This window comes from Aquarana catesbeiana, linkage group LG06, assembly GCF_042186555.1.
Source record: "Aquarana catesbeiana isolate 2022-GZ linkage group LG06, ASM4218655v1, whole genome shotgun sequence".
NCBI lineage: Eukaryota > Metazoa > Chordata > Amphibia > Anura > Ranidae > Aquarana > Aquarana catesbeiana.
Genome location: NC_133329.1, coordinates 227,383,637 through 227,455,725, shown reverse-complemented (window position 1 = coordinate 227,455,725; position 72,089 = coordinate 227,383,637).

Below are 72,089 nucleotides of genomic sequence, written 5' to 3'. Positions count from 1 at the left end.
ATTAAGGGGAACCCCGGCCAAAATAAAAAAAAAATAATGTGGGGGTCCCCCTAAATTCCATACCAGGCCCTTCAGGTCTGGTATGGATATTAAGGGGAACCCCAACCAAAATTTTTTTTAAAAAATGACGTGGGGGTCCCCCTAAATTCCATACCAGGCCCTTCAGGTCTGGTATGGATATTAAGGGGAACCCAGCACCAAAATTTAAAAAAAAACAGCGTAGGGTTCCCCCAAAAATCCATACCAGACCCTTATCCGAGCACGCAACCTAGCAGGCCACAGGAAAAGAGAGGGGACGAAAGAGTGCCCCCCTCCTGAACCGTACCAGGCCACATGTCCTCAACATTGGGAGGGTGCTTTGGGGTAGCCCCCAAAACACCTTGTCCCCATATTGATGAAGACAAGGGCCTCATCCCCACAACCCTGGCTGGTGGTTGTGGGGGTCTGCGGGTGGAGGGCTTATCGGAATCTGGAAGCCCTCTATAACAAGGGGACCCCCAGATCCCGGCCCTCCCCCTGTGTGAAATGGTAAGGGGGTACTCCTACAATTTCACTAAAAAACTGTCAAAAATGTTAAAAATGACAAGAGACAGTTTTTGACAATTCCTTTATTTAAATGCTTCTTCTTTCTTCTATCTTCTATCTTACTTAATCTTCTTCTTCTTCTGGTTCTTCTGGTACTTCTGGTTCTTCCTCCGGTGTTCTCGTCCAGCATCTCCTCCGCTGTGTCTTTTTCCCTTCTTGTCCTCGGGCTGCTCCACATCCATGGCATGGAGGGAGGCTCCCGCTCTTCTCTTCATCTTCTTCTCTTCATCTTCTTTTCTTCATCTTCTTTTCGGGCCGCTTCGCATCCATGCTGGCATGGAGGGAGGCTCCCGCTGTGTGACGCTTCTCCTCTTCTGACGGTTCTTAAATAACAGGGGGGCCGGGCCACCCGGTGACCACGCCCCGCTCTGACGCACGGTGACTTGACGGGACTTCCCTGTGGTGTCACGGGGAATGCCACAGGGAAGTCCCGTCATGTCCCTGTGCGTCAGAGGGGGTGGGGTCACCGGGTGGCCCCGCCCCCTGTTATAACCGTCAGAAGAGGAGAAGTGTCACACAGTGGGAGCCTCCCTCCATGCCAGCATGGATGTGGAGCAGCCCGAAAAGAAGATGAAGAGAAGAAGATGAAGAGAAGAAAATGAAGAGAAGAGCGTGAGCCTCCCTCCAGGGGCGTAACTAGAAATAGCAGGGCCCCATAGCAAAATGTTGTATGGGGCCCCCCTGCAAACACCCCCCCACAGCTGCCCTAGTGTCAATGCATCGTGACCTGTGCCCCATACAGCGTGACCTGTGCCCCATACAGCGTGACCTGTGCCCAATGCAGCGTGACCTGTGCCCAATGCAGCGTGACCTTTGCCCCATACAGCGTGACCTTTGCCCCATGCAGCGTGACCTGTGCCCAATGCAGCGTGACCTTTGCCCCATACAGCGTGACCTGTGCCCCATACAGCGTGACCTGTGCCCCATACAGCATGACCTGTGCCCAATGCAGCATGACCTGTGCCCAATGCAGCGTAACCTGTGCCCCATGCAGCGTGACCTGTGCCCCATGCAGCGTGACCTGTGCCCCATGCAGCATGACCTGTGCCCCATACAGCGTGACCTGTGCCCAATGCAGCATGACCTGTGCCCAATGCAGCGTGACCTGTGCCCAATACAGCGTGACCTGTGCCCCATACAGCCTGGTCTGCCTGTGCCCCATACAGCCCCACCTATGCGGAGGAAGAGGCAAGCCATCCAGATCAGCAGAGAGCGGGATTGCCCGCTGTAATAGCTTTCATTTGAATTTCCTGTCTTCCCGGGGCTTATCGTCACATAGCCCCACCTCTTGGCCCGACGCCTTTGATGACGTCACATGTCCCGCATTGGATCGGCGTTCTGTCTATCAAAGGTGGCGGGCCAAGAGGTGGAGCTATGTGACGTGAGCCCCGGGAACACTGGAAGTTCTAATGAAAGCTCTTACATTGGACAATTCAGCTCTCTGCTGATACGGACAGCTCGCCTCTTCCTTTCCTCTCTCTTCCCCTGGCTGGGAGACTGTGCCGGCGGTGCTCTTATCCTCACTGGGCCCCACTCGGCTGCGGGCCCCATAGCGCCCGCATGGGTCGCTATGGTGGTAGTTACGCCCCTGCCTCCCTGCATGCCATGGATGCGGAGTGGCCCGAGGAGAAGAAGGGAAGAAGACGCCGCGGAGGAGATGCTGGACGAGAACACCGGAGGAAGAACCAGAAGTACCAGAAGAACCAGAAGAAGATGAAGGAAGATAGACGATAGAAGAAAGAAGAAGCATTTAAATAAAGGAATTGTCAAAAACTGTCTCTTGTCATTTTTAACATTTTTGGCAGTTTTTTAGTGAAATGGTAGGGGTACAAAAACCCCCTTACCATTTCACACAGGGGGTAGGGCCGGGATCTGGGGGTCCCCTTGTTAAAGGGGGCTTCCATATTCCGATAAGCCCCCCGCCCGCAGACCCCCACAACCACCGGCCAGGGTTGTGGGGATGAGGCCCTTGTCCTCATCAACATGGAGACAAGGTGTTTTGGGGGGCTACCCCAAAGCACCCTCCCAATGTTGAGGGCATGTGGCCTGGTACGGTTCAGGAGGGAGGGATGCTCTCTCGTCCCCCCTCTTTTCCTGCGGCCTGCCAGGTTGCGTGCTCAGATAAGGGTCTGGTATGGATTTTTGGGGGGACCCCACGCCGTTTTTTTTATTTTGGCGCGGGGTTCCCCTTAATATCCATACCAGACCTGAAGGGCCTGGTATGGAATTTAGGGGGACCCCACACGTCATTTTTTTTTTAATTTTGGTTCGGGGTTCCCCTGTGGGGAATTCCCATGCCGTTTTTATCAATGAACTTCTATGTGTATTGTCGGCGAGTAGTTTTAAATGACTTTTTTTCTTTGAAATGTCATTTTGCTGTCAGACTGTTCTAAACACAGGAAACATGCGCCCCTTTACAGGCATACTATAGACACCCCCAGGTACGAAATTTAAAGGGATATTACACTTTTATTGTTTCACTTTAAGCATTATTAAAATCACTGCTCCCGAAAAATTGTCCGTTTTTAAAACTTTTTTTGCATTGATATATGTCCCCTGGGGCAGGGCTCAGGTCCCCAAACACTTTTTATTACAATACCATGCATATAAGCCTTTAAAATTAGCACTTTTCATTTCTCCCATAGACTTTTAAAGGGTGTTGCGCGGCATTCGAATTTGCCACGAACACCCCAAATTGTTCGCTGTTGGGCTAACTTGCGAACAGCCCATGAGTTTGACGCGAACTCGAAGCTCATCCCTAATGATAGGTCCCTGGTGGGTTAACCCTATGCTTGTGGATCTTCGGGAGTGTGTATATAATAGGAATTTTGCATGTATCTGGTCTAAGGTATCTCTCCTCCTTCTTGTTTAGAACACCTTTCTTTAAAAACTTTTCTCAAGTACCTTCCTGAGTTCCTTTTAATATCTTAGGGTTGGGTTGCTTAATAATTTCTGATAGGTATTCTCATCTTGTAGTTGTCAGTTTAATTAATTTCTATAGGCTTCCTTTGATGTAACCACTATTGCAGCACCCTTATCCGCAGGTCTAATCACAAGATAATTTCTCTGCTCCAATTTTTTAATTCCACTTTTTATATACTGCCGGATCATAGATTCTTTTGATTTTCAGATCATTTAGATCTCTCAATACCATCTTCTGAAATACTTCCACATGTCCATCATTTCCACTCGGGGATTGAAAAGTGACTTATTTCAGAGAGAACTATACATAATATCATTAGTTTCCATCTTTTTCTTCACTATATTTACTCCAGGTTTATCCATCATATATTTTTTGTCTTTAGACTCCGTGTAATGTTCTGTATGTCAACATATGTATTGAATTTGTTCTTTTTTGGGGCAAACTTAAGACCTTTATCCAGCACCTTTATCTCCTGTTGTGTTAATTGGACTCCGCTAATGTTTACAATCCCTTTCCCCACTATTCTCTTTTTCTTTTGTTTCTTGATTCTGGCTCAACATCCTCTCCTCGATTTTCTTTTCTCCCAAGTCTGGGATCTGGAGTCCTTCTTGGGGTCCTCCTTGTTCGATCCTCCCGATCTCAACCTCTTGGGTGTTACTGGTATTTGTCTCCTTCTTGCTTTGTTTCCCTCCCCATTTTGTGATCCGGAGTTTATTTGGGTGTTCTCCAGGGTCCACCTTTCTGATGATAGCGATTCTCGGTGTCTCAACTCTAAAAAATGTTGTGGGGTTCTATCATTATTTTGTTCAAATCTTCTATCATGATAGTGTCTCGAGGTTCTTCCTCCTTCATCATCCCTCCTCAGCGATTCATACTTGTTATATACAGGCACGTGTTAGTAACCACCATAAGTAGGTCGCTCTCTTCTGTCATCATAATGGTGATCTCTGTCATACGTTCTATAATTCCTCCATGCTGGAGATGGTGATCTTCTTCAATAGTATGATTCTTGATGTGGTCTTGTTTGGTTATAGCCATTGCTTTGCCTATTGTTTTGACAATTATTTTTCCAATGGGGTTTCTTCCTATTGTTGTTCCACCTTGGCTTCTGATTTGGGGTATTATAAGCATTATACTCTTTACGTATCTCATTGAGAAGTTTTTCCTTTCAGTATGCATCTGTTGAATCTTCACCTCTTTTTCCAGAGAGCTGTTAGTAAAGTTTGTGGTAACCTCATCTAACTTATTTTGCCATTTGAAGACTAAGGATGGGCCGAACAGACCCCTGTATGGTTCGCACCAGAACTTTCAAACACTGCGAAAGTTTGGACCGGAATAACGAACCCAATTAAAGTCAATGGGACTCGAAAGTCAAAAAACATAAATGCCCATTTTGAAGGCTTATATGTAAGTAATTGGCCATACAATGGTTATAGGGGTCCGGGTCCTGCCCTGGGGGACATGTATCAATAAAAAGAAAGTTTGTGAAAAACTTAATTTTTAAATGAGCAGTATTTTTTTTATTTTTAAAGTGAAAGCATAAAAATGAAAAATTCATTCCAATATATTGCCTGGGGGGGTCCCCCTAGTCTACATGTAAAGTGGCCGATCTGTACCATGTCCAGAATCTGCTGCAGCAATAATTGCATTTATAAAGCCAAAAAAATGACGTTTGCCCTGCAAGCTGCCATTATTTTGCTCAGCAATAGCTAGGGAGCCAGTGTGTATGATGAAACCACAATGTAGTGCACTTGGAACAAGATTAGAGATTTTTTGGATACATTCTAGTGTCACTTTGACTTTGGATAGAAGTAACGGGTGCATAAAAATTACTCTTTGGGTGTCGGGGCGCCTTCCCACCGTAACCCTATAGAGCAGGGGTCTCAAACTTGTGGCCCTCCAGCTGTTGCAGAACTACAAGTCCCATCATGCCTCTGCCTGAGGGAGTCATGCTTGTAACTGTCAGCCTTGCAATGCCTCATGGGACTTGTAGTTTTGCAACAGCTGGAGGGCCGCCAGTTTGAGACCCCTGCTATAGAGGTACTCTTGATGAAAGCAATAAATGGCCTTGCTGTAAAAAATTGCAATGATATGCACCTGTCAAACAGGTGCAGAAAAATTGGTCTTTGGGTGTCGGGGGGTGCCTTCCCACCATAATCCTATAGAGGTAATTTTGATGAAAGCAAGAATTGGCCTTGCTGTAAAAAATTGCAATGATATGCACCTGTCAATCAAGTGCTGAAAAATTGTTTTCTGGGTGTTAGTTGTGCCCATGAAACCTATACCAAAAACATTTTTCCAGATGAAGTGATTGAACACCCTCAAAGCTAGGCAGCCTTGAAGTCCTGCAGAGATTCCACATCCCAAAAAGACTTAATCAGTGACATCAGCATCAGGGGCTTCATAGCTGGTAATCCAGGACTGATTCATTTTTATAAAAGTCAAACGGTCCACGGAGTCTGTGGACAGATGCGTTCTTTGATCAGTAATGAAACCTCCTGCAGCACTGAATGCCCATTTTGAAAGCATGCTGGATGCAGGGCAGCCCAACAACTCAATAGCATACTGGGCAAGTTATTGCCAGTGGTCCATTCTCATGACCCAGTAAGTCAGTGGATCATCAGCTGGAAAGCTCTCCATCCCTGTTTTGGCCCTCAAGGTAATCGTCCACCATGTGATGCAGATGCTGCCGATTGGATGTGAAAGCTGACAGCCCTGGGCGGTGAGGACTAAAAAAATTCCCAAATGCCTCACTTAGGCGGACACCTTCTCCAACGCTCCTCTCTTGACCAACAGAAGACTCAAAACAATGTTTTTCCAGACCCTGTAACCTACTGGAGCCAGGAAAAACATTCAACAAAATCCTCTTTAACGTGTCCTCAAGAGATTTTATCTTCTGCACTCTCTGTGGGGAAGGGATGAGTTCTGAGACCTTCCCCTTATAACAGTGGTCAAGGAGGGTTGCCAACCAGTAAATCATCCTTCTCCTTTATGCCACGTATTCTTGGGTCCTTTCACAGGCTTTGAAGCATGAGGTTGCCCATGCGCCTCAAATTTGCCGAGGCTTGAGAAGCAGACTCCTCGGGGTCACTCAGGATGACTGCATCTGGAACTTTCTCCTCCCAGCCACGTACTACTCCCAAGGGTCCTGGGGTTGGAAAGCCATCTCTTACAGATTGACGCATGTCTTCCTCTTCTTCAAAGCCTATGAAAGTGCCAGAATCCTCCTCCTCATCCTCCTCCCCTCTCTCCTCCTGTGTGTTCTGTGACATAGCAATGATGGTGTCTGGATAAAGTGGGCCTTGAGAGGAAAGGAAGTCCTCTTCCTCCTCCTGCTGCTCTGCCTCCAGTGCCCTGTCCATAATGCCATGCAGAGACTGCTCCAGCAGGAACACAACAGGGATTGTGTCACTGATGCATGCACTGTCACTGCTCACCATCCTTGTGGCCTCCTCAAATTGTGACAATATAGTGCATGCATCCTTAATGATCAGCCATTGGCTTGGGGAAAAAAAGCAGAGGCGGCCTGAGCCTGTCGTGGCACAGGTACTCGTTGGCGGCCCTCTGCTGCATGTATAGCCGCTGCAACATTCCCAAAGTTGAGTTCCATCTAGTGGGCATGTCACAAATGAGACAATTTATGGACAGGTGGAATTCCCGCAAAATTTCAGCCAACCCAGCACTAGCTGTGTATGACCGCCTGAAATGGCTATAGACTCTTCCGGCTTGCTTTAGTACATCTTGCAACCCTGGGTACGTACTTAGGAAACGCTGCACCACCAAATTGAGGACATGTGTCAAGAATGGCACATGTGTCAACTTTCCCTGTATAAGGGCAAACAGAAGGTTTGAGCCATTATTGGACACCACCATTCCTGGCTCCAGCTGGCATGGTGTGAACTACCTCTGGGCCTGTCCCTGCAGAGCTGCAATAATATCTGTTCCAGTGTGGTTCCTGTCCCCTAAGCACACCAGCTGAAGCACTGCAAGGCAGCTTTTAGCCTGACTCTGGGAATAGCCCTTTGAATGCTTAGGGGGTACCTGATGTTCATAGGACAATTCTTCAGAGGAGGGCATGGAGGTGGCAGAGGAGAAGGAGGAGGAGGAGGGGGTAGAGCTCACAGGTCTGGCATCATCACCACCAGCTTTATGAAGACGTGGGGGCACAACAAGCTGCAGCACAGAGCCCTGTCCTGCATCCTCTTGAGTTGCAAGCAGCATTACCCAGTGTGCTGTGAATGAAATATATCGTCCCTGCCCATGCTTGCTGGACCATGTGTCAGCAGTAAGGTGGATGTTACGGCTGACTACCTTATCCAACAATGCCAGATCATTCCCTTCCACGTGATGGTAGAGAGATGGAATGGCCTTACGTGAAAAGTAGTAGCGACTGGGAACCTGCCATTGTGGTACAGCACATTGTGCGAATTCAAGGAAGGGGCAGAATATACCAGGCTGAAAGGTAGAAGTTGGAGAGCCAACAGCTTTGACAAGCTTGCATTCAGATGCTGGGAATGTAGGTGGCAGGGACTGTATTTTTTTTTCCGCTGCAGCAGATGGGGCAGATAAATTTGCCAGCTACAGTCTACAGCTGGCGGTGTACTGCTAGCAGATGTGCTGCTAGGACCTGGGACACCCTGTGCTATACCATCTTTTCTGTCAGTGGAGGCTGCTGAAAAGTAATGACTTGGTATCACAGACTGAAGTGGGTAAGTAGGAGGAGGAGGGACAGATTTGGGCCCCTTTTTTGCGGCTTCTAGGTGCTCTTGCCAACGGGTTAAGTGGTTGGACTTAAATGCCTTGTTAGGCATGTGGTACCCAAATAGTTGGTGTTTTTGCCACGTTTGATGTGCCTGAGACACAGTTTGCAGATAGCAACAGTGTGATCTACTGCAGATGTGCTGAAAAAGGCTCCAACAGCTGAGCTTTGGGGAGTGGGCCAGGAGAAAACATCTGCAGAATGCGATGGAATAGGGTGGCTGCTCTCTACTCTTTCTTGATGTCGGTCTCCATGGGTATTTGATGCCTCACCTTCAGTTTCCTCCTCTACTCTATCTGGCACCCAAGTGATCATCATCATCATCTCCTCCATCTTCATCATTACCACTGGAGACAACTTGGCAATACGCTGCAGCTTGGGGAACATGAATGCCAATTTGTCTACCAGTGTTCCTTCCTGGGAATCATCAAGGAGCAAGTGGATGATGCTGTGGTCAAATAACTCAACTGACTCCTCAATGGCTGATGTTGGGGCTATGGAATGTATGTGGACAAGATTTATCCACTCTGGCAACTGCAGGGGACTGCACACTTGTCTCTGCTTGCGTGACAGAGGATGAGGAAGTTTTAGTAAGCCAGTCCACCACCTCCTCTGCATGCTGTGGCTGGATAGCATGGGCAAACTCACTAAACAGAGAAATGATGCCCTGCCTGAGGACTGACCACCATGTTCACCTTTGCCTGTGGACACATTTGTTGCTGGCCCCCTTACAGTGCCAAGGGAATGTCTGCCTCTCCTTGTTGTCTTCCCAGACATTATTGGGAGGGAGGGGCCAGTGCTTATAAGCAAATGTAAAGAAGAAGTTGAAATCTGTACGTAGATGCACTTTAATCAATGTAAAGAGGTGTTAAGTGACATCAGAGGAAGGCGGGTCACCCATTTACGTTACAGAGTGGCCCCACCCTCAGCTATATAAGAACTGTCACCAAGAAGAAGCATCACTTGGCGGGAGCCTCCCATGGAGGCGGAGCTGTTGCGTTTTTTTCTTTTTGTGAAATGGTAGGGGTACAATGTACCTTGTTACTAACTCACATGGGGGGTAGGATCTGGGGTTCCCTTTGTTAAAGGGTGCTTCCAGATTCCAATAAGCCCCCACCCGCATACCACCACAACCACAGGGCAAGGGTTGTGGGGATGAGGCCCTTGTCCCCATCAACATGTGGACAAGGTGCTTTGGGGACTACTCCAAAGCACCCTCCACATGTTGAGGGCATGTGGCCCGGTGGGGTTAAGGAGGGGGGGAGCTCTCTCATCCCCACCTCTTTTCCTGTGGCCTGCCAGGTTGCATGCTTGGATAAGGGTCTGGTATGGATTTTGGAGGGACCCCTATGCCATTTTTTTATTTTGGTGCAGGGTTCCCCTTAAAATCCATACCAGACCTGAAGGGCCTGGTATGGATTTTGGGGGGACCCCATGCCATTAAAAAAAAAAAAATTGGCGCAGGGTTTCCCTTAATTTCCAAACCAGACCTAAAGGGCCTGGTATAGATTTTGGGGGGACCCCTACGCAATTTTCTTTTTAAATTTCTGCGTTAGGGTTCCCCTTAATATTCATATCAGATCCAAAGGACCTGGTAATGGACTGGGGGGGGGGCATGCCATTTTTTTCAATGAGTTTTATCTATATTGCTGAGAACCGACAATTCATTACAGCAGCCATCAGTTTTAAATGCCTTTTTTCCTTTAGAAATGTCATTTTGCTGTGGTACTGTTCTAAACACGGGAAAACTGTACCACTTTATGGGCATACTATAGACACCCCCCAGAACACAGAAGTAAATGGCGTTAAACTAGCAGTAACGCACACAGAAGTAAATGGCGTTAAACTGGCAGTAACGCAATCAAATAGACGGTGTTCAACTGTCATTACACTGACGCTATCTGAACTGTCCCTACTCTAGCTATACACTAATGTCAAGATTACTAACATGGTCTCACTACACTACACTGAAACTATAAGAGCTGTCCCTACTCTAGCTGCACACTATGCAAAGCTAAATGATGGTCCTCCTCACTACCTACTCCACACTAATGTATGTATGAATGGCACGGTCTCACTACACTACAGAGAAACTATCTGAGCTGTCCCTACTCTAGCTGCACACTATGCAAAGCTGAATGATGGTCCTCCTCACTACACTTACACTATCCCTAGACTGACACTAAACTAATATTCTACACTGACAATTGAAGCAAAATAGCACAGTGTAGCACACTAACTAATTGATAGCACTGAACAGAGCCCTGTTCTATCTCTCTCCACGCCAAAATCACACTGAAAATGGCTGCCATTGAATGAATACTTATATACTGTGGGGCAGGAATGAGCCATGATTGGATAAAGTCATGATGACAGTGTCCAATCATGACTCTGAGAGAGCTCTGTGCCCTGATTGGCTGAAGCTTTCGCTGCTTCAGCCAATCAAGGCTTGCAATGAACTGTTCAGCGCCGCAATGCATTGTAGTTGGTTCAGGGGGGATAACAAACGGTCGAACAACCTGTTTGTTCGGCTGTTCGTCGAGCGTCTCAACAACGAAAGTTCGTCCAGAACTTATGCTCGGGCCAAACTGTTCGCAAATCCCTATTGAAGACAAGGTCATCTTCATAATCTTTAATATCCCTTTGGTATTTTCTCTTTTTTTTCTGGCTGCTGTTTCTTTATCTTTTTGTTCTATGTCTCTATTCAGTTATTTAGATAACAGCAATAAACCCAGGGAGTTCTTTCCATGGCTCTAGGCCAACCCTGTGTTCTGAGATCTGTGCATCCAATTTGCTTATCTTCTGTTGTTTCCTTTTTATTAACCACTTGACCACTGGGCACTTAAACCCCCTTCCTAACAAGACCAATTTTCAGTTTTCGGTGCTTTCACATTTTGAATGACAATTACTCATGCAACACTGTACCTATATGACATTTTTGTCCTTTTGGTGGTATTTAATCACTGCTGGGTTTTTTATTTTTTGCACTATAAAAGAAAAAAGACCTAAAATTCTGAAAAAAAAAATGAATTTTTCTTCGTTTCTGTTATAAAATTTTGCAAATTAGTAATTTTTCTTGATACATTTTGGCCAAAATGTATACTGCTACATATCTTTGGTAAAAATAACCCAAATCTGTGTATATTATTTGGTCTTTGTGAAAGTTATAGAGTCCACAAGCTATGGTACCAATCTCTGAAAATTGATCACACCGGATGTACTAATGGCCTATCTCATTTCTTGAGACCCTAACAAGCCAGGAAAGTACAAATACCCCCAAATGACCCCTTTTTGGAATGGATATTCCAAGGTATTTAGTAAAAGCATGGTGAGTTTTTTGAAGTTGTAATTTTTTCCCACAATTCTTTGCAAAATCAAGATTTTTTTTTCTTTTCACAAACTTGTTATATTAGCAGGTTATGTCTCGCACACAGCATATGCATAGCACAAATTACACCCCAAAACACATTCTACTACTCCTCCTGAGTATGGTGATACCACATGTGTGAGACTTTTATACAGCGTGGCCGCCACATACAACATGCAGGGAGCACCATCAGGCATTCTTGGAGCATAACTTACACATATAATTTCTTTTCTCTTACACTTTTGAAGGCCCTGGAGCACCAAGTCAATAGAAACGTCCCAAAAATGAACCCATTTTGGAAAGAAAACAGCCCAACGTAGAATCAGTGAGGCATAATGAGTCTTTTGAACATGTCATTTTTTTCTACAAATTTTTGGAAAATGTGTAAAGAAAATGAAAACGCATTTTTTATTTACACAAAGTTGTCCATTTATACAGTATTTTGAACACATAGAATGTACATACCGAAAATTACACCCCAAAATAGATTCTCCGATTTCCCGAGTACGGTGATACCACATGTGGGAGACTTTTTCACAGCCTGGCCATATCCAGAGGCCCAATATGCAGGGATCACCGTGTTCTAGGGGCATACGTTTCAAATCTAATTTGACTACCTATTACACTTTTGTGAGGCACTCTAGTGGCATGGATGTGGCATGGATGAGAACTGATGTGGCATGGATGAGCATGAATGGGGATGAATGAGCCATGGATGGGGATGGCTGAGTATGGATGGGATGACTGAGCATGAATGGGTATGACTGAGTATGGCCAGGTATGGCTGGGTACGACTGAGTATGGCTGGGTACAGCTGAGTTCAGCTGGGTATGGCTGAGAACGGCTGGGTATGGCTGAGTATGGCTGGGTACGGATGGATATGGCTGAGTATGGCTGAGTATGGCTGGTTATTGCTGGGTATGACTGGGTATGGCTGAGTATGACTGGGTATGGCTGACTATGGCTGGGTATGGCTGGATATGGCTGAGTATGGCTGAGTATGTCTGGGTATGGCTGAGTATGACTGGGTTTGGCTGGGTATGGATGGGGGTGGATGGGATTGCTGAGCATGGATGGATGGATGAGTATTGCTGAGTATGGATGGATGGCTGAGCATGGATGGGGTGGATGGGATGGCAGAGCATGGATAGATGGCTGAGTATTGCTGAGTATGGATTGATGGCTGAGTATGGATGAGTATTGCTGAGTACGGATGGATGGCTGAGTATTGCTGATCATGGATGGATGGATGGCTGAGCATGGATAGATGGATGAGGCTGGAATTGTCACATATCAGCAATGTGGGCACTACAGATCCAGCCCACAGCACTGCTGCACCTGATCTCTCCCCTTTCCACTCACACTGTAACGATTGGTACAAAGAGAGGAGAGAGGAACCGGATATGACGCCGGTCTGTTTACAAGTGATCACTCCATCATTTGACGGAGTGATCACGTGGTAAACGGCCACTGTCAGCAGCCATTCACTGCGATCCCTGATACGCCGGGTCCTTTGGACCGTGATTATGGTAGGACGTCAATGTACGCCCTTCCAGAGTTATCGAGCCGTGCTGTAGCCATCATTCGGCTATGGAGCGATCCTTAAGTGGTTAAAAAGTCCAACAATTCTAGACCTTTATCATTAAAGAAATGAAACCATTCATCAGTTGATTCTTTATCCAATAGTATATCATTAATGGATACATCCCATCTCAATCTCCTAGGTATTAATGTATCCTTAAGATATTTCTCGTGGGTGTCAATAAGCCACCATGCATTTATTTTTTTCTCCATTAGGTGTCCCATTTTCCTAAAACTGTTCTCAATATCTCCTACTAGATTGATCTCTTGTTCCTCAAAGATATTATCTAAGTCGATGGTTCTATTTTGTACAAAACCAAAGATCACCATGGCTCCTGCACTAGTGGTATTGGATAAATAAATCTATAAAAGTAAATAAACTAATGCGCAAACCAGTGTGGTGTGTATTCAATGAGTAGCTGCCAACATGAAATAAGTGTTCCCACACAGTGACAATATTCAAAGCAAATGATGTGGCGCTTCCTCAATACAAGAAAAAGTGCATAAACTTCAATAAATGATCAACTCTATACTGCAGTTACTAAAATGAGGTGACTGTTTCTGCATAAACAATTCCAACAAAATATATAAAGTGCTCCATGCAAAAAAATTGCATAAATGGTTCCAATGAATATATAAAGTGATCCGTGCAAAAAACTTCAGTGCAAAAATAAATGATCATAAAGTGGTGTCACCATCCAAAGTGTCATGTGTACACTTTGGATTGTGACACTACTATATGAACATAATGCTCAAAATTCTTTCAAATTGAAGAGCTTCCACCATCCATGATTATAGTGTGACCCAGTCTCTCACCTCAAGAGAAGATCCCTACAGGTCTAGTCACACTTTTGTTAGCACTCTTTAGGTGTCAGCAGCCACAGGTTCCTTCTCCTTGAAACACACAGCAACTACAAGCTTCTCAATATATACAGGGAATTCCAATGGATACTTTATATCTCCTTCCCTCCACGCTCCTCCGTAGTAAGCTTACATGCAATAAAAATGAATCTCCATATGCAGAATCTCAATAAAAGTATTTAATTAAAGCGGCAACTTACATTTAAAATAACACTGTTCAGCTTCACAAATATCAGGTACTTCCGGTGTCGGCCACGGCTGGAAGTGACATCACCCGGCTCCTTCCGACGCATTGTGTCACTGATCACGTGACTTCATCAAGGGTTTGGGGTCGGGTAGTCGTAGCCAGAAACAGTCACATGCAGAAACAGTCACTTCATTTGAGTATCTGCAATATAGAGTTGATCATTCATTTATTGAAGTTTATGCACTTTTTCTTGTATTGAGGAAGCGCCACATCATTTGCTTTATATATTATCACTGTGTGGGAACATTTATTTCATGTTGGCAGCTACTTATTGAAAACACACCACAATGGTGTGTGCATTAGTTTATTTACACTTTTATAGATTTATTTATCCAATACCACTAGTGCAGCAGCAATGGAGATCTTTGGTTTTCTAGAAAATAGAACCATTGACTTAGATAATATCTTTGAGAAACAAGAGATCAATCTAGTAGGAGATATTGAGAACAGCTTTAGGAAAATGTAACAACTAATGGAGAAAAAGATGATGCATGGTGGAATATTGACACCCATGAGAAATATATTAAGGATACATTAATACCTAGGAGATTGAGATGGGATGTACTCATTAATGATGGACTATTGGATAAAGAATCAACTCATGAATGGCTCCATTTCTTTAATAATAAAGGTCTAGAATTGGTGGACTTTTTAATAAAAAGGAAACAATGGAACAACAATTGGAAGAAACTCCATTGGAAAAATAATTGGCAAAACAATGGGCAAAGCAATGGCTATAACCAAACAAGACTGCATCAACATTCATACCATGGAAGAAGATCACCATCTCCAGCACGGAGGAATAATAGAATGTATGACAGAAATCACCATTATGATGACAGAAGAGAGCGACCTACTTATGGTGGTTACTAAAACGTGCCTGTATATAACAAGTATGAATCGTTGAGGAGAGATGTTGAAGGAGGAAGAGCCTTGAGACACTATTGTGATAGAATATTTGAACAAAATAATGATAGAACCCTGCAACTTCTTTTAGAGGTGAGACACCGAGAATCTCTGAGGCACTATCATCAGGAAGGTGGACCCTGGAGAACACCCAGACGAACTCCGGATCACAAAATGGGGAGGGAAACAAAGCAAGGAGACAAATACCAGGAACCCCCAAGAGGTCGATATTGGGAGGATCGAACAGGGAGGACCCCAAGAAGTACCCCAGATCCCAGACCTGGAAGAAAAGAAAATCGAGGAGAGGATGTCGAGCCAAAATCAATAAATAAAAAAAAAGAGAAGAGTGGGGGAAGGGATTGTAAACTTTAGTGAAGTCGAATTAACACAACAGGAGATAAAGGTGCTGGATAAAGGTCTTAAGTTTGCCCCAAAAAAGAACTTGAAGAAAGTCAATACATATGTTGACATACAAAAATTTACTCGGAGTCTAAACATTAAAAAATATATGATGAATAAACCTGGAGAAAATATAGTGAAGAAAAAGATGGAAACTAATGATATTATGTATAGTTCTCTCTGAAATAAGTCACTTTTCAATCCCCCGAGTGGAAATGATGGACATGTGGAAGTATTTCGGAAGACGGTATTGAGAAATTTAAATGATCTGAAAATCAAAAGAATCTATGATCCGGCAGATATTGTGACAGACTCACCCGAGACAGAGGCTTTTGGAGGAGATGACTGATTGGTAGCCTCTTGTCTACCGACTATGGGCCCTGGCATTTGAGGGAGCTACAAGGGAGCTACAAGCATTTAGGAAGAGGACATTATTAAGGAGGCCATGATGGTCTTTGCCTGCTTGGGACTCAGGGGACAGATGTATGTGAAAGGAATGCTGATTAATGAGATCTGGAAAGCCCAGGTCTTTCACCCAATAGTTCATTGTGCTCATTAACACATCTTTGTCTCCTAGCAAACTATTGGGGGATGTGTTTCTACATACATGTGTAAGCTGGGAGTGAGGAGACGGCAAGTCTACCCTGAAAGGTCATATCTCTGAGTCACCTAGTCTGGGTAAATGATTAGATAACTAGCTCATGTTAATTAGGTTTCTGGTTACAGTTTGTATTATCAGCCTGCTGTATATATTTGTGTGTAATCTCAAGTAAATCAGTTCAGTCCATGTTCAGCAACCAAACAAGTATTGTTTTTGTTTGTTGTTATTAGTGGTTGGAATATCTGATATCTATATTCAGACTGGGAGGAAGCAGTATATGACGAAAGCACTCAAGCGGAGTGTGGGACGTTTTGTTACAGATATAAAAAGTGGAATTAAATTGGAGCAGAGAAAAGATCTTGTCATTAGACCTGCAGATAAGGGTGGTGCAATAGTGGTTTAATCAAAAGAAGGCCAATAGAAATGAATTAAATCGACAACTACAAGATGAGAATACCTATCAGAAATGATTAAGTAACCCAACCCTAAGATATAAAAAGGAACTCAGAAAGTTACTTGAGAAAGGTTTAAAGAAAGGTGTTCTAAACAAGAAGGAGGAGAGATACCTTAGACTAGATACATGCAAAATACCTATTATATACACACTCCCAAAGATCCACAAAGATAGGGTTAACCCACCAGGGAGACCCTTCATCAATGGGATTAATTCTGTAGGTGCAACAATTGGTGAATATATTGATTGGATCTTGCAACCTATAGTACAGAAAACGAAATCCTACCTGGGGGACATAAAACATCTGATACAGATGTTGGATGAAATTAATTTGAGCAACACACCTGTGTACTTGGCAACAGCGGATGTTGCATCCTCATACACCATCATCAACCATCAAGAAGTGATACAGGCCACAAAATGGGCCATAACTGAATGTCAGAAACCATGAATCAGACCAAGACAGAAATGTAGTAAAAATCACACTTGTTTAATAATAATAATAATAGTAATAATAATAATAGTAAAAGGTAAACAGAGCAACGTAGTCAAATCATAGCCAGAGTTCGGTAACCAGAACGGATAGTCAGACAAGCCAGGACCTAAAGGATCCAGAGATCAGCGTACTTCAGGACAGGCCAGGAAATTAGGAAACTGGAGAATCAGCGTAGTGGAACAGAAAGCAGGATCAGGAATCAGAAGGGATGTCAGCCAAGGTAGTCTTCAACAGGTACACAGGAGAGAGTCTCTGGATGTATTGACCAAGGTGAAGGCAGAGATGATCTGAACTGAACAGCTCAAGTAACCATCAGGACTAAAGAATAGGATATCATCAACAGGTGAGTCACTGTGGAAAAATGTAGAGTTGGCAATTAACCGACAGTTGAGCAGACTGCTCTGAGAAGGAAGGGCTGAACCCAGCCCTGACAGCGAACTTAGCAATTTGGAATGCATTCAGAGAAGTTTTTGTTGAACTGTCTGAAGTACAGCCTTGAACACAATTACTTCTGATACAACAAGGAATATTTTAAACCGATACAAGGAATGTCGATGGGTGCTAAGTATGTGTGGCGAATCTCAATATGGCAGAATGGGAGGAGGATGCTGTGTATGAGAATAAACCGCAGCAGTTACTGCTTTATAAAAGATTCATTGATGACTTGATCATCATATGGGCTGGTAATAGAGAGAGCCTGATTGACTTTGGTCATAATTTAAATATTAACAACAAGAACATCAAATTATCCTGGCAAATTAGCAATGAGAAAATCAATTTCTTGGATTTAGAGATAAGAAATGAAGAAGGAACATTGATTAGACAGACCTACTTTAAATTGGTTGACAGAAATAACTATTTACCTATGGACAGTTGCCACTATGCACCTTGGCTTACTAATATACCAAAAGGTCAAATCATTCGATTGAGAAGGAATTGTACTCAAGACAAAGAATTTAAAGAACAAGCCATGTTAATAGGAGGCAGATTTATACAACAAGGCTATCAATGAGAATTTATCGAACAAAAGATACATGAAGTGACTGAAATGAAAAGAGAGAAACTAATACAGGATTCAATAAAGAATGTAAAAGAAAAAAATAAGTATCCCATTTGTCATGGACTATCATATCCAACACAAACAAATAGAAAGTATTTTCAAAAAATATTGGGACATACTAAGGGCAGATCGACATCTTGACACAATCTTATCGAATGCACCTAAATTTACCTATCAAAGAGCACCGACTCTGAGAGACAAGATTGCTTAAAATGTGATAGACGCTCCATCTAAAAAGATATTTCTTTTTTTGAGGGCAAGGGGTATTACCCTCATCAGAATTGCTACACTTGTAGACTTATGAAAGAGAGCAAGAAGAAAAAGGAAAGCTTCATATCTGTGGTAACGAGGAAGGAGTATAAAATTGAAGACTTCATATCATGCAAAGAGACAAAGAGACTCCTTTGGAAAAGGCTAAGGGAACACGCAAAACATAAAAAATGGCTTCCCTAAGCATAGCCTGTCCAGGCATTATGCTCAATATCACAATAAGATTCCTCTTCACTAGGGATGAGCTTCGAGTTCGAGTCAAACTCATGTTCGACTCGAACATCGGCTGTTTGCAAGTTCGCCGAACAGCGAACAATTTGGGGTGTTCGCAGCAAATTTGAATGCTGCGGAACACCCTTTAAAAGTCTATGGGAGAAATCAAAAGTGCTAATTTTAAAGTCTTATATGCAAGTTATTGTCATAAAAAGTGTTTGGGGACCTGGGTCCTGCCCCAGGGGACATGGATCAATGCAAAAAAAAAGTTTTGAAAACGGCGTTTATTTCAGGAGCAGTGATTTTAATGATGCTTAAAGTGAAAAGATAAAAGTGAAATATTCCTTGAAATATCATGCCTGGGGGGTGTCTATAGTATGCTTGTAAAGTGGCATGTGTTTCCTGTGTTTAGAACTGTCCCTGCACAAAATTACATTTGTAAAGAAATAAAAGTCATTTAAAACTGCTTGCTGCTTTAATAATATCCCTTTAAATTTCGTACCTGGGGGGTGGTCGTTTTTTTCAGGAGCAGTGATTTTAATAATGCTTAAAGTCAAACACTAAAAGTGTAATATCCCTTTAAATTTCATAGCTGGGGGGTGTCTATAGTATGCCTGTAAAGGGGCGCCTGTTTCCCATGTTTAGAACAGTCTGACAGCAAAATGACATTTCAAAGGAAAAAAAGTAATTTAAAACTACTTGCGGCTATTGCATTGCCGGTCCGACAATACACATAAAAGTTCATTGATAAAAATGGCATGAGAATTCCCCACAGGGGAATCCTGAACCAAAATTTAAAAAAAAAAATGACATGGGGGTCCCCCTAAATTCCATACCAGGCCCTTCAGGTCTGGTATGGATTTTAAGGGGAACCCCGCACCAAAATAAAAAAAAAAACGGCGTGGGGTCCCCCCAAAAATCCATATCAGACCCTTATCCGAGCACGCAACCTGGCAGGCCGCAGGAAAAGAGGGGGGAGGGGAGAGCGCCCCCCCTCCTGAACCATATCAGGCCACATGCCCTCAACATTGGGAAGGTGCTTGGGGTAGCCCCCCAAAACACCTTGTCCCCATGTTGATGAGGACAAGGGCCTCATCCCCACAACCCTGGCCGGTGGTTGTGGGGGTCTGCGGGCGGGGGGCTTATCGGAATCTGGAAGCCCCCTTTAACAAGGGGACCCCGGCCCCCCTGTGTGAAATGGTAAGGGGGGTACCCCTACCATTTCACTAAAAAACTATCAAAAATGTTAAAAATGACAAGAGACAGTTTTTGACAATTCCTTTATTTAAATGCTTCTTCTTTCTTCTATCGTCTATCTTCCTTCATCTCCTTCTGGTTCTTCTGGCTCTTCTGGTTCTTCCTTCGGCATTCTCGTCCAGCATCTCCTCCGCGGCGTCTTCTATCTTCTTCTCCTTGGGCCGCTCCGCACCCATGGCATGGGGGGAGGCTCCCGCTCTTCTCTTCATCTTCTTCTCTTCTTCTCTTCTTCTCTTCTTCTCTCTTCTTCTCTTCTTCATCTTCTTCTCCGGGCCGCTCTGCATCTATGCTGGCATGGTGGGAGGCGCCCGCTGTGTGACGCGTCTCCTCTTCTGATGGTTCTTAAATAACGGGGGCGGGGCCACCTGGTGACCCTGCTCCCCTCTGACGCACGGGACATGACGGGACTTCCCTGTGGCATTCCCTGTGATGTCACAGGGAAGTCCCGTAAAGTCACCATGCGTCAGAGGTGGGCAGGGTCAAGGGTGGCCCCGCCCCCCGTTATTTAAGAACCATCAGAAGAGGAGACGCGTCACACAGCGGAGCCTCTCGTGTCCCCCTTTTCCTGCGGCCTGCCAGGTTGCATGCTTTAATAAGGGTCTGGTATGGATTTTTGGGGGGACCCTGCGCCGTTTTTTTTAATTTTGGCATGGGGTTCCCCTTAAAATCCATACCAGACCTGAACGGTCTAGTATGGAATTTAGGGGGACCCCACCTCATTTTTTTTTTAAATTTTGGCCGGGGTTCCCGTTAATATCCATACCAGACCTGAAGGGCCTGGTATGGAATTTAGGGGGACCCCCACGTCATTTTTTTTTTAATTTTGGTTTGGGGTTCCCCTGTGGGGAATTCCCATGCCGTTTTTATCAATGAACTTTTATGTGTATTGTCGGACCGGCAATGCATTAGCCGCGAGTAGTTTTAAATGACTTTTTTTCTTTGAAATGTCATTTTCCTGTCAGGCTGTTCTAAACATGGGAAATATGCGCCCCTTTACAGGCATACTATAGACACCCCCCAGGTACGAAATTTAAAGGGATATTATTAAAGCAGCAAGCAGTTTTAAATGACTTTTATTTCTTTACAAATGTAATTTTGTGCAGGGACAGTTCTAAACACAGGAAACACATGCCACTTTACAAGCATACTATAGACACCCCCCAGGCATGATATTTCAAGGAATATTTCACTTTTATCTTTTCACTTTAAGCATCATTAAAATCACTGCTCCTGAAATAAACGCCGTTTTTAAAACTTTTTTTTGCATTGATCCATGTCCCCTGGGGCAGGACCCAGGTCCCCAAACACTTTTTATGACAATAACTTGCATATAAGCCTTTAAAATTAGCACTTTTGATTATTCATGTTCGTGTCCCATAGACTTTAACGGTGTTTGCGTGTTCGAACAAACTTTTTTCCTGTTCGCATGTTCTGGTGCGAACCGAACAGCGGGGTGTTCGGCTCATCCCTACTCTTCACTATCAGTATGTGCTATAGAAAAATACAAACCTCATTGGAGGGGAGACAATACAATCCTTAAATTGAGTCAAGCTGAATCAAGGTGGATACAGGAATTACAGTCACATGTTTCCCCTAGGACACAACATAGAATTTGATCTTGTTTTTCATCCAATTTTTTATTTATTTATTTAATTCCACCACAAGATGATGTAACATTTATCATTAGATGTTGCTATTATCACATCACTAGATGCTTTATCAATGGATGGCGCTATGGACTTGAAAGATGTCATTTACCACCAGATGCCGCTATGATTTTATTATGTTACTATTGGAAAATATGATATAAGATTTTATTATTAGATGTTGTTTGATGGTTCACCAGTAGATGGTGCTATTCATCTATCGAATAAAGGGGTCTTAACAAATACTCACCACTAGATGCTGCTTAATTCATCATATATTTCACCACTGGATGGCAGTAGTCATTTACTTACATCAGTAATAAATGTAGGATGTGATACAGGATTCCACCACTAGATGTCACTACACACATATACCTTTTATGGTACAGATTACGTTGTCCTTACGTTGATTATTTTAATAATTTCATAGGTTGGGGCCCTACATATATAAACTATGCTCTACTACATCAAAGTTTGATTGATTAGATACTGATTTTAAAGTCCTTTTGAAGCTTTTAATGACTGCTGTGGTTGCCTTGACAGCGTAAACTGTATATAATTCAGGCTACGTCTACCCGCCTCCAAACCCTTGATGAAGTCACGTGATCAGTGACGCAACACGTCAGAGGGAGCTGGGTGACATCACTTCTGGTCGCAGCCGAGATGGGAAGTACTTATTTATGAAGCTGAACAGTGTTATTTTAAATGTAAGTTGCTACTTTTATTAAAATACTTTTATTGAGATTCTGCACATGGAGATTAATTTTTATTGCATGTAAGCTTACTATGGAGGAATGTGGAGGGGAGGAGATATAAAGTATCCATTGGAATTCCCTGTATATATTGAGAAGCTTATGGTTGCTGAGTGTTTCAAGGAGAAGGAGCCTGCAGCTGCTGACACCTAAAGAGTGATAACAAAAGTGCGACTAGACCTGTAGGGGTCTTCTCTTGAGGTGAGAGGCTGGGTCAAACTATGATGACGGATGGTGGAAGCTCTTCACTGAAAGAATTTTGAACATTATTTATGTGTACCCTTTGGATGGTGATACCACTCTATAAACATTTATTTTTGCACTGAAGTTTTTTGCACAGATCACTTTATATATTCATTGGAACTGTTTATGCAAACTTTTTTTGCACAAAACACTTTATATATTTTATTGGAATTGTTTATGCAGAAACACTGCATTTGAGTATCTTCAATATAAAGTTGATCATTCATTTTTTGAAGTTCATGCACTTTCTCTTTTATTGAGGTAGCGCCACATCATTTGCTTTATAAATTATTACTGTGTGGGAACACTTATTTCATGTTGGCAGCTACTTATTGAATACACACCATGCTGGTTTGCGCATTAAAATATTTACACTTTTATGGGCATAATACTGATTACTCAATATAATAAAGAACAATATTCAGGAGAATTAAATACTAATACATATCCAAAAAACAGATCATAAAGGTTACATTCCCTGTTTAAAGCTGTAACCATCTGAAATGGTTGTCGAACATAGTAAAACAAAATAAAATGAGTAGAAATAAACTAATATTTTAACAAAAAAGGGAGGAGAAAAATGGATTTTAGTTTTAATACTAATTACACTGCCCAATACAAATAAATAGTTTACTTTTCTAGATAAGGTTGGTTTCTTCAGTTGTAGAAGGTGTAAAGGTTACATTAAAACAAGGGTCAATCAAAGTTATAGAGAATTCCACTAGCACACAAAAAGAGTATAACATTAAACAATGTATTTCCTGTCAGACTAACGGGGTTGTGTATATACTCCAATGTCCCCATGGACACCAGTAGGGATGAGCTAAACACCCCCGAAATTTGCACGAATGTTAGAACCCCATTGACGTCTATGGGACTCGAACGTTCGAAATCAAAAGTGCTCATTTTAAAGGCTAATTTGCATGGTATTGTCCTAAAAAGAGTTTGGGGACCCGGATCCTGCCCCAGGGGACATGTATCAATGCAAAAAAAGTTTTAAAAATGGCAGTTTTTTTGGAAGCAGTGATTTTAATGATGCTTAATGATGCTTTAATGATGCTTAAAGTAAAAAAAGTAAGTAGTATGCCTGTAAAGTGGCGCGTGTTTCCCGTGCTTAGAACAGTCCCTGCACAAAATGTCATTTTTAAAGGAAAAAAAGTCATTTAAAACTGCTTGCGGCTTTAATGTAATGTCGGGTCCTGGAAATATAGATGAAAATCAGTGAGACAAATGGTATGGGTACCCCCAAGTCCATTACCAGGCCCTTTGGGTCTTGTATGGATATTAAGGGGAACCCCGCACCCAAATTAAAAAAGGAAAGGTGTGGGGCCCCCGGGCCCTATTTACTCTGAACAGCAGTATACAGTCAGTGCAAACAAGACAGGGACTGTAGGTTTGTTGTTAAGTAGAATCTGTTTGTAATTTTGAACTGGTAGATTTTGAACGTGTTTAGCTCCAGCCAAAAAATCTATTTTAAGCTTTTTGGAAAACCTAGGAAAGGGTTATCACCCCTGTGACATTTGTTTTGCTGTCTGTGCTCCTCTTCAGAAGATTTCACCTCACTTTTTGTCCAATGACAAATGTTTTTTGAAAATTTGGGTTTTTTTGTGAAACAAGGATTGGTGATAAAGCATCAGTGGAAAAGAGAAAAGTTTTTCCCATATTAACTCTTACAGGAGAGAATTTCCCTTCCTAGGGGTAGATTTCATCTCACTTCCTGTTGTTTCCTTCTGTTTGCAAGTAGGAGTTGTTTGTAAGTTGGATGTTTGAAAGTAGGGGCCTGGCCTATATACTTAGCAGAAATTTGGGCCTTAGGTGTTGTTGTGGCCACAACACTGTAAGCCCTCACAGGGCCCTACTGTGAAATATTAGATCAAGAATTGTAATTACATGCCCCTGTTCAACAGGGGCAGAAAAATTTGGCCTTTGGTGGTGGTGGTGATACTGATGCCACAACACTGTAAGTCCTCACAGATACTCTTGGTGGGCGCAGAAACGGGCCCTGCTGTGAAATATTAGATCAAGAATTGTAATTACATGCCCCTGTTGAACAGGGGCAGAAAAAATGGGCCTTTGGTGGTGGTGGTGGTGGTGCTGGTGCCACAACACTGTAAGTCCTCACAGATACTCTTGGTGAGCGCAGAAACAGGCCCTGCTGTGAAATATTAGATCAAGAATTGTAATTACATGCTCCTGTTGAACAGGATCAGAAAAATTGGGCCTTTGGAGGTGGTGCTGGTGCCACAACACTGTAAGTCCTCACAGTTACTCTTGGTGGGCGCAGAAACAGGCCCTGCTGTGAACTATTAGATCAAGAATTGTAATTACATGCCCCTGTTAAACAGGGGCAGAAAAATTGGGCCTTTGGTGGTGGTGGTGGTGTTGCCACAACACTGGAACCCCTCACAGATCCTCTAGATGGAGCGCAGGAACTAGCCCTGCTGCAAAGAATTGCATAAAAAATTGTAATTACACACCCCTGTTAAACAGGGGCTGAAAAATTGGGCCTTAGGCACTGGTACTGGTGCCACAACACTGCAACACCTCACTGATACTCTAGTTGGAGTGCAGGAACTAGCCCTGCTGCAAAGAATTGCATCAAAAATTGTAATTACACACACCTGTTAAACAGGGGCTGATAAATTGGGCATTAGGCACTGGTGCTGGTGTTGCCACAACACTGGAACCCCTCACAGATGTTCTAGGTGGAGCGCAGGAACTAGCCCTGCTGCAAAGAATTGCATAAAAAATTGTAATTACACGCCCCTGTTAAACAGGGGCTGAAAAATTGGGCCTTAGGCACTGGTGCTGGTGCCACAACACTGCAACACCTCACTGATACTCTAGTTGGAGAGCAGGAACTAGCCCTGCTGCAAAGAATTGCATCAAAAATTGTAATTACACACACCTGTTAAACAGGGGCTGATAAATTGGGCCTTAGGCACTGGTGCTGGTGCCACAACACTGCAACCCCTCACAGATACTCTAGTTGGAGAGCAGGAACTAGCCCTGCTGCAAAGAATTGCATCAAATATTGTAATCACACGCCCCTGTTAAACAGGGGCTGAAAAATTGGGCCTTAGGCACTGGTGCTGGTGCCACAACACTGCAATCCCTCACAGATACTCTAGTTGGAGCGCAGGAACTAGCCCTGCTGCAAAGAATTGCATCAAAAATTGTAATTACATGCCCCTGTTAAATAGGGGCTGAAAAATTGGGCCTTAGGCTCTAGTGGCGGGACTGGCGGCGCCCAGAACCAAAAATGTTCTTACAAGCTAACATCATGATCATTGAGGAGGAAGAGGATAATTACTAAGTATAACAGGATAGTCACTCAGAATCAGCATAGGCAGTCTTTGAAGGGATCTGACATTTCAAAAAAATGTATTCGGTTACATCAGCATCAGGTGCTTGCTAGCTGGTGGTGATCCAAGACTGATTAATTTTTATGAAGGTCAGTCGATCGACCGAGTGGGTGGACGGACGCACCCTGTGATCGGTTACAAAGCCTGCAGCAGCACTAAATGTGCGTTCCAAAAGAACGCTGGATGCAGGACAGGCCAGTAGCTCAATTGCATACTGTGCAAGCTCTGGCCAGTGATCCATCCTCAAGACCCAGTAAGGCAGAGGATTTTTGGTGGGAAAGGTGTCCAAGTCAGATCTTGCCCCTCGGTATTCCTGCACCATGTAAAACAGACGCTGGCGATGGTTGCTGGAACCGATCATACCTTGGGGCTGCGGACTAAAAAATTGTCTGAACGCATGGGTCAGACGGCCACCTTCTCCACCGCTCCTTCTTTGACTGACCGAAGCCTCAGCAACACGTTGTCCAGAAAAAGGAGTTTGTAACCTCCCAGTCTCTGGGAACGCGTTGCACAGACCTCTCTAAAAGGCCTCCCGAAGATGTTTCATCCTCTGCTCCCTCTGCGACGGCAAGATAAGGTCTGCAACCTTACCCTTGTAACGTGGATCAAGGAGGGTTGCCAGCCAGTATTGTTCCTTCTCCTTGATACCACGAATATGATGATCCTTCCACAGGCTTTGCAGGATCAGGGAACCCATGCAGCGTAGGTATGCTGAGGCATTCGGTCCAGAGTCCTCTGGGTCACTAAGGACGACATGATCCGCAGCCACCTCCTCCCAGTCACGTACAAGTCCATGTGTTTCTTGGGACTGTAAATGATCCCTTAAAAACTGCTGCTGATGCTGAGTGCCAGGCTCCACCTCCATACTGACACAATCCTCCTCCTCCTCGTCCTCTTCCTGTGTGATCGGCGGGCATGCAGGAACACTGTCTGGATAAAGGGGGCCTTTAGAGCTAAGGAAGTCCTCCTCTTCCTGCCTCTGTTCTGCCTCAAGTGCCCTGTCCATTATTCCATGCAGCGTGTGCTCCAACAGGTGGACAAGGGGGACAGTGTCACTGATGCATGCACTGTCACTGCTCACCATCCTCGTGGACTCCTCAAATGGTGACAGGACAGTGCATGCAACCCTGATCATGGCCCACTGGTATGGGGAAAAAAAACCCTGTCCTGGTGCCATAGTCGCACAGGTACTCATTGATGGCCCTCTGCTGCATGTGCAGCTGCTGCAGCATGGCCAACGTTGAGTTCCACCTGGTGGGCATGTCACAAATTAGGCAGTTCTTGGGCAGGTTAAATTCCTTTTGGAGGTCTGCCAGCCGAGCACTGGCATTATATGACTGGCAGAAATGCACACAGACTTTCCTGGCCTGCCTCAGGACATCCTGTAAGCCTGTGTACCTGCCCAAGAACCGCTGCACCACCAAGTTAAGGACATGAGCCAAACAGGGCACATGGGTCAGTTGTCCCTGTTGGAGGGTGGAGAGGAGGTTGGTGCCATTGTCACAAAACACCATTCCTGCCTTAAGTTGGCGTGGCATCAACCACCTCTGAACCTGCCCCTGCAGAGCTGACAGAACCTTTGCCCCAGTGTGACTCCTGTCCCCCAAGCACACCAGCTCAAGCACCGCATGGCATCTTTTGGCCTGCATACTTGTGTAGCCCCTTGAAAGCCTACAGAGCACCGCTGGTTCCGAGGACAAAGCACAGGAAGAGGTCATGGAGGAAGAAGAAGAGGAGGGGGTGGAGGAGAGAGGAGTGTCAGAATCATTAGTAGTGGCATTTTGGAGGCGTGGTGGTGGAACAACCTCCAACACTACTGCAACTTGTCCTGCATCCTTCCCAGCTGCCAGCAGATTCACCGAATGCAAGGTGAAACTTAGGTAACGTCCCTGTCCATGCCTGCCGGACCATGAGTCAGCGGTAATATGCACCTTACCGCTGACGCCCTGTCCATCGAGACATGGACATTGCCTTCCACATGCCAGAAGAGAGCCGGAATCGCCTTCCATGAAAAAAAGTGGCATATGGGTACCTGCCACTGAGGAACCGCACATTCCACTAACTCACAAAAGGGGCAGAGTCTACCAACTGAAAAGGCAGCAGTTGAAGTGCTAGCAATTTTGCCAAGCTAGCATTCAACCGCTGGGCATGTGGATGGCTGTGAGAGAACTTCTTTCGGCGGTGCAGCAGCTGGGGCAGGGAAATTTGCCTGGTACAATCTGATGTCGGTTACCAAAAGCAGTTTGCCCACAAGTACTTGGCTGTGACACACCTAATTCTACACCTTCATTCCTCTCAGTGCAGGTCTCAGAGAGGACTGAAGGTATAGTGGGGTGGGAGATCTCAGCTGATGAGGAGCAAGGAGAGGTCCTTTTTGTTCTTTGGTGTGGGTCTTTTAGATACGCTTGCCAACTAACGGCATGTCAGGTCAACATATGTCTGGTCAAGCATGTGGTTCCCAAGTGGGAGATGTTTTGGCCATGCGAGATACGCTTGAGACATATGTTGCAAATAGCAGCGGTGCAATCTGATGCACTCGTCTCAAAAAAGGCCCACACCAAAGAACTTTTGGAATAACGCGCAGAGATAGCAGCGTCCTGCACATGCGGAGCTTTGCGGTGTGATCTAGTCAGTGTGCTGCACTTAGGCTGGCCCCTGGAGGGCATCCTGTCTTGTTGGTGATGTGCCTCCTCCTCCTCTCACCTATCAGGCTCCCACATCGAGTCAGTGACCTCATCATCCCCTCCCTCCTCATCACTGGAGCAAACCTGGCAGTATGCTGCAGCAGGGGGAGCATGACTGCCAGATTGCTGTCCTTCTTGGGCACCCCCTCTGTCCATGCTCATGTTACTGCCTTCATCTAGCTCAGTATCATCATCAGAGCCTTCTAAATGCTGGGCATCCTTCTGGAGCATGTACCCAACACTGTGGTCAAACAGTTCGAGGGACTCCTCAGAAGGACATGGTGGGGCTAGGGAAGGAGTCACTGATGCCATTGAGCCGAGGGAAGAGGCCGCATTGGCAGCTGCTTTGCCAGACAAAGTACCCTGGGCATAGGTGAGAGAGGATGAGGAGGATGAGGATGGCTTTGTCATCCACTCGACCAAGTCTTCCGCATGTTGCGGCTCAACATGGCCAGCTGCCGAAAAAAAGGCCAAGCGTGTCCCACTGCCACATGCTGATGAGGATGCACAGTCTCCACGACCAGCACTGTTGCCTCTAGACACAGAGCCTGCTTGCCCTCTTTTATTGGCTTGTGACTGTCTGCCTCTTTTTTTGGCCTTCCAGACATACTAATGGCCTGCAGTGAGATGTAGCTGCACTAAGCTGGGATATATATATATATATATATATACTGATACTGCAGCTAGCAAAATCAACTGCCTGCCTGTAGTATGAGAACACCACCAATCTTATACAGGTAGCTTTAGATGAACACTGTGCAGAGGTCTCACTACAATAACTTGTAGCTTTAGCTGAACACTGTGCAGAGGACACACTACACCAACGTTAAAATAATGTAGCTGCCTGCGGTAGTGATAGGATCAGAAAAACACCACCAACCTTCTAAAGATAGCTTTAGCTAAACACTGTGCAGAGGACGCACTACACTAACGTTAAAATAATGTAGCTGCCTGCGGTAGTGATAGGATCAGGAAAACAACACCAACCTTCTACAGATAGCTTTAGCTGAACACTGTGCAGAGGTCGCACTACACTAACTTGTAGCTTTAGCTAAACACTGCGAGGGGGACGCACTACACTAACTTGTAGCTTTAGCTGAACACTGTGCAGAGGTCGCACTACAGTAATTTGTAGCTTTAGCTGAACACTGTGAGGAGGATGCACTACACTAACTTGTAGCTTTAGCTGAACACTGTGAGGAGGACGCACTACACTAACTTGTAGCTTTAGCTGAACACTGTGAGGAGGATGCACTACACTAACTTGTAGCTTTAGATGAACACTGTGCACTACACTAACTTGTAGCTTTAGATGAACACCATTCAGAGGACACAATACACTAACTTGTAGCTTTAGCTGAACACTGTTCAGAGGATGCACGACACTAACTTGTAGCTTTAACTGAACACTGTTTAGCGGTCACACTACACTAACTTGTAGCTTTAGCTGAACACTGTGAGAAGGACGCACTACACTAACTTGTAGCTTTAGCTGAACACTGTGAGGAGGACGCACTACATTAACTTGTAGTTTTAGCTGAACACTGTTCAGAGGACGCACTACACTACCTTGAAGCTTTAGATGAACACTGTGCACTACACTAACTTGTAGCTTTAGATAAACACTGTTCAGAAGACGCTCTACACTAACTTGTAGCTTTAGCTGAACACTGTTCAGAGGATGCACTACACTAACTTGTAGCTTTAGCGGAAAACTGTGCAGAGGTCACACTACACTAACTTGTTGCTTTAGCTGAACACTGTGCACAACACTAACTTGTAGATTTAGATGAACACTGTTCAGAGGACGCACTACGCTAACTTGTAGCTTTAGCTGAACACTGTTCAGAGGAGGCACTGCACTAACTTGTAGCTTTAGCTGAACACTTGGCAGAGGTTGCACTACAGTAACTTGTAGCTTTAGCTGAACACTGTGAGGAGGATGCACTACACTAACTTGTAGCTTTAGCTGAACACTGTGAGGAGGACACTAACTTGTAGCTTTATCTGAACACTTCAGAGGATGCTCTACACTAACTTGTAGCTTTAGCTGAACACTGTGCAGAGGTCGCATTACACTAAATTGTAGCTTTAGCTGAACACTGTGAGGAGGACACACTACACTAACTTGTAGCTTTAGCTGAACACTGTGAGGAGGACGCACTACACTAACTTGTAGCTTTAGCTGACCACTGTGCACTAAACTAACATGTAGTTTTAGATGAACATTGTTCAGAGGACGCACTACACTAACTTGTAGCTTTAGCTGAACACTGTTCAGAGGACGCACTACACTAACTTGTAGCTTTAGCTGAAAACTGTGCACTAAACTAACTTGCAGCTTTATCTGAACACTTCAGAGGACGCACTACACTAACTTGTAGTTTTAGCTGAACACTGTGAGAAGGATTCACTATATTAACTTGTAGCTTTAGCTGAACACTGTTCAGAGGACGCACTACACTAACTTGTAGCTTTAGCTAAACAATGTGCACTACACTAACTTGCAGTATTATCTGAACACTTCAGAGGATGCACTACACTAACTTGTAGTTTTAGCTGAACACTGTGAGGAGGTGCACTATATTAACGTGTAGCTTTAGCTGAACACTGTTCAGAGAACGCACTACACTAACTTGTAGCTTTAGGTGAACACTGTGCACTACACTAACTTGTAGCTTTAGATGAACACTGTTCAGAGGACGCACTACACTAACTTGTAGCTTTAGCTGAACGCTGAGCAGAGGTCACACTACACCAACTTGTAGCTTTAGCTGAACACTGTGAGGAGGACGCACTACACTAACTTGTTGCTTTAGCTGAACACTGTTCAGAGGACTCACTGCACTAACTTGTAGCTTTAGCTGAACACTTGGCAGAGGTTGCACTACACTAACTTGTAGCTTTAGCTGAACACTGTGAGGAGGACAAACTACACTAACTTGTAGCTTTAGCTGAACACTGTGAGGAGGACACACTACACTAACTTGTAGCTTTACATGAACACTGTGAGGAGGATGCACTACATTAACTTGTAGCTTTAGCTGAACACTGTTCAGAGGACGCACTACACTAACTTGTAACTTTAGCTGAACACAGTGCAGAGGTCACACTACACTAACTTGTAGCTTTAGCTGAACACTGTGAGGAGGACACACTGCAATAACTTGTAGCTTTAGCTGAACACTGTAAAGAGGACACACTACACTACCTTGTAGCTTTAGATGAACACTGTGAGGAGGACACAAACTTGTAGCTTTATCTGAACACTTCAGAGGATGCTCTACACTAACTTGTAGCTTTAGCTGAACACTGTGCAGAGGTCGCATTACACTAACTTGTAGCTTTAGCTGAACACTGTGAGGAGGACACACTACACTAACTTGTAGCTTTAGCTGAACACTGTGAGGAGGACGCACTACACTAACTTGTAGCTTTAGCTGACCACTGTGCACTAAACTAACTTGTAGCTTTAGATGAACATTGTTCAGAGGACGCACTACACTAACTTGTAGCTTTAGCTGAAAACTGTTCAGAGGACGCACTACACTAACTTGCAGCTTTAGCTGAAAACTGTGCACTACACTAACTTGCAGCTTTATCTGAACACTTCAGAGGACGCACTACACTAACTTGTAGTTTTAGCTGAACACTGTGAGAAGGATTCACTATATTAACTTGTAGCTTTAGCTGAACACTGTTCAGAGGACGCACTACACTAACTTGTAGCTTTAGGTGAACACTGTGCACTACACTAACTTGTAGCTTTAGATGAACACTGTTCAGAGGACGCACTACACTAACTTGTAGCTTTAGATGAACGCTGAGCAGAGGTCACACTACACTAACTTGTAGCTTTAGCTGAACACTGTGAGGAGGACGCACTACACTAACTTGTAGCTTTAGCTGAACACTGTGCACTACACTAACTTGTAGCTTTAGATTGAAGCTGTGCGGAGGACGCACTACACTAACTTGTAGCTTTAGCTGAACACTGTGAGGAGGACGCACTACACTAACTTTTAGCTTTAGCTGAACACTATGCAGAGGTCGCACAACACTAACTTGTAGCTTTGGCTGAACACTGTGAGGAGGACGCACTACACTAACTTGTAGCATTAGCTGAACACTGTGAGGAGGACGCACTACATTAACTTTTAGCTTTAGCTGAACACTGTGCACTACACTAACTTGTTGCTTTAGATGAACACTGTTCAGAGGACGCACTACACTAACTTGTAGCTTTAGCTGAACACTGTGCAGAGGTCACACTACACTAGCTTGTAGCTTTAGCTGAACCCTGTGAGTAGGATGTACTACACTAACTAGTAGCTTTTGCTGAACACTGTGCACTACACTAACATGTAGCTTTAGCTGAACACTGTGCAGAGGTCTTTCTACACTAACTTGTAGCTTTAGCTGAACACTGTGAGGAGGACGCACTACACTAACTTATAGCTTTAGCTGAACACTGTGAGGAGGACGCACTACACTTACTTGGAGCTTTAGCTGAATACTGTGCACTACACTAATTTGTAGCTTTAGATTGAACACTGTTCAGAGGACGCACTACACTAACTTGTAGCTTTAGCTGAACACTGTGAGGAGGACGCAGTACACTAACTTGTAGCTTTAGCTGAACACTGTGCAGAGGTCGTACTACACTAACTTGTAGCTTTAGCTGAACACTGTGAAGAGGACGCACTTCACTAACTTGTAGCTTTAGCTGAACACTGTGCAGAGGTCACGCTACACTATCTTGTAGCTTTAGTGAACACTGTGAGGAGGACGCACTACACTAACTTGTAGCTTTAGCTGAACACTCTTCAGAGGATGCACTACACTAACTTGTAGCTTTAGCTGAACACTGTGCACTACACTAACTTGTAGCTTTAGCTGAACATTGTGCAGAGGTTGCACTACACTAACTTGTAGCTTTAGCTGAACACTGTGAGGAGGACACACTACACTAACTTGTAGCCTTAGCTGAACACTGTGAGGAGGACGCACTACACTAACTTGTAGCTTTAGCTGACCACTGTGCACTACACTAACTTGTAGCTTTAGATGAATTCTGTTCAGAGGACGCACTACACTAACTTGTAGCTTTAGCTGAACACTGTTCATAGGATGCACTACACTAACTTGTAGCTTTAGCTGAACACTGTGCAGAGGTCACACTACACTAACTTGTAGCTTTAGCTGAACACTGTGAGGAGGACGCACTTCACTAACTTGTAGCTTTAGCTGAACACTGTGCAGAGGTCACACTACACTATCTTGTAGCTTTAGTGAACACTGTGAGGAGGACGCACTACACTAGCTTGTAGCTTTAGCTGAACACTCTTCAGAGGATGCACTACACTATCTTGTAGCTTTAGCTGAACACTGTGCACTACACTAACTTGTAGCTTTAGCTGAACATTGTGCAGAGGTCACACTACACTAACTTGTTGCTTTAGCTGAACACTGTGAGGAGGACGCACTACACTAACTAGTAGCTTTAGCTGAACACTGTGCACTACACTAACTTGTAGCTTTAGATTGAACAATGTGAGGAGGACGCACTACACTAACTTGTAGCTTTAGCTGAACACTGTGAGGAGGACGCACTACACTAATTTGTAGCTTTAGCTGAACACTGTGCACTACACTAACTTGCAGCTTTATCTGAACACTTCAGAGGACACAGTACACTAACTTGTAGCTTTAACTGAACAATGTGCAGAGGTCACACTACACTAACTTGTAGCTTTATCTAAACACTGTGAGGAGGACGCACTACAATAACTTGTAGCTTTAGATGAACACTGTTCAGAGGACGCACTACACTAACTTGTAGATTTACCTGAACTCTGTTCAGAGAACGCACTACACTAACTTGTAGCTTTAGCTAAACACTGTGCAGAGGTCACACTACACTAACTTGTAGCTTTAGCTAAACACTGTGAGGAGGATGCACTACACTAACTTGTAGCTTTAGTTGAACACTGTGCACTACACTTAATTGTAGCTTTAGATGAACACTGTTCAGAGGACGCACTACACTAACTTGTAGCTTTAGCTGAAAACTTTGCAGAGATCACACTACACTAACTTGTAGCTTTAGCTGAACACTGTGAGGAGGACGCACTACACTAACTTGTAGCTTTAGCTGAATACTGTGCACTACACTAACGTAGCTTTAGATGGACACTGTTCAGAGGATGCACTACACTAACTTGTAGCTTTAGCTGAACACTGTTCAGGGTACACACTACATTAACTTGTAGCTTTAGCTGAACACTGTGCAGAGGTCATACTACACTAACTTGTAGCTTTAGCTGACCACTGTGAAGAGGACGCACTTCACTAACTTGTAGCTTTAGCTGAACACTGTGAGGAAGACGCACTTCACTAACTTGTAGCTTTAGGTGAACACTGTGAGGGGGACGCACTACATTAACTTGTAGCTTTAGCTGAACACTGTGCACTACACTAACTTGTAGTTTTATCTGAACACTTCAGAGGATGCACTACACTAACTTGTAGCTTTAGCTGAACACTGTGCAGAGGTCACACTACACTAACTTGAAGCTTTAGCTGACCGCTGTGCACTACACTAACTTGTAGCTTTAGATGAATTCTGTTCAGAGGACGCACTGCACTAACTTGTAGCTTTAGCTGAACACTGTTCAGAGGACGCATTACACTAACTTGTAGCTTTAGCTGAACACTGTGCAGAGGTCATACTACACTAACTTGTAGCGTTAGTTGAACACTGTGAGGAGGACGCACTACACTAACTTGTAGCTTTAGTTGAACACTGTGCACTACACTTATTTGTAGCTTTAGATGAACACTGTTCAGAGGACGCACTACACTAACTTGTAGCTTTAGCTGAACACTTTGCAGAGATCACACTACACTAACTTGTAGCTTTAGCTGAACACTGTGAGGAGGACGCATTACACTAACTTGTAGCTTTAGCTGAATACTGTGCACTACACTAACGTAGCTTTAGATGGACACTGTTCAGAGGGTGCACTACACTAACTTGTAGCTTTAGCTGAACACTGTTCAGGGTACACACTACACTAACTTGTAGCTTTAGCTGAACACTGTGCAGAGGTCGTACTACACTAACTTGTAGCTTTAGCTGAACACTGTGAAGAGGACGCACTTCACTAACTTGTAGCTTTAGCTGAACACTGTGCAGAGGTCACACTACACTAACTTGTAGCTTTAGCTGAACACTGTGAGGAGGACGCACTACACTAACTTGTAGCTTTAGCTGAACACTCTTCAGAGGATGCACTACACTAACTTGTAGCTTTAGCTGAACACTGTGCACTACACTAACTTGTAGCTTTAGCTGAACATTGTGCAGAGGTTGCACTACACTAACTTGTAGCTTTAGCTGAACACTGTGAGGAGGACACACTACACTAACTTATAGCTTTAGCTGAACACTGTGAGGAGGATGCACTACACTAACTTGTAGCTTTAGCTGACCACTGTGCACTACACTAACTTGTAGCTTTAGATGAATTCTGTTTAGAGGACGCAATACACTAACTTGTAGCTTTAGCTTAACACTGTTCAGAGGAAGCACTGCACTAACTTGTAGCTTTAGCTGAACACTGTGGAGAGGTCACACTACACTAACTTGTAGCTTTAGCTGAACACTGTGAGGAGGACGCACTACACTAACTTGTAGCTTTAGCTGAACACTGTGCACTACACTAACTTGTAGCATTAGATTGAACACTGAGCGGAGGACGCACTACACTAACTTGTAGCTTTAGCTGAACACTGTGAGGATTACACACTACACTAACTTGTAGCTTTAGCTGAACACTGTGCAGAGGTCGCACAACACTAACTTGTAGCTTTAGCTGAACACTGTGAGGAGGATGCACTACACTAACTTGTAGCTTTAGCTGAACACTGTGAGGAGGACGCACTACACTAACTTTTAGCTTTAGCTGAACACTGTGTACTACACTAACTTGTAGCTTTAGATGAAAACTGTTCAGAGGATGCACTACACTAACTTGTAGCTTTAGCTGAACACTGTTCAGAGGACGCACTACACTAACTTATAGCTTTAGCTGAACACTGTGCAGAGGTCACACTACACTAACTTGTAGCTTTAGCTGAACACTGTGAGGAGGACCTACTACACTAACTAGTAGCTTTAGCTGAACACTGTGCACTACACTAACTTGTAGCTTTAGATTGAACACTCTGAGGAGGACGCACTACACTAACTTGTAGCTTTAGCTGAACACTGTGAGGAGGACGCACTACACTAACTTGTAGCTTTAGCTGAACAATGTGCAGAGATCACACTACACTAACTTATAGCTTTAGCTGAACACTGTGCACTACACTAACATGCAGCTTTATCTGAACACTTCAGAGAACGCACTACACTAACTTGTAGCTTTAGCTGAACACTGTGCATAGGTCACACTACACTAACTTGTAGCTTTAGCTGAACACTGTGAGGAGGACGCACTACACTAACTTGTAGCTTTAGCTGAACACTGTGCACTCAACTAACTTGTAGCTTTAGATTAAACACTGTGCGGAGGACACACTACACTAACTTGTAGCTTTAGCTGAACACTGTGAGAAGGACGCACTACACTAACTTATAGCTTTACCTGAACACTGTGAGGAAGACGCACTTCACTAACTTGTAGCTTTAGCTGAACACTGTGAGGGGGACGCACTACATTAACTTGTAGCTTTAGCTGAACACTGTGCACTACACTAACATGTAGTTTTATCTGAACACTTCAGAGGATGCACTACACTAACTTGTAGCTTTAGCTGAACACTGTGCAGAGGTCACACTACACTAACTTGAAGCTTTAGCTGACCACTGTGCACCACACTAACTTGTAGCTTTAGATGAATTCTGTTCAGAGGACGCACTGCACTAACTTGTAGCTTTAGCTGAACACTGTTCAGAGGACGCATTACACTAACTTGTAGCTTTAGCTGAACACTGTGCAGAGGTCCCACTACACTAACTTGTAGCGTTAGTTGAGCACTGTGAGGAGGACGCACTACACTAACTTGTAGCTTTAGCTGAACACTGTGCACTACACTAACTTATAGCTTTAGATTGAAGCTGTGCAGAGGACGCACTACACTAACTTGTAGCTTTAGCTGAACACAGTGAGGAGGACGCACTACACTAACTTTTAGCTTTAGCTGAACACTGTGCAGAGGTCGCACAACACTTACTTGTAGCTTTGGCTGAACACTGTGAGGAGGACGCACTACACTAACTTGTAGCATTAGCTGAACACTGTGAGGAGGACGCACTACACTAACTTTTAGCTTTAGCTGAACACTGTGCACTACACTAACTTGTTGCTTTAGATGAACACTGTTCAGAGGACGCACTACACTAACTTGTAGCTTTAGCTCAACACTGTTCAGAGGACGCAGTACACTAACTTGTAGCTTTAGCTGAACACTGTGCAGAGGTCACACTACACTAACTTTTAGCTTTAGCTGAACACTGTGAGTAGGACGTACTACACTAACTAGTAGCTTTTGCTGAACAATGTGCACTACACTAACTTGTAGCTTTAGCTGAACACCGTGCAGAGGTCGATCTACACTAACTTGTAGCTTTAGCTGAACACTGTAAGTAGGATGTACTGCACTAAATAGTAGCTTTTGCTGAACACTGTGCACTACACTAACTTGTAGCTTTAGCTGAACACCGTGCAGAGGTCGTTCTACACTAACTTGTAGCTTTAGCTGAACACTGTGAGGAGGACGCACTACACTAACTTGTAGCTTTAGCTGAACACTGTGAGGAGGACGCACTACACTAACTTGTAGCTTTAGCTGAATACTGTGCACTACACTAATTTGTAGCTTTAGATTGAACACTGTTCAGAGGACGCACTACACTAACTTGTAGCTTTAGCTGAACACTGTGAGGAGGACGCAGTACACTAACTTGTAGCTTTAGCTGAACACTGTGCAGAGGTCGTACTACACTAACTTGTAGCTTTAGCTGAACACTGTGAAGAGGACGCACTTCACTAACTTGTAGCTTTAGCTGAACACTGTGCAGAGGTCACGCTACACTATCTTGTAGCTTTAGTGAACACTGTGAGGAGGACGCACTACACTAACTTGTAGCTTTAGCTGAACACTCTTCAGAGGATGCACTACACTAACTTGTAGCTTTAGCTGAACACTGTGCACTACACTAACTTGTAGCTTTAGCTGAACATTGTGCAGAGGTTGCACTACACTAACTTGTAGCTTTAGCTGAACACTGTGAGGAGGACACACTACACTAACTTGTAGCCTTAGCTGAACACTGTGAGGAGGACGCACTACACTAACTTGTAGCTTTAGCTGACCACTGTGCACTACACTAACTTGTAGCTTTAGATGAATTCTGTTCAGAGGACGCACTACACTAACTTGTAGCTTTAGCTGAACACTGTTCATAGGATGCACTACACTAACTTGTAGCTTTAGCTGAACACTGTGCAGAGGTCACACTACACTAACTTGTAGCTTTAGCTGAACACTGTGAGGAGGACGCACTTCACTAACTTGTAGCTTTAGCTGAACACTGTGCAGAGGTCACACTACACTATCTTGTAGCTTTAGTGAACACTGTGAGGAGGACGCACTACACTAGCTTGTAGCTTTAGCTGAACACTCTTCAGAGGATGCACTACACTATCTTGTAGCTTTAGCTGAACACTGTGCACTACACTAACTTGTAGCTTTAGCTGAACATTGTGCAGAGGTCACACTACACTAACTTGTTGCTTTAGCTGAACACTGTGAGGAGGACGCACTACACTAACTAGTAGCTTTAGCTGAACACTGTGCACTACACTAACTTGTAGCTTTAGATTGAACAATGTGAGGAGGACGCACTACACTAACTTGTAGCTTTAGCTGAACACTGTGAGGAGGACGCACTACACTAATTTGTAGCTTTAGCTGAACACTGTGCACTACACTAACTTGCAGCTTTATCTGAACACTTCAGAGGACACAGTACACTAACTTGTAGCTTTAACTGAACAATGTGCAGAGGTCACACTACACTAACTTGTAGCTTTATCTAAACACTGTGAGGAGGACGCACTACAATAACTTGTAGCTTTAGATGAACACTGTTCAGAGGACGCACTACACTAACTTGTAGATTTACCTGAACTCTGTTCAGAGAACGCACTACACTAACTTGTAGCTTTAGCTAAACACTGTGCAGAGGTCACACTACACTAACTTGTAGCTTTAGCTAAACACTGTGAGGAGGATGCACTACACTAACTTGTAGCTTTAGTTGAACACTGTGCACTACACTTAATTGTAGCTTTAGATGAACACTGTTCAGAGGACGCACTACACTAACTTGTAGCTTTAGCTGAAAACTTTGCAGAGATCACACTACACTAACTTGTAGCTTTAGCTGAACACTGTGAGGAGGACGCACTACACTAACTTGTAGCTTTAGCTGAATACTGTGCACTACACTAACGTAGCTTTAGATGGACACTGTTCAGAGGATGCACTACACTAACTTGTAGCTTTAGCTGAACACTGTTCAGGGTACACACTACATTAACTTGTAGCTTTAGCTGAACACTGTGCAGAGGTCATACTACACTAACTTGTAGCTTTAGCTGACCACTGTGAAGAGGACGCACTTCACTAACTTGTAGCTTTAGCTGAACACTGTGAGGAAGACGCACTTCACTAACTTGTAGCTTTAGGTGAACACTGTGAGGGGGACGCACTACATTAACTTGTAGCTTTAGCTGAACACTGTGCACTACACTAACTTGTAGTTTTATCTGAACACTTCAGAGGATGCACTACACTAACTTGTAGCTTTAGCTGAACACTGTGCAGAGGTCACACTACACTAACTTGAAGCTTTAGCTGACCGCTGTGCACTACACTAACTTGTAGCTTTAGATGAATTCTGTTCAGAGGACGCACTGCACTAACTTGTAGCTTTAGCTGAACACTGTTCAGAGGACGCATTACACTAACTTGTAGCTTTAGCTGAACACTGTGCAGAGGTCATACTACACTAACTTGTAGCGTTAGTTGAACACTGTGAGGAGGACGCACTACACTAACTTGTAGCTTTAGTTGAACACTGTGCACTACACTTATTTGTAGCTTTAGATGAACACTGTTCAGAGGACGCACTACACTAACTTGTAGCTTTAGCTGAACACTTTGCAGAGATCACACTACACTAACTTGTAGCTTTAGCTGAACACTGTGAGGAGGACGCATTACACTAACTTGTAGCTTTAGCTGAATACTGTGCACTACACTAACGTAGCTTTAGATGGACACTGTTCAGAGGGTGCACTACACTAACTTGTAGCTTTAGCTGAACACTGTTCAGGGTACACACTACACTAACTTGTAGCTTTAGCTGAACACTGTGCAGAGGTCGTACTACACTAACTTGTAGCTTTAGCTGAACACTGTGAAGAGGACGCACTTCACTAACTTGTAGCTTTAGCTGAACACTGTGCAGAGGTCACACTACACTAACTTGTAGCTTTAGCTGAACACTGTGAGGAGGACGCACTACACTAACTTGTAGCTTTAGCTGAACACTCTTCAGAGGATGCACTACACTAACTTGTAGCTTTAGCTGAACACTGTGCACTACACTAACTTGTAGCTTTAGCTGAACATTGTGCAGAGGTTGCACTACACTAACTTGTAGCTTTAGCTGAACACTGTGAGGAGGACACACTACACTAACTTATAGCTTTAGCTGAACACTGTGAGGAGGATGCACTACACTAACTTGTAGCTTTAGCTGACCACTGTGCACTACACTAACTTGTAGCTTTAGATGAATTCTGTTTAGAGGACGCAATACACTAACTTGTAGCTTTAGCTTAACACTGTTCAGAGGAAGCACTGCACTAACTTGTAGCTTTAGCTGAACACTGTGGAGAGGTCACACTACACTAACTTGTAGCTTTAGCTGAACACTGTGAGGAGGACGCACTACACTAACTTGTAGCTTTAGCTGAACACTGTGCACTACACTAACTTGTAGCATTAGATTGAACACTGAGCGGAGGACGCACTACACTAACTTGTAGCTTTAGCTGAACACTGTGAGGATTACACACTACACTAACTTGTAGCTTTAGCTGAACACTGTGCAGAGGTCGCACAACACTAACTTGTAGCTTTAGCTGAACACTGTGAGGAGGATGCACTACACTAACTTGTAGCTTTAGCTGAACACTGTGAGGAGGACGCACTACACTAACTTTTAGCTTTAGCTGAACACTGTGTACTACACTAACTTGTAGCTTTAGATGAAAACTGTTCAGAGGATGCACTACACTAACTTGTAGCTTTAGCTGAACACTGTTCAGAGGACGCACTACACTAACTTATAGCTTTAGCTGAACACTGTGCAGAGGTCACACTACACTAACTTGTAGCTTTAGCTGAACACTGTGAGGAGGACCTACTACACTAACTAGTAGCTTTAGCTGAACACTGTGCACTACACTAACTTGTAGCTTTAGATTGAACACTCTGAGGAGGACGCACTACACTAACTTGTAGCTTTAGCTGAACACTGTGAGGAGGACGCACTACACTAACTTGTAGCTTTAGCTGAACAATGTGCAGAGATCACACTACACTAACTTATAGCTTTAGCTGAACACTGTGCACTACACTAACATGCAGCTTTATCTGAACACTTCAGAGAACGCACTACACTAACTTGTAGCTTTAGCTGAACACTGTGCATAGGTCACACTACACTAACTTGTAGCTTTAGCTGAACACTGTGAGGAGGACGCACTACACTAACTTGTAGCTTTAGCTGAACACTGTGCACTCAACTAACTTGTAGCTTTAGATTAAACACTGTGCGGAGGACACACTACACTAACTTGTAGCTTTAGCTGAACACTGTGAGAAGGACGCACTACACTAACTTATAGCTTTACCTGAACACTGTGAGGAAGACGCACTTCACTAACTTGTAGCTTTAGCTGAACACTGTGAGGGGGACGCACTACATTAACTTGTAGCTTTAGCTGAACACTGTGCACTACACTAACATGTAGTTTTATCTGAACACTTCAGAGGATGCACTACACTAACTTGTAGCTTTAGCTGAACACTGTGCAGAGGTCACACTACACTAACTTGAAGCTTTAGCTGACCACTGTGCACCACACTAACTTGTAGCTTTAGATGAATTCTGTTCAGAGGACGCACTGCACTAACTTGTAGCTTTAGCTGAACACTGTTCAGAGGACGCATTACACTAACTTGTAGCTTTAGCTGAACACTGTGCAGAGGTCCCACTACACTAACTTGTAGCGTTAGTTGAGCACTGTGAGGAGGACGCACTACACTAACTTGTAGCTTTAGCTGAACACTGTGCACTACACTAACTTATAGCTTTAGATTGAAGCTGTGCAGAGGACGCACTACACTAACTTGTAGCTTTAGCTGAACACAGTGAGGAGGACGCACTACACTAACTTTTAGCTTTAGCTGAACACTGTGCAGAGGTCGCACAACACTTACTTGTAGCTTTGGCTGAACACTGTGAGGAGGACGCACTACACTAACTTGTAGCATTAGCTGAACACTGTGAGGAGGACGCACTACACTAACTTTTAGCTTTAGCTGAACACTGTGCACTACACTAACTTGTTGCTTTAGATGAACACTGTTCAGAGGACGCACTACACTAACTTGTAGCTTTAGCTCAACACTGTTCAGAGGACGCAGTACACTAACTTGTAGCTTTAGCTGAACACTGTGCAGAGGTCACACTACACTAACTTTTAGCTTTAGCTGAACACTGTGAGTAGGACGTACTACACTAACTAGTAGCTTTTGCTGAACAATGTGCACTACACTAACTTGTAGCTTTAGCTGAACACCGTGCAGAGGTCGATCTACACTAACTTGTAGCTTTAGCTGAACACTGTAAGTAGGATGTACTGCACTAAATAGTAGCTTTTGCTGAACACTGTGCACTACACTAACTTGTAGCTTTAGCTGAACACCGTGCAGAGGTCGTTCTACACTAACTTGTAGCTTTAGCTGAACACTGTGAGGAGGACGCACTACACTAACTTGTAGCTTTAGCTGAACACTGTGAGGAGGACGCACTACACTAACTTGTAGCTTTAGCTGAATACTGTGCACTACACTAATTTGTAGCTTTAGATTGAACACTGTTCAGAGGACGCACTACACTAACTTGTAGCTTTAGCTGAACACTGTGAGGAGGACGCACTACACTAACTTTTAGCTTTAGCTTAACACTGTGCAGAGGTCGTACTACACTAACTTGTAGTTTTAGCTGAACACTGTGAAGAGGACGCACTTCACTAACTTGTAGCTTTAGCTGAACACTGTGCAGAGGTCACACTACACTATCTTGTAGCTTTAGCTGAACACTGTGAGGAGGACGCACTACACTAACTTGTAGCTTTAGCTGAACACTCTTCAGAGAATGCACTACACTAACTTGTAGCTATAGCTGAACACTCTGCACTACACTAACTTGTAGCTTTAGCTGAACATTGTGCAGAGGTTGCACTACACTAACTTGTAGCTTTAGCTGAACACTGTGAGGAGGATACACTACACTAACTTGTAGCTTTAGCTGAACACTGTGAGGAGGACGCACTACACTAACTTGTAGCTTTAGCTGACCACTGTGCACTACACTAACTTGTAGCTTTAGATGAATTCTGTTCAGAGGACGCACTACACTAACTTGTAGCTTTAGCTGAACACTGTTCAGAGGATGCACTACACTAACTTGTAGCTTTAGCTGAACACTGTGCAGAGGTCACACTACACTAACTTGTAGCTTTATCTGAACACTGTGAGGAGGACGCACTACACTAACTTGTAGCTTTAGCTGAACACTGTGCACTACACTAACTTGTAGCTTTAGATGAATTCTGTTCAGAGGACGCACTACACTAACTTGTAGCTTTAGCTGAACACTGTTCAGAGGATGCACTACACTAACTTGTAGCTTTAGCTGAACACTGTGCAGAGGTCACACTACACTAATTTCTAGCTTTAGCTGAACACTGTGAGGAGGACGCACTACACTAACTTGTAGCTTTAGCTGAACACTGTGCACTACACTAACTTGTAGCTTTAGATTGAAAACTGCGGAGGACGCACTACACTACCTTGTAGCTTTAGCTGAACACTGTGATGAGGACACACTACACTAACTTGTAGCTTTAGCTGAACACTGTGCAGAGGTCGCACATCAATAACTTGTAGCTTTAACTGAACACTGTGAGGAGGATGCACTACACTAACTTGTAGCTTTAGCTGAACACTGTGAGGAGGACGCACTACACTAACTTTTAGCTTTAGCTGAACACTGTGTACTACACTAACTTGTAGCTTTAGATGAATTCTGTTCAGAGGACACAATACACTAACTTGTAGCTTTAGCTTAACACTGTTCAGAGGATGCACTGCACTAATTTGTAGCTTTAGCTGAACACTGTGGAGAGGTCACACTACACTAACTTGTAGCTTTAGCTGAACACTGTGAGGAGGACGCACTACACTAACTTGTAGCTTTAGCTGAACACTGTGCACTACACTAACTTGTAGCTTTAGATTGAACACTGTGCGGAGGACGCACTACACTAACTTGTAGCTTTGCTGAACACTGTGAGGATTACACACTACATTAACTTGTAGCTTTAGCTGAACACTGTGCAGAGGTCGTACAACACTAACTTGTAGCTTTAGCTGAACACTGTGAGGAGGATGCACTACACTAACTTGTAGCTTTAGCTGAACACTGTGAGGAGGACGGACTACACAAACTTTTAGCTTTAGCTGAACACTGTGTACTACACTAACTTGTAGCTTTAGATGAACACTGTTCAGAGGATGCACTACACTAACTTGTAGCTTTAGCTGAACACTGTTCAGAGGACGCACTACACTAACTTATAGCTTTAGCTTAACACTGTGCAGAGGTCACACTACACTAACTTGTAGCTTTAGCTGTACACTGTGAGGAGGACGTACTACACTAACTAGTAGCTTTAGCTGAACACTGTGCACTACACTAACTTGTAGCTTTAGATTGAACACTGTGAGGAGGACGCACTACACTAACTTGTAGCTTTAGCTGAACATTGTGAGGAGGACGCACTACACTAATTTGTAGCTTTAGCTGAACACTGTGCACTACACTAACTTGCAGCTTTATCTGAACACTTCAGAGGACACACTACACTAACTTGTAGCTTTAACTGAACACTGTGCAGAGGTCACACTACACTAACTTGTAGCTTTAGCTAAACACTGTGAGGAGGACGCACTACACTAACTTGTAGCTTTAGCAGAACACTGTGAGGAGGACGCACTACATTAACTTGTAGCTTTAGCTGAACACTGTTCAGAGGACGCACTACACTAACTTGTAGCTTTAGCTGAACACTGTGCACTACTCTAACTTGTAGCTTTAGATGAACACTGTTCAGAGGACGCACTACATTAACTTGTAGATTTACCTGAACTCTGTTCAGAGGACGCACTACACTAACTTGTAGCTTTAGCTAAACACTGTGCAGAGGTAACACTACACTAACTTGTGGCTTTAGCTAAACACTGTGAGGAGGACGCACTACACTAACTTGTAGCTTTAGCTGAACACTGTGCACTACACTTAATTGTAGCTTTAGATGAACACTGTTCAGAGGACGCACTACACTAACTTGTAGCTTTAGCTGAACACTATGCAGAGATCACACTACACGAACTTGTAGCTTTAGCTGAACACTGTGAGGAGGACGCACTACACTAAATTGTAGCTTTAGCTGAATACTAGTGATGAGCTTCGAGTTCGAGTCGAACTCAAGTTCGACTCGAACATTGGCTGTTCGCAAGTTCACCGAACAGCGAACAATTTGGGGTGTTCGCGGCAAATTCGAATGCCGCGGAACACCCTTTAAAAGTCTATGGGAGAAATCAAAAGTGCTAATTTTAAAGGCTAATATGCAAGTTATTGTCATAAAAAGTGTTTGGGGACCTGGGTCCTGCCCCAGGGGACATGGATCAATGCAAAAAAAAGTTTTAAAAACGGCCGTTTTTTCAGGAGTAGTGATTTTAATAATACTTAAAGTCAATCAATAAAAGTGTAATATCCCTTTAAATTTCGTACCTGGGGGGTGTCTATAGTGTGCCTGTAAAGGGGCGCATGTTTCCTGTGTTTAGAACAGTCTGACAGCAAAATGACATTTTGAAGGAAAAAACTCATTTAAAACTACCCGCGGCTATTGCATTGCCGACAATACACATAGAAGTTCATTGATAAAAACGGCATGGGAATTCCCCAAAGGGGAACCCCGAACCACAATTAAAAAAAAAAAATGACGTGGGGGTCCCCCTAAATTCCATACCAGGCCCTTCAGGTCTGGTATGGATATTAAGGGGAACCCCGGCCAAAAAAAAAAAAAAAAAAATGACGTGGGGTTCCCCCTAAATTCCATACCAGACCCTTCAGGTCTGGTATGGATTTTAAGGGGAACCCCGCGCCAAAAAAAAAAAAAAAAACGGCGTGGGGTCCCCCCAAAAATCCATACCAGACCCTTATCCGAGCACGCAACCTGGCAGGCCGCAGGAAAAGAGGGGGGGACAAGAGTGCGGCCCCCCCTCCCTCCTGAACCGTACCAGGCCACATGCCCTCAACATTGGGAGGGTGCTTTGGGGTAGCCCCCCAAAACACCTTGTCCCCATGTTGATGAGGACAAGGGCCTCATCCCCACAACCCTGGCCGGTGGTTGTGGGGGTCTGCGGGCGGGGGCTTATCGGAATCTGGAAGCCCCCTTTAACAAGGTGACCCCCAGATCCCGGCCCCCCCCCTGTGTGAAATGGTAAGGGGGTACATAAGTACCCCTACCATTTCACGAAAAAAGTGTCAAAAATGTTAAAAATGACAAGAGACAGTTTTTGACAATTCCTTTATTTAAATGCTTCTTCTTTCTTCTATCTTCCTTCATCTTCTGGTTCTTCTGGCTCTTCTGGTTCTTCTGGTTCTTCCTCCGGCGTTCTCGTCCAGCATCTCCTCCGCGGCGTCTTCTGTCTTCTTCTCCTCGGGCCGCTCCGCACCCATGGCATGGGGGGGAGGCTCCCGCTCTTCTCTTCTTCTCTTCTTCTTTTCTTCTTTTCTTCTTTTCTTCTCTTCTTCTCTTCTTCTTCATTTTCTTCTCCGGGCCGCTCCGCAATCCATGCTGGCATGGAGGGAGGCTCCCGCTGTGTGACGGCGCTCCTCGTCTGACAGTTCTTAAATAACGGGGGGCGGGGCCACCCGGTGACCCCGCCCCCCTCTGACGCACGGTGACTTGACGGGACTTCCCTGTGGCATTCCCCGTGACGTCACAGGGAAGTCCCGTCAAGTCACCGTGCGTCAGAGGGGGGCGGGGTCACCGGGTGGCCCCCCCCCGTTATTTAAGAACTGTCAGACGAGGAGCGCCGTCACACAGCGGGAGCCTCCCTCCATGCCAGCATGGATTGCGGAGCGGCCCGGAGAAGAAAATGAAGAAGAAGAGAAGAAGAGAAGAAAAGAAGAAAAGAAGAAAAGAAGAAGAGAAGAAGAGAAGAGCGGGAGCCTCCCCCCCATGCCATGGGTGCGGAGCGGCCCGAGGAGAAGAAGACAGAAGACGCCGCAGAGGAGATGCTGGACGAGAACGCCGGAGGAAGAACCAGAAGAACCAGAAGAGCCAGAAGAACCAGAAGATGAAGGAAGATAGAAGAAAGAAGAAGCATTTAAATAAAGGAATTGTCAAAAACTGTCTCTTGTCATTTTTAACATTTTTGACACTTTTTTCGTGAAATGGTAGGGGTACTTATGTACCCCCTTACCATTTCACACAGGGGGGGGGCCGGGATCTGGGGGTCACCTTGTTAAAGGGGGCTTCCAGATTCCGATAAGCCCCCCGCCCACAGACCCCCACAACCACCGGCCAGGGTTGTGGGGATGAGGCCCTTGTCCTCATCAACATGGGTACAAGGTGTTTTGGGGGGCTACCCCAAAGCACCCTCCCAATGTTGAGGGCATGTGGCCTGGTACGGTTCAGGAGGGAGGGGGGGCCGCACTCTTGTCCCCCCCTCTTTTCCTGTGGCCTGCCAGGTTGCGTGCTCGGATAAGGGTCTGGTATGGATTTTTGGGGGGACCCCACGCCGTTTTTTTTTTTTTTTTTTTTTGGCGCGGGGTTCCCCTTAAAATCCATACCAGACCTGAAGGGTCTGGTATGGAATTTAGGGGGAACCCCACGTCATTTTTTTTTTTTTAATTTTGGCCGGGGTTCCCCTTAATATCCATACCAGACCTGAAGGGCCTGGTATGGAATTTAGGGGGACCCCCACGTCATTTTTTTTTTTTAATTTTGGTTCGGGGTTCCCCTTTGGGGAATTCCCATGCCGTTTTTATCAATGAACTTCTATGTGTATTGTCGGCAATGCAATAGCCGCGGGTAGTTTTAAATGAGTTTTTTCATTCAAAATGTCATTTTGCTGTCAGACTGTTCTAAACACAGGAAACATGCGCCCCTTTACAGGCAAACTATAGACACCCCCCAGGTACGAAATTTAAAGGGATATTACACTTTTATTGTTTGACTTTAAGCATTATTAAAATCACTGCTCCTGAAAAAACGGCCGTTTTTAAAACTTTTTTTTGCATTGATCCATGTCCCCTGGGGCAGGACCCAGGTCCCCAAACACTTTTTATGACAATAACTTGCATATAAGCCTTGAAAATTAGCACTTTTGATTGTTCATGTTCGTGTCCCATAGACTTTAACGGTGTTCGCATGTTCGAACGAACTTTTTTCCTGTTCGCATGTTCTGGTGCGAACCGAACAGGGGGGTGTTCGGCTCATCCCTACTGAATACTGTGCACTACACTAACTTGTAGCTTTAGATGAACACTGTTCAGAGGACGCACTACACTAACTTGTAGATTTACCTGAACTCTGTTCAGGGGACACACTACACTAACTTGTAGCTTTAGCTAAACATTGTGCAGAGGTCACACTACACTAACTTGTAGCTTTAGCTGAACACTGTGAGGAGGACGCACTACACTCACTTGTAGCTTTAGCTGAACATTGTGCACTACACTAACTTGTAGCTTTAGATTGAAGCTGTGCCGAGGACGCACTACACTAACTTGTAGCTTTAGCTGAACACTGTGAGGAGGACGCACTACACTAACTTGCAGCTTTAGCTGAACACTATGCAGAGGTCACACAACACTAACTTGTAGCTTTGGCTGAACACTGTGAGGAGGAGGCACTACACTAACTTGTAGCATTAGCTGAACACTGTGAGGAGGACGCACTACACTAACTTTTAGCTTTAGCTGTAAACTGTGCACTACACTAACTTGTTGCTTTAGATGAACACTGTTCAGAGGACGCACTACAATAACTTGTAGCTTTAGCTCAACACTTTTCAGAGGACGCACTACACTAACTTGTAGCTTTAGCTGAACCCTGTGCAGAGGTCACACTACACTAACTTGTAGCTTTAGCTGAACACTGTGAGTAGGACGTACTACACTAACTAGTAGCTTTTACTGAACACTGTGCACTACACTAACTTGTAGCTTTAGCTGAACACTGTGCAGAGGTCGTTCTACACTAACTTGTAGCTTTAGCTGAACACTGTGAGGAGGACGCACTACAATAACTTGTAGCTTTAGCTGAACACTGTGAGGAGGACGCACTACACTAACTTGTAGCTTTAGCTGAATACTGTGCACTACACTAATTTGTAGCTTTAGATTGAACACTGTTCAGAGGATGCACTACACTAACTTGTAGCTTTAGCTGAACACTGTGAGGTGGATGCACTACACTAACTTGTAGCTTTAGCTGAACACTGTGAGGAGGACGCACTACACTAACTTGTAGCTTTTGCTGACCACTGTGCACTACACTAACTTGTAGCTTTAGATGAATTCTGTTCAGAGGACGCACTACACTAACTTTTAGCTTTAGCTGAACACTGTTCAGAGGATTCACTACACTAACTTGTAGCTTTAGCTGAACACTGTGCAGAGGTCACACTACACTAACTTGTAGCTTTCGCTGAACACTGTGAGGAGGACGCACTACACTAACTTGTAGCTTTAGCTGAACACTGTGCACTACACTAACTTGTAGCTTTAGACTGAACACTGCGGAGGACGCACTACACTAACTTGTAGCTTTAGCTGAACACTGTGAGGAGGACACACTACACTAACTTGTAGCTTTAGCTGAACACTGTGAGGAGGACGTACTACACTAACTAGTAGCTTTAGCTGAACACTGTGCACTACACTAACTTGTAGCTTTAGATTGAAAACTGTGAGGAGGACGCACTACACTAACTTGTAGCTTTAGCTGAACATTGTGAGGAGGACGCACTACACTAATTTGTAGCTTTAGCTGAACACTGTGCACTACACTAACTTGAAGCTTTATCTGAACACTTCAGAGGACACACTACACTAACTTGTAGCTTTAACTGAACACTGTGCAGAGGTCACACTACACTAACTTGTAGCTTTAGCTAAACACTGTGAGGAGGACGCACTACACTAACTTGTAGCTTTAGCAGAACACTGTGAGGAGGACGCACTACATTAACTTGTAGCTTTAGCTGAACACTGTTCAGAGGACGCACTACACTAACTTGTAGCTTTAGCTAAACACTGTGCACTACACTAACTTGTAGCTTTAGATGAACACTGTTCAGAGGACGCACTACACTAACTTGTAGATTTAGCTAAACACTGTGCAGAGGTAACACTACACTAACTTGTAGCTTTAGCTAAACACTGTGAGGAGGACGCACTACACTAACTTGTAGCTTTAGCTGAACACTGTGCACTACACTTAATTGTAGCTTTAGATGAACAATGTTCAGAGGACGCACTACACTAACTTGTAGCTTTAGCTGAACACTATGCAGAGATCACACTACACAAACTTGTAGCTTTAGCTGAACACTGTGAGGAGGACGCACTACACTAACTTGTAGCTTTAGCTGAATACTGTGCACTACACTAACTTGTAGCTTTAGATGAACACTGTTCAGAGGACGCACTACACTAACTTGTAGATTTACCTGAACTCTGTTCAGAGGACGCACTACACTAACTTGTAGCTTTAGCTAAACACTGTGCAGAGGTCACACTACACTAACTTGTAGCTTTAGTTGAACACTGTGAGGAGGACGCACTACACTAACTTGTAGCGTTAACTGAACATTGTGCACTACACTAACTTGTAGCTTTAAATTGAAGCTGTGCGGAGATGGCACTACACTAACTTGTAGCTTTAGCTGAACACTGTGAGGAGGACGCACTACACTAACTTGCAGCTTTAGCTGAACACTATGCAGAGGTCACACAACACTAACTTGTAGCTTTGGCTGAACACTGTGAGGAGGACGCACTACACTAACTTGTAGCATTAGCTGAACACTGTGAGGAGGAAGCACTACACTAACTTTTAGCTTTAGCTGAACACTGTGCACTACACTAACTTGTTGCTTTAGATGAACACTGTTCAGAGGACGCACTACACTAACTTGTAGCTTTAGCTCAACACTGTTCAGAGGACGCACTACACTAACTTGTAGCTTTAGCTGAACACTGTGCAGAGGTCACACTACACTAACTTGTAGCTTTAGCTGAACACTATGAGTAGGACGTACTACACTAACTAGTAGCTTTTGCTGAACACTGTGCACTACACTAACTTGTAGCTTTAGCTGAACACTGTGCAGAGGTCTTTCTACACTAACTTGTAGCTTTAGCTGAACACTGTGAGGAGGACGCACTACACTAACTTGTAGCTTTAGCTGAACACTGTGAGGAGGACGCACTGCACTAACTTGTAGCTTTAGCTGAACACTGTGCACTACACTAACTTGTTGCTTTAGATGAACACTGTTCAGAGGACGCACTACACTGACTTGTAGCTTTAGCTCAACACTGTTCAGAGGACGCACTACACTAACTTGTAGCTTTAGCTGAACACTGTGCAGAGGTCACACTACACTAACTTGTAGCTTTAGCTGAACACTGTGAGTAGGACGTACTACACTAACTAGTAGCTTTTGCTGAACACTGTGCACTACACTAACTTGTAGCTTTAGCTGAACACTGTGCAGAGGTCGTTCTACACTAACTTGTAGCTTTAGCTGAACACTGTGTGGAGGACGAACTACACTAACTTGTAGCTTTAGCTGAACACTGTGAGGAGGACACACTACACTAACTTGTAGCTTTAGCTGAATACTGTGCACTACACTAATTTGTAGCTTTAGATTGAACAATGTTCAGAGGATGCACTACACTAACTTGTAGCTTTAGCTGAACACTGTGAGGAGGATGCACTACACTAACTTGTAGCTTTAGCTGAACACTGTGCAGAGGTCGTACTACACTAACTTGTAGCTTTAGCTGAACACTCTTCAGAGGATGCACTACACTAACTTGTAGCTTTAGCTGAACACTGTGCACTACACTAACTTGTAGCTTTAGCTGAACATCGTGCAGAGGTTGCACTACACTAACTTGTAGCTTTAGCTGAACACTGTGCAGAGGTCACACTACACTAACTTGTAGCTTTCACTGAACACTGTGAGGAGGACGCACTACACTAACTTGTAGCTTTAGCTGAACACTGTGCACTACACTAACTTGTAGATTTAGATTGAACACTGCGGAGGACGCACTACACTAACTTGTAGCTTTAGCTGAACACTGTGAGGAGGACACACTACACTAACTTGTAGCTTTAGCTGAACACTGTGCAGAGGTCGCACAACACTAACTTGTAGCTTTAGCTGAACACTGTGAGGAGGATGCACTACACTAACTTGTAGCTTTAGCTGAACACTGTGAGGAGGACACACTACACTAACTTTTAGCTTTAGCTGAACACTGTGTACTACACTAACTTGTAGCTTTAGATGAACACTGTTCTGAGGATGCACTACACTAACTTGTAGCTTTAGCTGAACACTGTTCAGAGGACGCACTACACTAACTTGTAGCTTTAGCTGAACACTGTGCAGAGGTCTCACTACACTAACTTGTAGCTTTAGCTGAACACTGTGAGGAGGACGTACTACACTAACTAGTAGCTTTAGCTGAACACTGTGCACTACACTAACTTGTAGCTTTAGATTGAACACTGTTCAGAGGACGCACTACACTAACTTGTAGCTTTAGCTGAACACTGTGAGGAGGACGCACTACACTAATTTGTAGCTTTAGCTGAACACTGTGCACTACACTAACTTGCAGCTTTATCTGAACACTTCAAAGGACACACTACACTAACTTGTAGCTTTAACTGAACACTGTGCAGAGGTCACACTACACTAACTTGTAGCTTTAGCTAAACACTGTGAGGAGGACGCACTACACTAACTTGTAGCTTTAGCTGAACACTGTTCAGAGGACGCACTACACTAACTTGTATCATTAGCTGAACACTGTGCATTACACTAACTTGTAGCTTTAGATGAACACTGTTCAGAGGACGCACTACACTAACTTGTAGATTTACCTGAACACTGTGCAGAGGTCACACTACACTAACTGGTAGCTTTAGCTAAACACTGTGAGGAGGTTGCACTACACTAACTTGTAGCTTTAGCTAAACACTGTGAGGAGGATGCACTACACTAACTTGTAGCTTTAGCTGAACACTGTGCACTATACTTAATTGTAGCTTTAGATGAACACTGTTCAGAGGACGCACTACACTAACTGGTAGCTTTAGCTGAACACTTTGCAGAGATCACACTACACTAACTTGTAGCTTTAGCTGAACACTGTGAGGAGGTCGCACTACACTAACTTGTAGCTTTAGCTGAATACTGTGCACTACACTAACGTAGCTTTAGATGGACACTGTTCAGAGGACACACTACACTGACTTGTAGCTTTAGCTGAACACTGTTCAGGGTACACACTACACTAACTTGTAGCTTTAGCTTAACACTGTGCAGAGGTCGTACTACACTAACTTGTAGCTTTAGCTGAACACTGTGAAGAGGACGCACTTCACTAACTTGTAGCTTTAGCTTAACACTGTGCAGAGGTCACACTACACTAACTGGTAGCTTTAGCTGAACACTGTGAGGAGGACGCATTACACTAACTTGTAGCTTTAGCTGAACACTGTTCAGAGGATGCACTACACTAACTTGTAGCTTTAGCTGAATACTGTGCACTACACTAACTTGTAGCTTTAGCTGAACACTGTGAGGAGGACACACTACACTAACTTATACCTTTAGCTGAACACTGTGAGGAGGACGCACTACACTAACTTGTAGCTTTAGCTGACCACTGTGCACTAGGGATGAGCTTCGAGTTCGAGTCAAACTCATGTTCGACTCGAACATTGGCTGTTCGCAAGTTCACCGAACAGCGAACAATTTGGGGTGTTCGCGGCAAATTCGAATGCCGTGGAACACCCTTTAAAAGTCTATGGGAGAAATCAAAAGTGCTAATTTTAAAGGCTAATATGCAAGTTATTGTCATAAAAAGTGTTTGGGGACCTGGGTCCTGCCCCAGGGGACATGGATCAATGCAAAAAAAAGTTTTAAAAATGGCCGTTTTTTCAGGAGCAGTGATTTTAATAATGCTTAAAGTCAATCAACAAAAGTGTAATATCCCTTTAAATTTCGTACCTGGGGGGTGTCTATAGTGTGCCTGTAAAGGGGCGCATGTTTCCTGTGTTTAGAACAGTCTGACAGCAAAATGACATTTTGAAGGAAAAAACTCATTTAAAACTACCCGCGGCTATTGCATTGCCTACAATACACATAGAAGTTCAATGATAAAAACGGCATGGGAATTCCCCAAAGGGGATCCCCGAACCAAAATTAAAAAAAAAAAATGACGTGGGGGTCCCCCTAAATTCCATACCAGGCCCTTCAGGTCTGGTATGGATATTAAGGGGAACCCCGGCCAAAATTTAAAAAAAAAAATGACGTGGGGTTCCCCCTAAATTCCATACCAGACCCTTCAGGTCTGGTATGGATTTTAAGGGGAACCCCGCGCCAAAAAAAAAAAAAAAAACGGCGTGGGGCCCCCCCAAAAATCCATACCAGACCCTTATCCGAGCACGCAACCTGGCAGGCCGCAGGAAAAGAGGGGGGACGAGAGTGCGGCCCCCCTCAATCCTGAACCGTACCAGGTCACATGCCCTCAACATTGGGAGGGTGCTTTGGGGTAGCCCCCCAAAACACCTTGTCCCCATGTTGATGAGGACAAGGGCCTCATCCCCACAACCCTGGCCGGTGGTTGTGGGGGTCTGCGGGCGGGGGGCTTATCGGAATCTGGAAGCCCCCTTTAACAAGGTGACCCCCAGATCCCGACCCCCCCCTGTGTGAAATGGTAAGGGGGTACATAAGTACCCCTACCATTTCACGAAAAAAGTGTCAAAAATGTTAAAAATGACAAGAGACAGTTTTTGACAATTCCTTTATTTAAATGCTTCTTCTATCTTCCTTCATCTTCTGGTTCTTCTGGTTCTTCTGGCTCTTCTGGCTCTTCTGGTTCTTCCTCCGGCGTTCTCGTCCAGCATCTCCTCTGCGGCGTCTTCTATCTTCTTCTCCTCGGGCCGCTCCGCACCCATGGCATGGGGGGGAGGCTCCCGCTCTTCTCTTCTTCTCTTCTTCTTTTCTTCTCTTCTTCTTTTCTTCTCTTCTTCTCTTCTTCTCTTCTTCATTTTCTTCTCCGGGCCGCTCCGCAATCCATGCTGGCATGGAGGGAGGCTTCCGCTGTGTGACGGCGCTCCTCGTCTGACAGTTCTTAAATAACGGGGGGGCGGGGCCACCCGGTGACCCCGCCCCCCTCTGACGCACGGTGACTTGACGGGACTTCCCTGTGACGTCACGGGGAATGCCACAGGGAAGTCCCGTCAAGTCACCGTGCGTCAGAGGGGGGCGGGGTCACCGGGTGGCCCCGCCCCCCCCGTTATTTAAGAACTGTCAGACGAGGAGCGCCGTCACACAGCGGGAGCCTCCCTCCATGCCAGCATGGATTGCGGAGCGGCCCGGAGAAGAAAATGAAGAAGAGAAGAAGAGAAGAAGAGAAGAAGAGAAGAAGAGAAGAGCGGGAGCCTCCCCCCCATGCCATGGGTGCGGAGCGGCCCGAGGAGAAGAAGACAGAAGACGCCGCGGAGGAGATGCTGGACGAGAACGCCGGAGGAAGAACCAGAAGAACCAGAAGAGCCAGAAGAACCAGAAGATGAAGGAAGATAGAAGAAAGAAGAAGCATTTAAATAAAGGAATTGTCAAAAACTGTCTCTTGTCATTTTTAACATTTTTGACACTTTTTTCGTGAAATGGTAGGGGTACTTATGTACCCCCTTACCATTTCACACAGGGGGGGGGGCGGGATCTGGGGGTCACCTTGTTAAAGGGGGCTTCCAGATTCCGATAAGCCCCCCGCCCGCAGACCCCCACAACCACCGGCCAGGGTTGTGGGGATGAGGCCCTTGTCCTCATCAACATGGGGACAAGGTGTTTTGGGGGGCTACAACAAAGCACCCTCCCAATGTTGAGGGCATGTGGCCTGGTACGGTTCAGGAGGGAGGGGGGCCGCACTCTCGTCCCCCCCTCTTTTCCTGCGGCCTGCCAGGTTGCGTGCTCGGATAAGGGTCTGGTATGGATTTTTGGGGGGACCCCACGCCGTTTTTTTATTTTTTTTTGGCGCGGGGTTCCCCTTAAAATCCATACCAGACCTGAAGGGTCTGGTATGGAATTTAGGGGGAACCCCACGTCATTATTTTTTTTTAATTTTGGCCGGGGTTCCCCTTAATATCCATACCAGACCTGAAGGGCCTGGTATGGAATTTAGGAGAACTCCCACGTCATTTTTTTTTTTTAATTTTGGTTCGGGGTTCCCCTTTGGGGAATTCTCATGCCATTTTTATCAATGAACTTCTATGTGTATTGTCGGCAATGCAATAGCCGCGGGTAGTTTTAAATGAGTTTTTTCCTTCAAAATGTCATTTTGCTGTCAGACTGTTCTAAACACAGGAAACATGCGCCCCTTTACAGGCATACTATAGACACCCCCCAGGTACGAAATTTAAAGGGATATTACACTTTTATTGTTTGACTTTAAGCATTATTAAAATCACTGCTCCTGAAAAAACGGCCGTTTTTAAAACTTTTTTTTGCATTGATCCATGTCCCCTGGGGCAGGACCCAGGTCCCCAAACACTTTTTATGACAATAACTTGCATATAAGCCTTTAAAATTAGCACTTTTGATTATTCATGTTCGTGTCCCATAGACTTTAACGGTGTTCGCATGTTCGAACGAACTTTTTTCCTGTTCGCATGTTCTGGTGCGAACCGAACAGGGGGGTGTTCGGCTCATCCCTACTGTGCACTACACTATCTTGTAGCTTTAGATGAATTCTGTTCAGAGGACGCAATACACTAACTTGTAGCTTTAGCTTAACACTGTTCAGAGGATGCACTGCACTAACTTGTAGCTTTAGCTGAACACTGTGGAGAGGTCACACTACACTAACTTGTAGCTTTAGCTGAACACTGTGAGGAGGACGCACTACACTAACTTGTAGCTTTAGCTGAACACTGTGCACTACACTGACTTGTAGCTTTAGATTGAACACTGTGCGGAGGACGCACTACACTAACTTGTAGCTTTTGCTGAACACTGTGAGGATTACACACTACATTAACTTGTAGCTTTAGCTGAACACTGTGCAGAGGTCGCACAACACTAACTTGTAGCTTTAGCTGAACACTGTGAGGAGGATGCACTACACTAACTTGTAGCTTTAGCTGAACACTGTGAGGAGGATGCACTACACTAACTTTTAGCTTTAGCTGAACACTGTGTACTACACTAACTTGTAGCTTTAGATGAACACTGTTCAGAGGATGCACTACACTAACTTGTAGCTTTAGCTGAACACTGTTCAGGGGACGCACTACACTAACTTATAGCTTTAGCTGAACACTGTGCAGAGGTCACACTACACTAACTTGTAGCTTTAGCTGAACACTGTGAGGAGGACGTACTACACTAACTAGTAGCTTTAGCTGAACACTGTGCACTACACTAACTTGTAGCTTTAGATTGAACACCGTGAGGAGGACGCACTACACTAACTTGTAGCTTTAGCTGAACATTGTGAGGAGGACGCACTACACTAATTTGTAGCTTTAGCTGAACACTGTGAGGAGGACGCACTACACTAACTTGTAGCTTTAGCAGAACACTGTGAGGAGGACGCAATACATTAACTTGTAGCTTTAGCTGAACACTGTTCAGAGGACGCACAACACTAACTTGTAGCTTTAGCTGAACACTGTGCACTACACTAACTTGTAGCTTTAGATGAACACTGTTCAGAGGACGCACTACACTAACTTGTAGATTTACCTGAACTCTGTTCAGAGGAGGCACTACACTAACTTGTAGCTTTAGCTAAACACTGTGCAGAGGTAACACTACACTAACTTGTAGCTTTAGCTGAACACTGTGAGGAGGACGCACTACACTAACTTGTAGCTTTAGCTGAATACTGTGCACTACACTAACTTGTAGCTTTAGATGGACACTGTTCAGAGGACGCACTACACTAACTTGTAGCTTTAGCTGAACACTGTTCAGGGGACACACTACACTAACTTGTAGCTTTAGCTGAACACTGTGAAGAGGTCACATTACACTAACTTGTAGCTTTAGCTGAACACTGTGAGGAGGATGCACTACACTAACTTGTAGCTTTAGCTGAACACTGTGCACTACACTAACTTGCAGCTTTATCTGAACACTTCAGAGGACACACTACACTAACTTGTAGCTTTAACTGAACACTGTGCTAAGGTCACACTGCACTAACTTGTAGCTTTAGCTAAACACTGTGAGGAGGACGCACTACACTAAATTGTAGCTTTAGCTGAACACTGTGAGGAGGACGCACTACATTAACTTGTAGCTTTAGCTGAACACTGTTCAGAGGACGCACTACACTAACTTGTAGCTTTAGCTGAACACTGTGCACTACACTAACTTGTAGCTTTAGATGAACACTGTTCAGAGGATGCACTGCACTTACTTGTAGATTTACCTGAACTCTGTTCAGAGGACGCACTACACTAACTTGTAGCTTTAGCTAAACACTGAGCAGAGGTCACACTACACTAACTTGTAGCTTTAGCTAAACACTGTGAGGAGGACGCACTACACTAACTTGTAGCTTTAGCTGAACACTGTGCACTACACTTAATTGTAGCTTTAGATGAACACTGTTCAGAGGACGCACTACACTAACTTGTAGCTTTAGCTGAACACTATGCAGAGATCACACTACACTAACTTGTAGCTTTAGCTGAACACTGTGAGGAGGACGCACTACACTAACTTGTAGCTTTAGCTGAGTACTGTGCACTACACTAACTTGTAGCTTTAGATGGACACTGTTCAGAGGACGCACTACACTAACTTGTAGCTTTAGCTGAACACTGTTCAGGGGATACACTACACTAACTTGTAGCTTTAGCTGAACACTGTGCAGAGTTCACACTACACTAATTTGTAGCTTTAGCTAAACACTGTGAGGAGGATGCACTACACTAACTTCTAGCTTTAGTTGAACACTGTGAGGAGGAAGCACTACACTAACTTGCAGATTTAGCTGACCACTGTGCACTACACTAACTTGTAGCTTCAGATGAATTCTGTTCAGAGGATGCACTACACTAACTTGTAACTTTAGCTGAACACTGTTCAGAGGACGCACTACACTAACGTGTAGCTTTAGCTGAACACTGTGCAGAGGTCACACTACACTAACTTGTAGCTTTAGCTGAACACTGTGCAGAGGACGCACTACACTAATTTGTAGCTTTAGCTGAACACTGTGCACTACACTAACTTGTAGCTTTAGATTGAACACTGTAAGGAGGACGCACTACACTAACTTGTAGCTTGAGCTGAACACTGTGCAGAGGTCGCACAACACTAACTTGTAGCTTTAGCTGAACACTGTGAGGAGGATGCACTACACTAACTTGTAGCTTTAGCTGAACACTGTGCACTACACTAACTTGTAGCTTTAGATTGAACACTGTGCGGAAATGCACTACACTAACTTGTAGCTTTAGCTGAACACTGTGAGGAGGACGCACTACACTAACTTGTAGCTTTAGCTGAACACTGTGCAGAGTTCACACTACACTAACTTGTAGCTTTAGCTGAACACTGTTCAGAGGACGCACTACACTAACTTGTATCTTTAGTTTAACACTGTGATGAGGACGCACTACACTAACTTGTAGCTTTAGCTGAACACTGTGAGGAGGACGCACTACACTAACTTGTAGCTTTAGCTGAACACTGTGCAGAGTTCACACTACACTAACTTGTAGCTTTAGCTGAACACTGTGAGGAGGACGCAGTACACTAACTTGTAGCTTTAGCTGAACACTGTGAGGAGGATGCACTACACTAATTTGTAGCTTTAGCTGAACACTGTGCACTACACTAACTTGCAGCTTTATCTTAACACTTCAGAGGACGCACTACACTAACTTGTAGCTTTAGCTAAACACTGTGCAGAGGTCGCACTACACTAACTTTTAGCTTTAGCTGAACACTGTGAGGAGGATGCACTACATTAACTTGTAGCTTTAGCTGAACACTGTTCAGAGGACGCACTACACTAACTTGTAGCTTTAGCTGAACACTGTGCACTACACTAACTTGTAGCTTTAGATGAACACTGTTCAGAGGACACACTACACTAACTTGTAGCTTTAGCTGAACACTGTGCAGAGGTCACACTACACTAAATTGTACCTTTAGCTGAACACTGTGAGGAGGACGCACTACACTAACTTGTAGCTTTAACTGAACTCTGTGCACTACACTTAATTGTAGCTTTAGATGAACACTGTTCAGAGGACTCACTACACTAACTTGTAGCTTTAGCTGAACACTGTTCAGGTGACACACTACACTAACTTGTAGCTTTAGCTGAACACTGTGCAGAGGACGCACTACACTAACTTGTAGCTTTAGCTGAATACTGTGCACTACACTAACTTGTAGCTTTAGATGGACACAGTTCAGAGGACGCACTACACTAATTTGTAGCTTTAGCTGAACACTGTTCAGGGGACACACTACACTAACTTGTAGCTTTAGCTGAACACTCTGCAGAGGACGAACTACACTAACTTGTAGCTTTAGCTGAACACTGTGCACTACACTAACTTGTAGCTTTAGATTGAACACTGTGCGGAGGACGCACTACACTAACTTGTAGCTTGAGCTGAACACTGTGCAGAGGTCGCACAACACTAACTTGTAGCTTTAACTGAACACTGTGAGGAGGATGCACTACACTAACTTGTAGCTTTAGCTGAACACTGTGCAGAGGTCACACAAAACTAACTTTTAGCTTTAGCTGAACACTGTGAGGAGGACGCACTACACTTACTTGTATCTTTAGTTTAACACTGTGATGAGGACGCACTACACTAACTTGTAGCTTTAGCTGACCACTGTGCACTACACTAACTTGTAGCATTAGATGAACACTGTGAGGAGCACGCACTACACTAACTTGTAGCTTTAGCTGAACACTGTGAGGAGGACGCACTACACTAACTTGTAGCTTTAGCTTAACACTGTGCAGAGTTCACACTACACTAACTTGTAGCTTTAGATGAACACTGTGAGGAGGATGCACTACACTATCTTGTAGCTTTAGCTGAACACTGTGCACTACACTAACTTGTAGCTTTAGATTGAACACTGTGAGGAGGACGCACTACACTAACTTGTAGCTTTAGCTGAACACTGTGAGGAGGACGCACTACACTAACTTGTAGCTTTAGCTGAACACTGTGAGGAGGACGCACTACACTAATTTGTAGCTTTAGCTGAACACTGTGCATTACACTAACTTGCAGCTTTATCTTAACACTTCAGAGGACGCACTACACTAACTTGTAGCTTTAGCTGAACACAGTGCAGAGGTCGCACCACACTAACTTTTATCTTTAGCTGAGCACTGTGAGGAGGACGAACTACACTAACTTGTAGTTTTAGCTGAACACTGTGAGGAGGATGCACTACATTAACTTGTAGCTTTAGCTGAACACTGTTCACAGGACGCACTTCACTAACTTGTAGCTTTAGCTGAACACTGTGCACTACACTAACTTGTAGCTTTAGATGAACACTGTTCAGAGGACGCACTACACTAACTTGTAGATTTACCTGAACTCTGTTCAGAGGAGGCACTACACTAACTTGTAGCTTTAGCTGAACACTGTGCAGAGGTCACATTACACTAACTTGTAGCTTTTGCTGAACACTGTGAGGAGGACGCACTACACTAACTTGTAGCTTTAGCTGAACACTGTGCACTACACTTAATTGTAGCTTTAGATGAACACTGTTCAGAGGACTCACTACACTAACTTGTAGCTTTAGCTGAACACTGTGCAGAGATCACACTACACTAACTTGTAGCTTTAGCTGAACACTGTGAGGAGGACGCACTACACTAACTTGTAGCTTTAGCTGAACACTGTGAGGAGGACGCACTACACTAACTTGTAGCTTTAGCTGAACACTGTGCACTACACTTAATTGTAGCTTTAGATGAACACTGTTCAGAGGACTCACTACACTAACTTGCAGCTTTATCTGAACACTTCAGAGGACGCACTACACTAACTTGTAGCTTTAGCTGAACACTGTGCAGAGGTCGCACTACACTAACTTTTAGCTTTAGCTGAGCACTGTGAGGAGGACGAACTACACTAACTTGTAGCTTTAGCTGAACACTGTGAGGAGGACACACTACATTAACTTGTAGCTTTAGCTGAACACTGTTCAGAGGACGCGCTACACTAACTTGTAGCTTTAGCTGAACACTGTGCACTACACTAACTTGTTGCTTTAGATGAATACTGTTCAGAGGACGCACTACACTAACTTGTAGATTTACCTGAACTCTGTTCAGAGGAGGCACTACACTAACTTGTAGCTTTAGCTGAACACTGTGCAGAGGTCACACTACACTAACTTGTAGCTTTAGCTGAACACTGTGAGGAGGACGCATTACACTAACTTGTAGCTTTAGCTGAACACTGTGCACTACACTTAATTGTAGCTTTAGATGAACACTGTTCAGAGGACTCACTACACTAACTTGTAGCTTTAGCTGAACACTGTGCAGAGATCACACTACACTAACTTGTAGCTTTAGCTGAACACTTTGAGGAGGACGCACTACACTAACTTGTAGCTTTAGCTGAACACTGTGCACTACACTAACTTGTAGCTTTATATTGAACCCTGTTCAGAGGATGCACTACACTAACTTGTAGCTTTAGCTGAACACTGTTTAGGGGACACACTACACTAACTTGTAGCTTTAGCTGAACACTGTACAGAGGTCGTACTACACTAACTTGTAGCTTTAGCTGAACACCGTGAGAAGGACGCACTACACTAACTTGTAGCTTTAGCTGAACACTGTGAGGAGGACGCCCTACACTAACTTGTAACTTTAGCTGAACACTGTGCAGAGGTCACACTAAACTAACTTGTAGCTATAGCTGATCACTGTGAGGAGGACGCACTACACTAACTGTAAATAGTCTAGCTGCCTGACTGTGGTACTAATAGGATCAGAAGAACACCAGCAATTTTCTTCAGGTAGCTGTAAATACTGTAACAACACAAGCCTGCCTGTCAGTAGAAAGATAATAACAGGAACAGATCTAGCTAAACTGAATACAGTGTGTGTATATATATATATATATATATATATATATATATATATATATATATATATATATATATATATATATATATATATATATATATATATATATACATATATATATATATATATATATATATATATATATATATATATATATATATACATATATATATACATATATATATATATATATATATATATATATATATATATATACATATATATATATATATATACATATATATATATATATATATATATATATATATATATATATACAACATCTGGGATGCATATATATACACAATACACTGTTATGCTCCGTACACATGGTCGGATTTTCCGATGGAAAATGTCCGATCAGAGCGTGTTGTCGGAAATTCCGACCGTGTGTGGGCTCTATCGGATATTTTCCATCGGATTTTCCGACACACAAAGTTTGAGAGCAGGATATAAAATTTTCCGACAACAAAGTCTGATCGCGTCAATTCCGACCGTGTGTTGCCTGTTCCGACACACAAAGTTCCACGCATGCTCAGAAGAAACTCCGAAACGGAACAGCTCGGTCTGGTAAACTTACCGTTCGCAATGGATACAGCACTTTCGTCACGCTGCAATGTTAAAAATGATTTAATACAGCGCATTCTCTTCTTCTTTATATTGTGACAAGAATTAAGTAGTTTTGCTGCTCATATTCACACACACTTCTCACAAACTTTTTTCTTTACCATTTATCGGGATTCCCTCAATATATTTTGATTTGTCACATCTGACAACATTATTTTGTTTTTTTGTTTTTTTGTTTTTTTGTTTTTTAAGGCTGATTTTTTTTGTTTTTGGTTTGTATTTTTTTCAAGGCTTATTTTTTGTTTTTGGTATTTTTATTTGTACTCCTGAAAATTTTTGTGTGTGTTTTTTGTGTCAAGTTACCACAACACCATTGATATGTTGTTCTATTTAATCTGTAGGAGATTAGTGTTGTTGTCCCTCGTTAATTTCACATTTTATGTTAGAAATGTCCCTGAATCGTCAACAACAAACTGTCCTTTTTGGATGAAAACACACATAGGAGAGTATAAATTTCCAAAAAAAACATTTATTAAGGGCTCACAACTGAACAAAGAGGGAGGCAACGCTGGAGAAACTGCAGAAATGGCTGAAGCCTTGGACCCCCAGGGCAGACATCAACTATTTTCAAGCAAAATTGGTGGCCTGAGGAGTCCTTATCTAATAAAGTGCATTCTGGTCCAGAAGTCCCAGAGATCCGGAAAGCAGCAGATGACATATGTGTCCCCAGGCTGTGGTCATACGAGAGACTGTATCTTTTGTCAGACCAGACTGAACCCAGGTCATCACTCTCTTGTCTTCCTTCCACGCTTCCTTCCACACGGTGGCTCTGGTGGTGGAGTTGTGGCAGCAGGAGGAGGAGGAGGATGGTCCAACTCAATCACGTCGGTCTTGGGCGTTAGTTCCCCACTCACCCCCTTACGTAGGACTTTATAAAGCAGGTCCTCACACAGCTTGCGTTGACCCTCCTGCATGCCCTGCATTTTGGTGGCAGCCATGCAGGCAAAGGCCCCTTCAGGAGTGGGTAAGGCTTGGAGGGACGCAGAAGCCTCCTGAATGAGCCTGAGCGCTGAATCCTGCATGGGAGTCGTCTTCCTCGCTCTTTTATATGGAAGACGGAGGAGAGGAACCTGCGATTCAGTCAGGCTGCAACTGGTCCCAGGCTTCTCTTGGCTGACACTTAGCCCCACCTCCTCCTGGCTGCCACTGATCCCCGCCTCCTCCTGACTGCCACATTCCACAACCTCCTCCTGGCTGAGGTCTTCCTGTGTATGAAAAAGGGACATAGTTTTATTTTTTTATTCATCAATCACACACAATTTTCACCTCATGACTGTTGCAAATTGACTGTTACCAAATATAACAGACTATCCTTCTGAGCCCAGGATTTTTTATTCTTGTCCCAATTATTTTTGCCCACTACTGTCTATTGATATGTAAAACACTTTTTTTCAATCAGCAATTAGTGATCAATAATAACATCTAATAAACCTCATTTAGTTATTGACCAGAAATCTGGAGAAGAATGCTATACCTGACTCCAGCTGGGCTCCTCCACTTCTTCCTGGCTGGAAGGCCCAGGCTGGACATCGGAAGCCTCAGCTGGGGTGGAAGGAAGAGTGGAAAGAAGGGTTGAGAGGGATTCCCTGACTTCAGTGTGGTCTGACAGAAATCGCAGTCTCTCATAGTACCACAGCCTGGGGACATAAATGTCATCTGCTGCAGCTCCGGATCTCTGGGAATCCGTGACCTTCTTGTGCTCTCTAAGATAAGTGCTCCTCAGGCCACCAATTTTGGTTTTTAAATAAGGGATGGTTGCTGTGGGGACCACCGGCTTCACCAACTGCAGCAGTTTCTCCAGTGCTGCCTGCCTCTTTTGTTTATTGTTATAATGGGGATGTCTCACCTGCCACAGACAGGGTAGCTCCCTGTATTTGTCTATGAACAGGGGGAGGAAATTGAGGTCGTTGAAGCCATCCATTTTCTCTGCAAGACACAACACAAGACAAACCCTAAGGTCAGGCCAAACTCTCCTAATCTTGTTACAATATAGGCTTCAATTTCGAAGCAGTATAGGCCCAAGTTTAGATCTTACCTTCGTTATCATGATTGGCGCTTTTGATGCTCCTTCCTTTGCTCACAGATCGTACGTAATACGCATGCGTGTTATGCTTTATACACACTACGCATGCGTGTAACTCCGCCCGCCCCTGACGTTCTTTCTAGTCTATTCCCCGCCACTTTTTGTTTCGGTGCAGTGGGGGAAGAGCACATGGCGGATACACAGCAGGTGCGTGCTAATTATAGCAACGAGGAGGAGGAGGAGGAAAGCCCGGAGCCTGAAACGTCCCGATCCAGAAGTAGATTTAAGGCATCAAATATGTCCTTTGGGGAGATGTTGGAGATGGTGGACATCCTGAAGAGGGCCAACTATGAGGGGAAGTATGGACCTTACCCCAACCCCAATGTCAGAAAGGCCAAGATCATGGCGAAAGTGGTCAAGAGTCTGCACCGGCATTTCGGGGTACGACGATCGAAAGATCAGCTCAGGAAGCGGTGGTCGGACCTGAAATTACGAGAACATGAGCAGTACAGAAAGATCCGGAGAGTGCTGCAAAAAAGTAAGTAGTTGTCCTGTGTTCCTATTATTTATGTTTCTTACGTTCGTGCTGCTCCATGTGCTTTTCTTACAAGTCTACATTTTTACATGGCAAATTTCATGTTCATGGGTACATTATTCGTTCGTATCAAACATTTTTCTTTCGGCCTATAAAACACCATTGTTTGGGCCATATGCATTTGGCCACAATTTTTACGCCCTACTTGTCAGAAACTATTTTGGTTGGGTAGATGGCTTTGTTACTAGAATGAAATGCAAACTAGATTCTGTGTAAGGAGAGGACACTCAGCAGCTGTTTTCACATCTGGACACTGGAGCTCTAGTGTGGGACACAAGAACACCATTTTTATTAGGGGGCCACACAGGTGCTCCAGTGTATACTATAGGGGGGGCTACATCTGTGAAGCTTGTACCAAACAGGTCAAGTATTGAAGCTTGACAAAGGACACTGAAAATGCTACATTTTGGAACTCTGCCAAAATAGACAATTGTACCCCACTTCCAAGCAATGTTTCCTATGTATAGTTCTGCCATCAAATATCTGTGTGCTAAGTATAGCATTTTTGTTTTACATAGGGGAGAAAAGACTCAGAGGACACCCCTCATCCGAGGAGAACACAGACCCCCACCTCTGGAAGAAGGTGAAATCCCACCAACCCAAGAAGAGCAGGAGGAGGAAGACGTGGTGGAACTAGTCACCACAACAGGTGAGTGTCTGCGACCACAGGCTCAGGTAAGAGATGGATGCCGGCATATTTTTGATACCTTTTTTTTGGGTTTCTCTCTTTTTAGGTGATCGTGATGTTGTGGATCCAGATCCTTTCACATCAGAAAGTGCCCAGATCCTGATCGGGGAGATCATGGGGTGTAATTTAGAATTGGAAAACCTCAATAAAAACATCAATGATGTTATTCAAAAAAATAAAAACATCATTGATGTTTTGGGGCGAGTTTAAAACCCCTCCCAATCCCTTTGTTTTTTGTGTGCTCCAATGTTAAAAATGTTTGAAAGATTTGTTGAAAAGCCAAATTTGGAGGATGCACACAGTGTGCCAACATGTGCTATCTGCCATCACGGGAGATCAATGGACGCATTTTGGGGGTGCAACCCCTTCCTCAATAATAAAGTAGCTGAGAGGAAGGGGTTGCTCCCCCAAAACTCGTCCCTTGATCCCCCGTGATGGCAGCTAGCACATGTTGACATTGGAAAATTTGTGTGCATCTTCCAAATTTGGCTTTTCCTGGGGTGACTTCACCCCATCTGAACGCAATATCAAACACAGTTCCTAAATACTCATGTCTGATATTGCCTTCAAGTTCTACCAAATGTGAACTTTGTAAGTTCAAGATTTGTGGCTTTCTTGTTGGTTTTACACATGCCTGTTTTAGCTTAAATGGACATTTATCTGTTTGATAATGCTACCCCAAACATTGTTATACCACAAACATGTTGTTTTGTTTGAAAAAACTTTTCTAAATGCACATGTGATTGTGCAGGTATTAAAGAGATTGTTAATCAAGAATGTGTGGATTATTGTGTCAACGCTTAAACACTTTGTTGTTGATGTCATTGCTGTTTTCTGTACAAATGGGGGTTATTTCCTAAGGGCAAATCCTCTTTGCACTACAAGTGCAGTTTCAGTGCACTTGTAGTGCAAAGTGTCTTTGCCTTTAGTAAATAACACCCAACAGTGCTTTGTATAAGGTTACACAATCACGCCATTTTCTGGACTCAACACATTTCTGTCATGGTCAGCTAAAACAAACACAAGCAGTAAATGTCCACAAAGATTGTCTTTTTTTTGCTTTTTTATTTGATAAAGGCTTCACAAATTTGCTGGCATATTGATGGCCCCCCTACCCGCAAAGAACTCCAGGTATCGTAACCGGACATCATGGGCACTCAGGTAGGGCAAGCCAGGACGGCCACTTTCAAGCGCCGTCAGTGTTGTTTCATGGATCATTCCGGCCTCAGGCCCAACTGAGCCAGCATAGTTGATGGAATGTTTGCGTAAAAAGTTATGGAGAATACAGCATGCCAGGATTATATGATTAAGTTTATACTCCGCCATATGGATGGGTGTCAGAAATAGGCGGAATAGGCTGGCCAGGATTCCAAATGTGTTCTCCACCACTCTTCTGGCTCTGGCCAACCAGTAATTAAAAACCCTCTGTTCCGGGGTGAGGGTCCTCATAGGGAATGGCCGCATAAGATGGTCCCCCAGCGCAAAGGCTTCATCAGCAACGAACACGAATGGGAGTCCTTCCACATTGTCCTCTGGAGGTGGCAAGTCCAAGCTGCCATTCTGGAGAAGCCCGTAGAACTCCGTCTGGGCGATGACTCCACCATCGGACATCCGGCCATTCTTCCCCACGTCCACATACAAGAAGTCGTAATTAGCCGACACCACCGCCAACATCACAATACTATTGAACCCCTTATAGTTGAAATAGTATGACCCCGAGTTGGGTGGTGGGATGATGTGGACATGTTTCCCATCAATTGCCCCTCCGCAGTTAGGAAAGTCCCACCTCTCGGCAAAGTGGGAGGCCACAGTCTGCCATTCCTGTGGCATGGAAGGAAACTGTTGAGGAAAACAAAAATAAATTAATATTTTTGCACATAAACATGGCAAGCAGATTAGACACAAACATTCTTGGCCAACCTTCAGATAGCATTTATTAAGGGGAATTTAACAACACCAAAGTATAAGGTACAACTATCATATTACCCCCCCCCCTCTCATGTGCCATTTCTAACATTATGGGGGGTGGGGAAATCTTGGACAGGTAACCCTCTCCACTTCATTGAGAGATGAATGCCTAAATAATGGGTATTACTTGGAACAGCCCCTCCTTAGTTACACTATTGGCAGTGCACTGGACAGGTAAGAAGTGTCATAATACAAAGATATAAATACACACTGTACACATTTGAGGACATTTGGACATTCTGCTATTACCTGTCAAGATAATAATAGGATATAAAAAGTTTAAACAGTACCATTTGAAAGTATTCAGGCAGGCCCTTGCACTACATGCTTTGGGGAATTCATCCATACATCTGACCACAAAAGAGATGGGTATAGTGTGTATGGGTTTGGCAAAGTCAGCAGATAGATGATTGAGGATAGATAGATTATTGGGATCAGCTGACTTAGCAGTTCGGGGGAGGGAGGGTTGCTAAAAATGATTTGGGGACACCACAAAAAAAGCTTCTGGCACTCTGCCTGAATTTAAAGCACAAATCACATTTAAAAACATTTTAGGGGGTGTTTGGGGTAAAGCACTACTATGGAGCTGACAAAATACATTGTTAAGTGACTACATGAGGTGAATATAGGGCAGGAGAGCATGCTGGGGAGGTTATTGAAGGCCAATCTGTATGAAGGACTAAAAAAATAATTACATAAAAATCCTGCTTGCATTAGGACAAAGGGGACATTCACAGCATATTACAATCATGGTTATTAGGGAATGAGGAAAGAAATACAATATATTATCAATCATTCAATACAATAAAATGTGATATTAAAGGATAAAAATCTTACCTTCATATACTCCTTCTGCAGGACCTGGATGATGGCAGAACAGGTCTCTGGGATAATGATACCCAGAGCCTGGGGGGAGATGCCTGTCGAGAACTTGAGGTCCTGCAGGCTTCTCCCCGTCGCCAAGTGCCGCAGGGTAGCGACCAGCCTCTGCTCCGGAGTGATGGCTTGCCTCATGCAGGTATCCTGCCTGCTGATATAGGGGGTCAGCGAAGCCAGCAGACGGTGAAATACGGGGTCCGTCATCCTGAGAAAGTTCCTGAAATCGTCAGGATTATTCTCATGGATCTCACGGAGCAAAGGCATATGAGAGAACTGGTCACGCTGAAGCAACCAATTCTTGGTCCATGAACTCCTCCCCACCCTGTTCATGGACTGGACTTGTGTCAAGGTCAGGACCCCAACACTAAGCCCCCGCACAGCATGAACTCTACGAGGAGTACGTATATGAAACATGGCTAGGAAACGGTCGGCTGCTCAGAACGAAGTAACAGAATGCACTGAAGAACAGCAAGGCCTGTGAAGAGCGACCTGAAAAACAGTAACGAACGAACAAGAACTCAATGACTACTTAAAGTCACGCGGAGCTTGCTTGCACACACTGAAGAGCAGATACAAACCCACAAGCACAAACTGAACCGCAGAAAACAATCTGAAAGCCACGTTGGAGAGGACTGAATGCAAGCCTGTTGCCTTTTGATTATGGGCCCTGGATTTTCAATGGAACAATACTCTTTGTGAGGTGAATGAGAAATCCAGTCTGAACTGTACTAATCGGACTCAGCCATGTATATATGTATATATTGT